The sequence below is a fragment of the Chlorocebus sabaeus genome, chromosome 28 (assembly GCF_047675955.1).
Source record: "Chlorocebus sabaeus isolate Y175 chromosome 28, mChlSab1.0.hap1, whole genome shotgun sequence".
Taxonomy (NCBI): Eukaryota; Metazoa; Chordata; class Mammalia; order Primates; family Cercopithecidae; genus Chlorocebus; species Chlorocebus sabaeus.
Genome location: NC_132931.1, coordinates 8,344,362 through 8,404,819, shown reverse-complemented (window position 1 = coordinate 8,404,819; position 60,458 = coordinate 8,344,362). Strand labels below are relative to the sequence as shown.

The 60,458-nt window shown below is 51.8% G+C and overlaps 1 protein-coding gene across 2 annotated transcripts; it reads left to right on the top strand.

Annotated features, from left to right (window-relative positions):
* The first annotated feature begins 8,240 nt into the window (after positions 1–8,240).
* LIMK1 (LIM domain kinase 1) lies at positions 8,241–43,852 on the top strand. Of its 2 annotated transcripts, XM_008018327.3 has the most exons (16): positions 8,241–8,478; positions 10,183–10,279; positions 20,263–20,401; positions 20,718–20,827; positions 22,663–22,869; positions 29,259–29,364; positions 29,461–29,627; positions 30,395–30,578; positions 31,244–31,330; positions 32,526–32,657; positions 34,995–35,054; positions 35,280–35,345; positions 37,757–37,913; positions 41,919–41,974; positions 42,216–42,373; positions 42,463–43,852. In XM_008018327.3, exons 1-16 carry the CDS (start codon positions 8,424–8,426, stop codon positions 42,623–42,625), a joined length of 1,944 nt encoding a protein of 647 aa, XP_008016518.2. In that variant the 5' UTR covers positions 8,241–8,423; the 3' UTR covers positions 42,626–43,852. The 2 variants fall into 2 exon arrangements, with proteins under 2 accessions (XP_008016518.2, XP_008016519.2); XM_008018328.3 differs by lacking the exons at positions 8,241–8,478; positions 10,183–10,279 and adding an exon at positions 17,439–17,555.
* The last annotated feature ends 16,606 nt before the right edge of the window (positions 43,853–60,458 follow it).

Genomic DNA, 60,458 nt, shown 5'->3' with positions numbered 1-60,458 from the left:
AGACACAAGAAAAGCAAACTACAGGCCAACATCCTTTATGAACATTGATGCAAAAATCCTCAATAAAATACAAGCAAACCAAATTCAATAGCAGATTAAAAGGATTATACACCACAACCAAGTGGAATTTTTCCTGAAACGTAAGGATGTTTCAACATGTGACTATCACTCAGTGAAATATATCATGTAAACAGAACGAAAGAAAATCACATGATCATCTCAAATGCTGCAGAAAAGGCAGCAAGATCCAATACCGTTTCATGATAAAAACATTCAACAAACTAATAATAGAAGCAAACCACTTAAACCTAATAAAGGCTATAGGTGAAAGCCCACAGCTAACATCATACTTAATGGTGAAAGACTGGGCTTGGAGAGGTGGCTCACACCTGTAATCCCAGCACTTTGGGAGACTGAGGCAGGCAGGTCCCTTGAGCCCAGAAGTGCGAGACCAGCCTGGGCAACATGGCAAAGCCCTGTCTCTACAAAAAATACAAAAATAAGCTGGGCATGGTGGCACATGCCTGTAGTCCCAGCTGTTCAGGAGGCTGAGGCAAGAGGATTGCTTGAGCCTGGGAGGTTAAGGCTGCAGTGAGCCGTGATCATGCCACTGCACTACAGCCTGGATAACAGAGTGACACCCTGTCTCAAAAATAAATAAATAAACAAAAAATAAAAAGGACTTAAAGCGTTTCCTCTAAGATTAGGAATAAGACAAGGATGCCTATTCCTATCACTTCTATTAAGCATAGTATTGGAAGTCCTAGTCAGAACAACCAGGAAAAAAAGAAAAAGAAATTAAAGACATCCAAATTGAAAAGAAAGAAGTAAAATTATCTCTGTTCACAAATTACATGCTCTTATATGTAAAAACCCCTAAAGATCAAACATGCACACAAAATTAGTTGTGTTTCCATATCCTCACAATGAACAATCTAAAAAGGAAATTAAGAAAACAATTCCATTTATAATAGCATCAAAAAGAATAAAATACTAGAAGTAAATCTAACCAAGGAAGTGAAAGATTTGTACACTGAAAACTGCAAAACATTGCTGAAAGAAATTAAAGAAGACACAGGGAAATATAAAGACATCCATGTTCATGGATAGTAACACTTAGTTGTTCAAATGTCTGTAGTACTCAGAGCAATCTATGGTTTCAACACAATTGCTATCAAAGTCCCAAAGGCATTTTTTGCATAAATAGAAAATTTCATCTTAAAATTCATGTGAAATCTCAAGGGACCCCAAATAGCCAAAACAATTTTGAGAAAGAAAAACAAAGCTGGAGGACTCACACTTTGTGATTCCAAAACATATTACAGAGTTACAGTAACCCAAACAGTGTGATACTGGCATTACAGACAAACAGGCCAACAGAACAGAATATTCATAATGACCCAGAAATATTAATAAACCCTGGTGTATATGATTAAATGATATTTGACAAGATGCTAAGACCATTCAATGGGGAAAGAACAGTCTCTTCAATAAGCGATGTTGGTGGCCGGACACGGTGGCGCATGCCTGTAATCCTCACACTTCTGGGAGGCCAAGGCAGGAGGATTGCTTAAGCCCAGGAGTTTGAGACTATCCTGAGCAACATAGTGAGATCCCATTTCTCTTTAAAAAAACAAAAAGAAAAACAAAAAAGCCACATTGTGTTGGGAAAACCGAATACAAAAGAATAAAGTGGCTGGGCACAGTGGCTTATGCCTGTAATCCCAAAACTTTGGGAGGCCGAGGCTGGCGAATCACAAGATCAGAAATTCGAAACCAGCCTGGCCAATATAGTAAAATCCCATCTCTACTAAAAATACAAAAATTAGCTGGGCTTGGTGGCGGGCGCCTGTAGTCCCAGCTACTTGGGAGGCTGAGGCAGGAGAATCGCTTGAACCAGGGAGGTGGAGGTTGCAGTGAACCAAGATTGTGCCACTGCACTCCAGCCTGGGTGACAGAGTGAGACCCCTGTCTCAGAATAAAATTCGGGGGCCAGGTGCGGTGGATCACACCTATAATCCCAGCACTTTAGGAGGCTGAGGCGGGTGGATCACCTGAGGTCACGAGTTTGAGACCAGCCTGGCTAACATGGTGAAATCCCGTCTCTACTAAAAATACAAAACTTAGCCGGGCCTGGTGGCATGCGCCTGTAAGCCCAGCTACTTGGGAGGCTGAGGCAGGAGAATTGCTTGAACCTGGGAGGCGGAGGTTATGGTGAGCCGAGATCACGCCACTGTACTCCAGCCTGGGCAACAGAGCAGGACCCTGTCTCAAAAAAAAAAAAAAAGTTCGATCCTTATCTTACACCATATACAAAAATTAATTCAGGTTAAAGAACTAAATGTAAGACCCAAAATACCAAATGCCTGAAAGAAGACAGAGCAGATTGATTTCAGGATTGATTTCCAACAGTCTGATTTCAGACTTCTGGCCTCCAGAACAGTGAGAAAACAAATGTCTGTTGTTTTTAGTCACCAAGGTTTTGGTAATTTGTCATAGGAGCCAGGGAAAACTGATATAGTATAGTGAATAAGTGATAACTCTAATACCAGGTAAATCGGTGCTATGAATATAAAAATTCAGGGAGGAGATAGTGACAAGGAATGTTACCATCCTAACTTAGGATGGTTAGGCGACCTGGTCTCAAGTCAAAAGCCCTGTAACAACTACATACTTTGGAAGTTAGAACAGCAGAGAGGTGCACCATGATTTTTCTTTTTTTTAAATTAGAGAAAGGGGCCAGGTGCGGTGACTCACGCCTGTAATCCCAGAACTTTGGGAGGCCGAGGTAGGTGGGCCACCTGAGATCAGGAGTTCAAGACCAGCCTGGCCAACATGGTGAAATCCCATCTCTGCAAAAATACCAAAAAAATAATTAGCCAGGGATGATGGCAGGTGCCTGTAATCCCAGCTACTCAGGAGACTGAGGCAGGAGAATTGCTTGAACCCGGGAGGCAGAAGTTGCAGTGAGCTGAGATGGCACCATTGTACTCCAGCCTGGGCGACAGAGGGAGACTCAGTCTCAAAAAAAAATTTTTTTTTGATAAAAAAATAATTAGAGAAAGGGTCTCCCTCTGTTGCCCAAGCTGGAGTATAATAGTGTAATCCTAGCTCACTGCCCTGGAAATCCTGGGCTCAAGCAATCCTCCCGCCTCAGCCTCCTGAGTAGCTAGGACTATGGTCACATGCCACCATATCTAGCTTATTTTATTTTATTTTATTTTATTTTAGAGATGAGGTCTCACTATGTTGCCCAGGCTGGTTTTGAATTTCTGGCCTTAAGCGATCCTCCTGCCTTGGCCTCTCAAATGGCTGTGATTACAGGTGTGAGCTACCATGACTGACCATCATGATTTTAACAAAAATGACCAAGGAGAATAAAAATAAGGGCAAAGTAGTAGCCAGAGGCTAGGTCCCATAAGCACAGAAGCAAGGACCTTAAGGTTAGAAAGCAAAGGAATGTCACACATGTTCAGAGGCTCTGCAGGATGACAGGGTGTAGGGACATGACTTGGGAGGCTGTTGCTCTAAATACCCAACTAGGCCAAGAAGGAGGGAGAAGTGCTGGAATTCTGGACGTATTTTACATATAGAGCCAATAGGATTTGCCAATGGATCAGAGGCAGGGAGTCAGGAAATGGGAGCAGTCATGCCATACTGTACACCTGTAGTTCCAGTAGCGAGGGAGGCTGAGATGGGAGGATCACTTGAGCCTGGGAGGTCAAGGCTACAGTGAGCTCTGATCGTGCCACTGTCCACCAGCCTGAGTGATAGAGGGAGATCTTGTCTCAAAAAAAAAAAAAAAAAAAGGCCCATGAGTTTACCCTAAATTACTGGATGACAGTGCTGTCATTTACTGAGATAAGAAATACCTGGGGAGGAACCATCCGGGCACAAATGATGAGTTCTGACCTGGACATGCTAAGTATGAGGTCCCGTTTGCCATCCAAATGGAGATCCCAAATACACATTCGGGTTCTTGTGTCTGCAGTTCGAGGAGAGGTCGGAGGAGTCACCAAGCCATGCATCTGAGTGAGGTCACCCAGAGTGGGCGAGAAGTGAGCAGGCAGAGTCTGATAGCAGGGACCCCATGACGCCAGCCCGCTTTGCATGCTAGGACAGCTTTGGCTCTGGCCCTGCCTTCAGCAACAGCCTTGGGCTCACGTTATGGCAGTGTCCCCAAGGAGCCTCCTGCTTGTCACTAGCTTGTGTCCAGTCAGGCACAAATTTGAAACTGGACAATTCCAACTTCTGGAGTGAGTGAGCCATTCCCCATGGGGTGCTCAACTCCTCATATAAAAAACTTATTGGCCGGGCACGGTGGCTCATGCCTGTAATCCCAGCACTTTAAGAGGCTGAGGTGGGACGATCACTTGAGGTCAAGAGTTCAAGACCAGCCTGGCCAACATGGTGAAACCCTGTCTCTACTAAAAATATGAAAATTAGCCAGGTGTGGTGGTGGGCACCTGTAATCCCACCTACTTGGGAGGCTGAGGCAGCAGAATCACTTGAACCCAGGAGGCGAAGGTTGCAGTGGGCCAAGATAGTGCCACCGCACTCCAGCCTGTGCAACAGAGCGAGACTCCATCTCAAAAAAACAAAAACAAAACAAAAAACTTTTATCAGCCTGGGCTCTGTGGCTCATGCCTATAATCCCAGCACTTTGGGAACACAAAGTGGAAAGGATCAATTGAGCACAGGAGTTTGAGACTAACCTGGGTAACATGGTAAGACCCCCATCTCTACAAAAGATAAAAATTAGCCAGACGTGGTACTATGTGCCTGTGGTCACACCTACCCAGAAGGCTGCGGTGGGAGGATCACTTGAGCTCAGGAGTTCGAGGCTGCAGTGAGCTACGATAGTGCCACTGCATGACACCCTGCATGACAGAGTGAGACCCTCTCTCTCTTAAATCAAAAAAAAAGTACAAAAATCCTTTCTGCAGCCAGGCGAGGTGGCTCATATCTATAATCCCAGCACTTTGGGAGGCCAAGGCGGGTGGATCACCTGAGATCAGAAGTTCAAGACCAGTCTGGCCAACCTGGCGAAACCCCATCTCTACTAAAAATACAAAAAATTAGCCAGGCATGGTGGTGCATGCCTGTAATCCCAGCTACTTGGGAGGCTGAGGCAGGAGAATTGCTTGAACCCAGGAGGTGGAGGTTGTAGTGAGCTGGGATCGTGCCACTGCACTCCAGCCTGGGCAAGAAGAGCAAAACTCCGTCTCAAAATAAATAAATAAATAAAAATAAAAAGCAAAATCCTTTTTGCTTTCAGCAAAAAAATATCTTGCATGAGCAATATGACTGAATATGTCAGATCTGATGTTTCACCTGGAACTGTGGTTGACAAGGAGCTCCTACAGGGTGTGGAAGTGACAGCTCCATCTTTTCGCTCATCTGGATGTGTTAGCATCTTCTTTTTTTGTTGTTGTTTGTTTGTTTGTTTGTTTGAGACAGGCTGTACAGTGGCACGATCAGAGCTCACTAGAGCCTCCAAATCCTGGACTCAAGTGATCCTCCCGCCTCAGCCTCCTGAGTAGCTGTGACTACAGGTGCACACCACCACACCCAGAAAAAAAATTTTTTCCGTAGAGATGTGGAGGGGTCTCACTATGTTGCCCAGGCTGGTCTGGAACTCCTGACCTCAAGTGATCCTCCCAATTCAGCCTCCCAAGGTGCTGGGATTACAGGTGTGAGCCACTGCACCCAGTTTGCATCATCTTCAATCTGTGCTTTTTTTTTTTTTTTTTTTTGAGATGGAGTCTTGCTCTGTCACCAGGCTGGAGTGCAGTGGTGCAATCTTGGCTCACTGCAACCTCCAACTCCCTGGTTCCAGCGATTCCCCTGCCTCAGCTTCCCGAGTAGCTGGGATTACAGGCACACACCACTATGCCCAGCTAATTTTTGTATTTTTAGTAGAGACGGGGTTTCACCGTGTTGGCCAGGATGGTCTCGATCTCCTGACCTTGTGATCCACCAGCCTCGGCCTCTCAAAGTGCTGGGATTACAGGCGTGAGCCGCCGCGCCAGGCCGAATCTGTGCTTTCTTTGCAGGAATTGTTTTCAGCTATGAGTCCATCCTGTGAGGGTTAATTTAGTCAAAACCGGATAACATCACTCAACCAAGCTGGCTCAGGCTTACAGCCCCTCCAGGCCACTGTGCACTTCTCCACCCTGCACTGTGGGCACAGCAGCAACACGGCCCTGCCTGCTGCATCCAGACAGGATTGGTTAACGGGAGGCAATGGAAGAATAAGAAGGACACGGGAGTCAGATCAGAATAGCCCTTCTGGGTCCTCTTCCCCATGAGTCCCCCAAAACTGGGGACCCCTCTTAACACAGCTCCTCAGGCAGGCCTCTCCTCCAGGGACCCCCTCTACGCCCCCTCACCCTGGGCTGGTAACTGCTGCCACCCCTCCAACTGTGCCAGTCCTTACTGATCTCCTTTAATCCCCCCTCCCCCGTGCATGATAAATATCCCCTTTATCAAACTCTCTCCAGTCAGCCCTAGTAAGTGGCACTTTCTGTTTCCAGCCAGGGTCCTGCCTGGTATACGCCCTATAGCCAAGTTACAAGCCTCTCATTCGCCTCTCTTTCCTTCCCTTCCTTTTCCCTCCCCATCTTTTTTGACAGGGTCTCACTCTGTCACCCAGGCTAGAGTGCAGTGGTGCAATCATAGCTCACTGCAGCCTCAACCTCCTGGGGTCAAGCATCCTCCCACCTCAGCCTCCCAAGTGGCTGGAACTACAGGCATGAGCCACCATGCTTGGCTAATTAAAAAAAAAAAAAGTTAGAAGAGACAGGGTTTCACTTTGTTGCCTAAGCTGATCTCCAATTCCTGGCCTCAAGTGATCCTCCCACCTTGGCCTCCCAAAGTGCTGGGATTGTAGGTGTGAGCCACTGTGCCCAGCCTTCTTTCTAATGAGAAATTTAAAATTCCGGCCAGGCATGGTGGCTCACATCTGTAATCCCAGCACTTTGGGAAGCCAAGGAGGGTGGATCACCTGAGGTCAGGAGTTTGAGACCAGCCTGGCCAACATGGTGAAACCCCATCTCTACCAAAAATACAAAACTTAGCCGGGCATGGTGGTGCACGCCTGTAATCTCAGCTACTCGGGAGGCTGAGGTGGGAGAATTGCTTGAACCTGGGGGGTGGAGGCTGCGGTCAGCCCAGATCACGCCACTGCACTCCAGCCTAGGCAACAGAGCGAGACTGCGTCAAAAAAAAAAAAAAAAAAATCGATTATTTTCTTCCCTCCCCACGTAATTGTTTTGCACCCAGGGGTGAGTGCCCCCCACTTTGCAGACCTGCCTAGACTTGTCCCCACAAACATGATGGCTAGAGTTGGAGTTGGGCTAGCGCTGCCTCTTGTTCACTGGGTTCACGTGGGCACGTGGCTCCACTCTGGTCACTGCTTCCTGGGCAGTGGGATGACGTGGGAGGTGGACCTAGTGGGGACAGGGTTGCTCCTGCCCATGTCCAGCATTCTAGAATTGTCCACTTCTAGGCAAGGTGTTCCACCATCAGTGCTGGACCGGACCACCCAATTCCTTTGGCTGCTTGATTCAGCCCAAACCCGTGCCCCCTCCAGGACCCTGGGCAGGGCAGCCCCAGCTCCAAGTAACCAGCACTGAGAAGAGTACATCTGTCACCGCCTGGCAGGGGCTCGCTCCTTTCTCCGGGGCTGCTCATTTGCGAGGCCTGAGACACGGACCATCACCTTCCCCGGGTCCAGCCTGGCCTCAATGCAGGCCTCAGAGAGAGGGACAAAACCCGGCCCGCCTCCCTCCCCTCCCCAAGGCGACCACCAGTGTCCTGGCGGGGCACAGGGCCTCCTCCAGCTCTGGTCCGTGTTCCTGGCTGCAGCTGGTTTGGGTCCGTGGGGGCCTCCCGCGGGGAAACGGAGGCCGCTTCTTTAGGCTCCCACATCCTCCTGGGCTGCCCCAGCAGAGCGCGCGGCCCTCCGAGGCAGCTGGTCCTCGCAGCTCCCAGTCGAGAGCGGTCGCTTGGAGAAAGATGAATGAATGAGAGCGGAAAGGGGCGGGGGGGGGCGGGGCGCGCAGGCTCGCTGCGCCCCCTGGCCGGGCCGCAGCGGGGCGTGGCCTCTAGAGGCGTGGCCTTGAGTGTGGGGCGGGGTTTATGGTAGGGGTGGGGCCGCGCAGGGCTGTTCCCGCCGCCGGCCGCCCGCGCCCCGCCCCCGTGCCGCAGCTCGTAGGCCCCGCCTCGGTCCGCCCCTCTGCTCGCTCCCCAAGCCGCCGCGGCACCGAGCAGGTTCCCCCGCCGGTGTCCGAGAGGCGCCCCCGGCCCGGCCCGGCCCGCGCCCTCCGCCCCTGCCTCCCCGGGCCGGCGGCGGTGGGCGAGCTTGCGGGCCCGGCCGCCCCCAGCCCCAGCCCCGCCGGGCCCCGCCCCCCGTCGAGTGCATGAGGTTGACGCTACTTTGTTGCACCTGGAGGGAAGAACGTATGGGAGAGGAAGGTGCGCGGGCCGCGGGGTGTGGGGCGAGGGCCTGGGGGGGTGCCCGGGGCAGCCCGGGGCATGGGAGGGGGCCGGGGCTGCCAGAAGGCCGCGCCCCTGCCTCCTCCGGGATGAGCTCGTCCTTCCGAAGCCCACAGGCCCCTCCCTGTCCCCCTCCCGCCCGGGATCCCCCTCCCCGGCCCCCGGCGAGCTGCCCTCCCGCGGGTCTGGGGACCCTTGGACCCTTTTCCTCCCCCCGCTCCCCCTTGCTCCCCCTTGCCAGGCACTGCCAGCCCCGCGCCGGCCTCCATCCGCGTGCTCTGTCCACCACCCGGGCCTCGCCCTGGGGCCACCCTTTATCCAGTCTCGGAAGAAAGAGCGGCCGGGGAATCCGCAGCCCTGGGTCCCAGTGGCCGCCCGGCGCCTGCCCGGCTCTGTGACCTTGAGCCAGGCGCCGACTCCCTGGGCCTCAGTTTCCCCTTCTGTACATTTGGAAACCGTGTAGTTGCCCCCCCAGTGTCGGTGATTGGGGGCCAGATGGGTAGAGCGGAGAAAGGCGTCTAGGAAGCCGAAGGCCGTGTACTGCGGGACCCTCATCCACTCTTCCTCCCTGTGCCCCAAACCCGGTGCCTGCCGTCAGTCTTGGCTGGGAGCATGACTCATCCTAACCTCCTCTTTAGCCCCTTCTCCCTCACTGGGGCCCAAGGCGCAGTACTGTATTGCAGTTAGGGTTCAAGGACTCCCCCAAGACTTCCCCAGCCTAGGACAGGGTCTGGGGGACCCTCCTTGGTTCTCCTTCGCTGACCTGTGACATAGATCCACCTGGCCCCAAGGCAGGGCCTGACTCGGCACCTCCCCTTGCCACCAACCCTTCCCAGGCCCATGAAAACCTGATTGGGGTAGGGGCCCACCTTCCTGTAGCCCCTACCTACCTAAGGTCCCTGCATCTTCACGGAGGGGCAGGCCGTTGTGGCCTTGGGATCTAGCTATGTGACTGGGCAAGCCATGCTATCTCTGGGGCTCAGTCTCCCCTTCTGTACAGTGGGGAGGAGCAGACCTGGAGCATTTTCCAGGGCCCACCAGCTCCAAGGGTGCCAGGCCCCAGGGATGACTAAGCATGCCTGTGGCTGGCTAGAGGAGGTGCCAGGCCTCCCTGGGACAGGTGTCTGGGAGTACCCAGCTCTGCAGCCCCTTTCCTTCACCAAGCCAGGGAATTCATTGCCAAGGGTCTATTAGGGCCGGCACCTCCAGGCTTCCTGCCCTTGACCTCCTAGGTGGCTTCAGCCCAGGATGCACTAATCCAGCCCTGCCCAGTGCCTGCCTTTGAAGGGCCCTCTTAGTACTTCTTCCTGGGCAGGCGAGGGAGGAAAGGAGGCTGTGATAGGAATGTCCCCCACTGCCTTATCCCTAAAGCCACTGCTTCCTTTCTCCCCATTTACCTTGCCAGACCCAGTGCTATAGCGGGAGGGTGGACCTGATCCTCCTCCTAGGCTGATACGTAGGGAAACAGGGCCAGAGAGATTTGGCAACCTAGTCAGTATCTCAGCAAGACTTAGGCCAGCACCCTTTCTTCTCCTGTTTGGCACAGTGACTGCCCTGCCTGGGCGCTGCACGGCTGCAGTGTGTGAGGGGGTGTAGGTACATGTGGGGTGGGCAGGGCAGCCTGGGCCTGCACCAGAGCACACCTCCTGAGAACGCTTCCCAACTTCCCTCCCACCCCTGCAGGAAGCGAGTTGCCCGTGTGTGCAAGCTGCGGCCAGAGGATCTATGATGGCCAGTACCTCCAGGCCCTGAACGCGGACTGGCACGCAGACTGCTTCAGGTAGGGTGGGGTGCCCAGGGCCTGTGTTGCCCTAAGCAAGGCCTGCCAGAGAGGACAGGCTGGTCAAGGAATGGAGGAGGCTGGGATATGCCTCCTGGTGCCATCCCCTGTTGTGACTTCGTGGCCTCAGTTTACCATTTATGACATGAGGTGTTTTGACCAGAAGATCCCTGTAGGCCTTCCTGTTGTCATTTTATTTATCTATTTTTTTTTTTCTTTTTGAAGCAGGGTCTCGCTCTGTCACCCAGGCTGGAGTGCAGTGGCACAATCTTGGCTCACTGCAACCTCTGCCTCCTGGGCTCAAGCAGTTCTCCTGTCAGCCTCTGGAATAGCTGGGATTACAGGTGTACACCACCATGCCCAGCTAATTTTTGTATTTTTAGTAGAGATGGGGTTTTGCCATGTTGGCCAGGCTGGTCTCAAACTTCTGACCTCAAGTGATCTTCCCACCTCGGCCTCCCAAAATGCTGGGATTACAGGCATAAACCACCGCTCCTGGCCTCATAAACCACTGCTCCTGGCCTTATTTTATTTTATGTATTTTTCTTTTTTCGAAACAGTCTTGCTCTGTTGCCCAGGCTGGAGTGCAGTGGTGCCATCTCGGCTCAATGCAACCTCCATCTCCCGGGCTCAAGTGATCCTCCCACTTCAGCCTCCCTAGTAGCTGGGATTATAGGTACACACCATGATGCTCAGCAAATTTTTAAAATTTTTTATAAAGACAGTGTCTCACTATTGAGACCCAGGCTGGTCTTGAACTCCTGCCCTCAAGCAATCCTCCTGCCTCGGCCTCCCAAAGTGCTGGGATTACAGGCGTGAGCTACCACCCTGGCATCTGATGTCATCTTATATCTCTGAGATCTAAATCTTCGAGAGGATGGGAGAGGCCTCCAGTTGAGCCAACGCCTGCAATTCAGCCCTCTGCTGGCGCCCAGACGGGGAAGAGTTGGAAGGAGTGTCCCCCCTGCCTTCTGGTTGCTCATGCTCTTGCAGGGAGGGAAGACAAACCAGGCCTTGAGGGAAACCGAGCCACCTTCAGTGTTTTCCAGGCTGCTTGCAAAGATGCATAACCCGGTCACACCAGCTCCAGCCTCCAGACATACACCCACATGTAGGAAGAAAGTAGGGTCAGGGTTGTGGCAGAGGACAAAGAGTACATGAGGACCGGAAGGTCACCAGTAGGACTATCCTGAGAAGCTCGGGGCAGGGGTCTACCTGCCTTGGAGTTGGCTATAGGGCCAGAGCAGGGATCTCAAAGGATGTGAGATTTCCTGGGTAGAAAAGTAGAGTGGAGAAGAGGCGTGGTGGGTCACACCTATAATCCCATCACTTTGGGAGGCTGAGGCGGGCAGATCACTTGAGTTCAGGAGTTCGAGACCAGCCTGGGCAATATGGCAACACCCTGTCTCCACCAAAAATACAAAAAATTAGCTGGGCATGGTAGCGCACGCCTGTAGTCCCAGCTACTTGAGAGGCTGCGATGGCAGGATTATTTGAGCCCGGGACGTGGAGGCTGCAGTGAGCTATGATCACGCCATTGCACTCTAGCCTAGGCAACAGAGTGAGACTCCGTCTCAATTTTAAAAAAAGAAAAACAAATGGAGTGGGAAAGAATTATAGGCACAGTCACCAAACAGCAAGGTTCAGGAGAGAAAACTCCATAAAAAGGTGGAAGGTAAAGCTGGGATGCCCACCAGGGGTCAAGACATCCAGCACCAGGACTTTATTTTAGGCTTCTGCCTTGGTTTATTTTTTGGTTTTTGGTTGTTGTACGACAGTCTTGCTGTGTCACCCAGGCTGGAGAGCAATGGCGCGATCTCGGCTCATTGCAACCTCCGCTTCCCAGGTTCAAGCGATTCTCCTGCCTCAGCCTCCCAAGTAGCTGGGATTACAGGCATGCACCACTATGCCTGGCTAATTTTTGTATTTTCAGTACAGATGGAGTTTCGCCATGTTGGCCAGGCTGGTCTCGAACTCCTGACCTCAAGTGATCTGCCCACCTCAGCCTCCCAAAATTCTGGGATTTCAGGCATGAGCCACTGCACCCGACCTTGGTTTGTTTCTTTGTTTTTTTCTCTTCCTTTGTTTTAGAGACAGGGTCTTGCGTGTTACCCAGGCTGGAGTACAGTGGCGAGATCATAGCCCACTGCAGCCTGCAGCTCCAACTCCTAGATTCAAGCGATCCTCCCGACCCAGCCTCCCAAAGTGCTGGGATTACAAGCATGAGCCCCCGTGCCCAGCCTGTTTTTCCTTTTTTAGGAGTAATGTCTAACGTTTTCTAACATTCAGTAAGGGACAATCCCTGTTCTAAGCACTTTGCATAGTTAGATATTAGTGCTGTGTTTGTTTTGCCAGAGAGAAAATTGGGACACAGAGAGGTTAATTCTCTTGATGAAAGTCACACAGCCGGTGAGTGAAATGAACACACTTAGTGGTGTGGCTGAAAGGAGACAGATAGCATACCCTGGGGTTCTGCATCAGGTGCTCAGAAGGAGGCCTTCGGTGGGTAAGAGGGCTCTCAACAGGCAGAGAAAACCATCAGCACAAAGGTGGGATGGTGCGGACTGCTGAGGGAACAGGAACAGTTCACTTGGAAGGAACAGAATAAGTCAGGGGATCCAACAAGAAACAAACTTGAGACCAATTCGTGAAGGGCCTTGAATGCCAAGATAAGGAGCTTCAGATGTCAGGATGGGCACGGTGGCTCACCCCCATAATCCCAGCATTTTGGGAGGCCGAGGCCAGCGAATCACTTGAGGCCAAGAGTTCGAGACCAGCCTGGCCAACATGGTGAAACCCCATCTCTACTAAAAATACAAAAATTAGCTGGGCATGGTGGCACATGACTGCAATCCCAGCTACTCGAGAGGCTAAGGAAGGAGAATCACTTGAACCTGGGAGGCGGAGGTTGCAGTGAGCTGAGATCACGTCATTGCACTCCAGCCTGGGCGACAGAGCGAGACTCCATCTCAAAAAAAAAAAGAAAAAAAAAAAAAGTCAGAAGGGAGCTGGCAGAAAGCCAGGGAGGGACTGGGGTGACATGCTGTTGAAGAATGCCATCCCAGTGGGCTGGTGGTGGTGTCTAGGCAGGGAAGGGACTGTCCCAGTAACTCAAGGGTCCGAGCTCATCAGACTGACCTGGGACAGTGACTGAGGATGGAGAGAATTTCAGGCAGAAAGGAGTTTTTGGTGAATATTTGTCATACTGGCTACCACGCATTGAGCATTCTTCATGGTAATTTGTTAAATCTTCATAACTCTACTGTATGTGCCCAGTTTGCATGGGAGAAACAGAGCTTCCGTGAAGTCAAGTGCCTCGCTGAAGGTTGTAACATCTAGAGCTAGGACTCAAACCTCACTCCACATCGCCGCAGAGTAGGAAAGGCAGGGGCTGATGGTGGTGCACACCTGTAATCCCAGCCCTTTGGGAGGCGGAGGCGGGTGGATCGCTTGAGCTCAGGAGTTCGAGACCAGCCTGGGCAACATAGCGAAACCTCTCTACAAAAAAATTAGCTGAGTGTGGTGGTGGTGCCTATAGTCCCAGCTACTCAGCAGGGCTGACATGGGAAGGTTGCTTGAGCCTGGGAGGTGGAGGTTGCAGTGAACTATGATCACACCACTGCACTCCAGCCTGGGTGACAGAGTGAGATCCTGTCTCAAAAAACCAAAGGAAGAAGGAAAGAAGGAAGGGAAGGAAGGAAGGAAGGAAAGAAAGAAGGGAAGGAAAGAAGGAAAGAAAGAAGAGAAGGAATGAAAGAAAGAAAGAAGGGAAGGAAGGAAAGAAAGAAGGGAAGGGAGGAAGGGAGGAAGGAAGGGAGGGAAGGAAGGGAGGAAAGGAAAGAAAAGGCCAGGGCTTCGGGGAGGGCATGAGCACTGGCGAATGGCAGGGTGGAACCTGAAGCCGTCTGGTTTTCCAACCTGGGTGCTGGGAAGGTGGTGGTTTGTTGACTGTGGTGGAGTTGGGGGTCGGGTTGGGGAGCAGACATGCTCATCTGTGTTGAGCTGGAGGGGACATGGGCTATCCAGGGTGGCTGTGCCCTGCCCAGAGCTAGCCATGGGAGCCTGAGTCCAGTTGGAGGTAGGAAAGCCAGAAAAAATGGCCCCCTCAGAGCTGGTTGTGAGATGGTGAATGGGATTTGTGATGGGGCCAAGATGAATGAAGGGAAGAACTTGGGGACCCCTGTGTCTGTGGTGAGTGGGGAGATGGAGTCTTGGGTGATGGAGAGAGGGTCAGGAGTAGAGAGCACAGAAACCACAGGAGGAAAGCTGTGATACAGGATGGATATACCTGGCTTTGGAGTGGCCTACCCCGAACCACTCACCAGGAGAGGGGTGAGGCCCCAGTTTGGGGCAGTAAGGAAGAGGTGTTTGGGCTGTCCCTGGTGTAGTGAAACACAAGAAAGAGGCCGGCTGCGGTGGCTCATGCCTGTAATCCCAGCACTTTGGAAGGCCAAGGTGGGCAGATCACCTGAAGTCAGGAGTTTGAGACCAGCCTGGCCAACATGGTGAAACCCCTTCTCTACTAAAAATACAAAAATTAGCCAGGCATGGTGGTGGGCGCCTGTAATCCCAGCTACTCAGGAGGCTAAGGCAGAAGAATCGCTTGAACCCGGGAGGCTGTGGTTGCAGTGAGTCAAGATCACACTACTGCAGTCTAGCCTGGGTGACAGAGCAAGACTCCATCTCAAAAAAAAAAAAAAGTCTCGCTATGGGAGAAGATCCATCAGAAGAAAGAGCCAAAGAGCCAGGGCTTCCACCTTGTGGTTTGTGGGTGTGATACTCCCAACAGCCTCCAAAGCTGGCGGAGCTAACAGTGTCCTCACCGCATGACAGTGAGCAAAGCAGCTCAGAGGGGGTCACTGCTCACCTGGGTGCATGGCTGACCACAGCCAGGCTGGCTTTCGGTGGGATGCCCAAGGTGCTAGACTCTGCTTCGTTTTCCTCGGGCCCTGGGCTTTGAGGCCCAGCCCGGACCTCACTGCATGCACTGAGACCTTTGTTCCAGGGCCCCTCACCCCTCTGAAGGTGTTCGGGCAGGAGCAGTGTGATAAGGCCATAAGGGGTCTGTCTGCAGCCTCCAGCCCCACTGGGGAGGTGGCCAGATGGCCGCCTTCCTGGCGCCTCTGCATGCCCTTCCCAGTGGAACTTCCTAGGGTCCCTGAGTCAGTCACTTGCAAATAATTATGGCGTGCCCACTCTGCATTAGGGCCCTCTCATGGGCCAGGGAACAACCCAGGAAGGGGGTGCTATTTATTAAAGCAATTTTAAGACCAAGCCTGGTAACTCACGGCTGTAATCCCAGCACTTTGGGAGGCTGAGGTGGGAGAATTGCTTGAGGCCAGGAGTTTGAGATCAGCCTAGGCAACGTAGTGAGACTCCATCTCTACAAAAAAATTAGCCTGGCGTGGTGGTGCATACCTGTAGTCCCAGCTACTCAGGAGGCTGAGATGGGAGGATCACTTGAACCCAGGATGTCGAAGCTGCAGTGAGCTGTGATCACGCCGCTGCACTCTGGCCTGGGCAACAGAGCGAGACACTGTCTCAAATTTTGAAAAAGCGATTTTACAAATGAGGTACAGAGTTCAGTCACTTGCCAAAAGTCTGAGAGCGAGTGAGGAGTAGCATCAGGACTCGAACTGAGGCAGCCTGGCTTCAGAGCCTACAGTGTAACCACAGATTAGACCCACACCTCCCAGACCTTCAGGGTCCCTGCCTCCTAGTGTGCCAGACACTTGGTGAACAAATGTAGTGTCAGTTGCTGGGGGACAGCACTCTCAGGAGATGATGTTTAAGGGGAGCAGTGTTTAGAGGATGTCAGGGGTGGGGGGGGGGGGCACGTGTGCAAAGACCCTGGGGTGGGAATGTGCTTGGCACAACTGAGGACCACGAGGAGGCCAGTGTGTGGGAGTCCAGTCAGTGGCCGGGAGTGCATAGAGCCTTGGCCCCATGGAAGGTGCCGTTAGCTGTGCAGCATTTTTTTTTTTTTTTTGAGAGAGAGTCTCACTCTTGTTGCCCAGGATGGAGTACAGTGGCGTGATCTCAGCTCACTGCAACCTCCACCTCCCGGGTTCAAGTGATTCTCCTGCCTCAGCCTCCCAGTAGCTGCGACTACAGGTGCCCGCCACCACACCCGGCTAATTTTTGTTTTTTTAGTAGAGACAGGGTTTCACCATGTTAGCTAGGCTGGCCTTGAACTCCTGACCTCAAGCGATCTGCCCACCTCGGCCTCCCAAAGTGCTGGGGTTACAGGCGTGAGCCACTGCGCACAGCCAGCTGTGCGTCTTTGAATGTCATAACCTGAGCATCTGAGAGCTGCTCCTGTCTCCTGGCCCCTGCTCTTGAGAAAGTCCCAGGCTGATAGGACAGACAGGGTCATGAGTGCTGTGATGGGGGCCTGTGGGCTGCTGGAGGCTCGGCCGGGACCAGATGCTGTCCCTCTTTATAGAGTGGGATAATTGCTGCAGGGTTGTCACTACGGGGCCTGCCCCTTTTTCGGTTCTGACCTCTCAACCCCTTGCAGGCCCCGCCCCCTTGCAGGCCCCGCCTCCCGGCAGGCGATGACCAAGCTCAGACTGGTCCAGGCTTCCCTTTGGCTCAGATACTGCCTCTGTGGTCCCCTCTGGGAAGCCTCCAGTGCACAACCCCCAGGGCTGCCGCAGCCCTGGTAGCATCTCCTTGGCAGCTGGGTGGGCTGGCCCTGGGCAAGGGGGGCTGAGCATGCTGCTGGCCTGCGGGGTTGGAGCTGGGGCGGGATGCAACCTCCCTTTCTTCAGGGAACCTTTTTGGCGAGGACAGACTGTCCATAGGAAGTCGACCTCTGTTCCCTTGGGGACAGCAGTGGAAGAGGCAGCTGCTTTTAAGCTTGTCCCTGTCCCCAGAGTAACCTGAGGCCTTCAGTGCCGTTGTCAGGGCCGAGGCTGAGGAGCCTATGGTGTGTGTTCAGGGACCGGCCACAGGCTCCCAGCCTGGGGTCCAAGCCTAGACTGCTCGCTCCTCACCGACACCAAAGCCCAGGCACATGGTGCTTCAGCCACTTCCTGCTGCAGGCTCAGACCAAGTCCCCTGGCACCCACGCGGTTGCATCCTCCTCCTGTGTGCTGCAGCCACACTGGCTCCACCCTCTGCAGCCTCCAATCCTGAGCCCCTGAGGGAGGATGGGGAAGCAGCTGGTCTGGCCACCCCTGCCCTCCCTTAGACCTCCAGAGCCCCCAACGTAGCCACAGAGGATGCTGTTGGCTTCAGCCCCAAGAAGACGCCGCTTCCTCCAGAGGGCTAAGTAAGTGGGAATCCCCCTCCCTACCTGTCCCTGGCCCCAGGCAGGGCCCCTGGTGTAAGGCCTGGGGCTGGAAGCCAACCCACCTAGGTCCAAGCTCTGGGGCAGAACTGAAACTCCTTGGTCACCGTAGCACGGTGGCTGCTGTCGGGGGAGCAGGCCACTGCCAAAGCTGCGGGCCCTTCCAGGACAGTCTTCCCATGAGGCCGGTCCTCCACCTGCTGTTTCTTCGCACCTGGTGGCCAGGGATGTGGTCCTGGGTAGAGCGATGATTCCACTCCTGTCATTAGGGAAGCCACCACTGTCTCCCAGCCCAGCCAGCCACCTGGGCCGCAGAGCACCCCTTTCGTGCCCTCCGGGTGCCTCCCCCTTCTCCTGCCCCAGCCTGGCTTTGTCCTACCCTGCTCTCAGGGAGGGGTACCCTGGAGTGAGGCCAGGGCACACCTCTCCCCCCAGGGAGTTCCTCTCTGGCTGGCCCCAGGGCAGCTCTGCACAGCCTCAGTACCTGGTGTGCCTCCCTTGACGTGCTTCTTAGGGACAGTCAGGCCGCCTGTGTGGGGCACCCAAGAGAGTTAGGCCCATCCGCCTGTAGCTCCTGCCAGAATGCAGGCCTGAGGCGTGAGGGCTGGGGCAGGGACAGGAACTCCTGCATGCTCTCCGTCCGCAAAGGTTCACTGAGGCCCCGAGCCCCAGCCACTGAGCCACCAAGTCAACCCAGGCCAGACCTGGGCACCCTGTCTGCAGTGGAGGCAGAGACAGGGTCTCGGGGCGGTTCTGAGGATGCTGGGTGCACAGCGAGGGCCTCGCCTGCAGAAATCGCTTATACTCTTTCCTGGGACAAGTGTTGTGGATGCCTGGCCTGGGGCCGTGGGGAACTGGCAGGTCAGTGGCAGACACTGGTGGGCAGACCTAGTGTCTGGTAGAACAGGCTTCAAGGAAGTGGTGACCGGAGAGAAGCCAAGTGTACTCAAACCCTCGGGTGAGTCATCACCGCCGGGTCTTTCACAGCTGCTGAAAGTGAGCAGCAGTGATGAAGGTTTGTGAGTTTCTGCATGAGCGAGTGAATGGACCAGTAGCAGTTTCCAGGCTGCGGAAGAGCTTTCCCTCCCCAGGATGGGGACACTTGGTTACGGCAGTTCCTAATCGCCCACCCACCCACCACCCACTGCAGAGGCATGCAGGGGCCCTGCTTCCTGCAGGCGGGAGTGAGGGGCATTCCTGTGATGTGGCACCCCTGTGACCAAGGTCATGTGTGATCTGTGTAAGGACAGGAAGCGAGTCATTGGTCTGCACCGGGTGTGGGGGCTTCCACGAGGGCAGGACCCAAAGTCGGCCTGGCCTCGTGGCTGCAGCACTTCTTTTGTATTAGGTTAGAGCCCCGGAATGGGAGGTGCCCTGGGGACCACTCCCCTCACTGCCTTCCCTCCTCCACCCCACCCCCACGGTGATCTGGTGAACTGCCCACCCCTAGGTGTGCACCTAGCGGGGGCAGTGACCCTGACATCATGTCTCCCACCGCCCCTGCCACCGCCACCACCTCCAGTGGCCCAGCCTCCGCATTCCCCACCCCCATGGAGTAATGTACCAGGCCCCCTTTCCTGGATGCGCCCCCACCCACATGCTTCCAAACCCTGGCATTTTCTGCTCCCCCTTTACTCCCAGCCCCTCCCCCAGGCTCCCAGACAAAGGGGAACTGGCTGGATCCTCTTAAAGGGACAGTGTCCCGCCAGCTTACTGATGAACTCCCCTCCTCAACCCCAGTTCCCTAGTTACAGGGAATTAGCAATGGCAGACAGCCCGTGACTGATACTCATGCAGGCCCCAGGCGGTGGAGGGTTTCCTGGGTAGGAAACAGCCCTTAAGATTCCCTCATCTCATCCAGGTCCCAGTCTTTCCTACCTGCTTCTCTCCTAGATTGTGGCCCTATAGAGCCTGGGTTCTTCTGTCTCTGTGTGACCAACCCATAGCACCCAAACAGCGGCAGAGCTGGACGGACCCCCTAGTCTCTTCTCTGTGTGGGTCTGTACCCTGACCCAGACATGCGCACCCACACCAGGACCCAGTGGGGCACATGTGTGCCTGCAGGTTCACTGGGGCACCCACATTTTGTTTATTTTATTTTTTAGAGAGAGGGTCTTGCTGTGTCACCCAGGCTGGAGTGCAGTGGTGCAATCATAGCACACTGCAGCCTTCAACTCCTGGGCTCAAGCGGTCCTCCCTCCCCAGCCTCCCTAGTAGCTAGGGAGTAGCTACTACCTAGGAGTAGTCAGACTCCTGACCTCAAGTGATCTGCCCACCTCGGCCTCCCAAAGTGCTGGGATTACAGGCGTGAGCCACCGCTTTGGGAGGCAAAGGCAGGCAGATCACGAGGTCAAGAGATCAAGACCATCCTGGCCAACGTGGTGAAACCCTGTCTCTACTAAAAAGACAAAAAATTAGCTGGGCGTGATGGTGCCTGCATGTAATCCCAGCTACTCAGGAGGCTGAGGCAGGAGGATCACTTGAACCTGGGAGGCAGAGGTTGCAGTGAGCCGAGATCGTGCCACTGCACTCCAGCCTGGCAACAGAGCAAGACTCCGTCTCAAAAAACAAACAAACAAACAAACTAAGTTTCTCTAATTTTTACAAAGGTGCCTGTAGCCAAGGCAGGGTCCTGGGTGCAACAGAGGAGGGCGGGAGTGGATGTCTCAGCCCGGCCCCTCTCCCGCAGGTGTTGTGACTGCAGTGCCTCCCTGTCGCACCAGTACTATGAGAAGGATGGGCAGCTCTTCTGCAAGAAGGACTACTGGGCCCGCTATGGCGAGTCCTGCCATGGGTGCTCGGAGCAAATCACCAAGGGACTGGTTATGGTGAGCACCCCCTGCCTTGCACACTCACCTGGGGTGGGGTGTCCAAGCAGACCCCATGCTCCAGGTCTCTCTCCCATCATTGTCTTTCCTTGCTGGTCTTTGGAGTGTCCCCCGCTTTCTGAGCCTGACTGTCTGTCTGTATCCCTCAGCGCCCCCATCTATGGAGCCAGCTCTGTCCAGGAGCTCAGCAGCTGGCCAGCCAGGTCCCCACAGTTGTTTTTTTGGTGACGCCCTTCGGAGAAGAGGCCTAGGGGAGGATCTGTGGGGGCTGTTGGGGCTGCTGAGCGGGGCTGTTCCCTCCTCACCCCCGCACCAGGTGGCTGGGGAGCTGAAGTACCACCCCGAGTGTTTCATCTGCCTCACGTGTGGGACCTTTATCGGCGACGGGGACACGTACACACTGGTGGAGCACTCCAAGCTATACTGGTGAGTGCCTTGACCCCTCCCCGAGCCTAAGGGGCCCACCTGTGTCACAGGTCTGCAAGGACACTGACTGTCCCACACCCGGGCCTCCTGCCCCTTCCATGTTGGTTTTGCGGGGCAAACGTTCATATCTCCTTTCTTGTCCAGACGTGGAAACAAGGGAAAAGTAACACACAGAAGTCAGTGTGAAAAAGCCTCAGATGGCCAGGCATGGTGGCTCACGCCTGTAATCCCAGCACTTCAGGAATCCAAGGCAGGTGGATCCCTTGAGGCCAGGAGTTCAAGACCAGCCTGGCCAACATGATGGAACCCCATCTCTATTAAAAATTCAAAAATTAACCAGGTGTGGTGGCATGGGCCTATAATCCCAGCTACTCAAGAGGCTGAGGCAGGAGACTCACTTGAACTTGGGAGGCAGAGATTGCAGTGAGCCGAGACTACGCCACTGCTCTCCAGCCTGGGCAACAGAGCAAGACTCTGTCTCAAAAAAAAAAAAAGCCTCAGACATCAACTTTCTTACTGGCCATGACTGCAGCATGGTGCTGGCACGAATCACCAGAGTTGGGGCAGATGCCACAAGTTAAGGACACCATCCCCAGCACAACTTCTCCCTCTTTAGACACCAGCCACAAGGGGTCCCCAACCCACTCACACTTCTGACCGACTGGCTGCAAATTCAGGGACTCCCAAGACCCTGCCAAGTTTGATCGTTTGCTAACAGACTCACAGAACTCAGGAAAGCCTCCATTTAGGATTCCAGTTTCATTATAAAGGACGCAGCTCAGGTCTGGCCAAATGAAGAAGCATCTCCCCTCCCTCCCCTAGCACATCAATGTGGTCACCAACCAGGAAGCTTCCCTGAGCTTCAGCAGCCAGAGTTTTTATTGGGACTTCATTACATCGTCATGACTGATTGAGTCATTGGCCGTATGATCAAACTTAGTCTCCAGCCCCCGTTCTTGGAGGTCAGGCTGGCTGAAAGCTGCAACTCTCTTCAGATCACATGATGTCTCTTTGCGGGGCTGAGTCATCTCATTAGTATCAATTCAGGAATAGTCTGAGGGGCTCGTGAATAACAAAGATACCCCATTCCAAGGACTTAGAGTCTCCCTCCCAGGAATCAGGACAAAACCCAGACAGATTCTTTCTTATACAACACTGATCAGGCTGGATTAGAGGACAACGTGGCTTGATCCCAGATGGGCTTTTAATGACTTCCTCCTGAACTGGATTTGTCCTCAGGCCTTGTCTTGGCCGCCTTACAGGATCACAGCAAGTAGACAGACCCAAATGACTCAGAGGGACGAGGGCTGGCTGGGCACGCACAGTTCCTGCTCCCAGTTCCATAGGAGAAGTGAAAGAAAAAGCTGGCCAGGTGCAGTGACTCACGCCTGTAATCCCAGCACTTTGGGAGGCCGAGGTGGGCAGATCACCTGAGGTCGGGAGTTCGAGACCAGCCTGGCCAACCTGGTGAAACTGTCTCTACTAAAAACACAAAATTAGCCAGGCATGGTGGTGCGTGCCTGTAATCCCAGCTACTCAGGAGGCTGAGGCAGGAGAATCGCTTGAACCCAGAAGGCGGAGGTTACAGTGAGCCAAGATCGCACCACTGCACTTTTGGGCAATTGCTAGCTTTCCTTTACTTTTGAGACGGAGTCTCGCTTTGTCACCCAGGCTCGGGTGCAGTGTTGTAATCAACAGAACAAGATTCCATCTCTTAAAAAAAAAAAAAAAAAGGAAGCGGGTAGGGGAAGAGCCTGGGCCTGGGGGCTGCAGGGATGCTGAAACTGATGATGCTCTTGACACTCTTTCCTTCCCGCCCCTGGCGGCTCTTGCAGCGGGCACTGCTACTACCAGACTGTGGTGACCCCCGTCATCGAGCAGATCCTGCCCGACTCCCCCGGCTCCCACCTGCCCCACACCGTCACCCTAGTGTCCATCCCAGCCTCATCTCATGGCAAGCGTGGACTTTCAGTCTCCATCGACCCCCCGCACGGCCCACCGGGCTGCGGCACCGAACACGCACACACCGTCCGCGTCCAGGGGTGAGTGGCCGGTCTGGCGAGGCTGCCGTCAGTGTGGCTGTGGCCGTTGATGTAGGTGGCAGAGTCTGGCACGGGGGGCCCTGACAATGAATGGGCAAGTGTTTGGGTGCAGTTGGGGCCCAGCTCTGACAACCTGGTTTACCAGATTTCTGGCCCAGTCATTCATTCCTCTGAATACCATTACAAATGCCAGATACAATAAAAAGACATTTCAGCCGGGCATGGTGGCTTATACCTGTAATCTCAGCACTTTGGGAGGCTGAGGTGGGTGGATCACCTGAGGTCAGGAGTTCGAGACTAGCCTAGGCAACGTGGTGAAACCCCGTCTCTACTAAAAATACAAACATAGCCGGGCGTGTTGGTGGGTGCCTGTAGTCCCAGCTACTTGAGAGGCTGAGGCAGGAGAATCACTCGAACCCGGGAGGTGGAGGTTGCAGTGAGCCCAGACTGCCATTTTACTCCAGGCTAGGCAGCAAGAGTGAAACTCTGTATCAAAAAATAAAAAATAAAAAAACCACACCCAAAAAATAAAAAGACATTTTCTTTAGTCCACGTCTGATCCAACAAGAAAGAGGAGGAACCAAATCAGGAATGAGTGAAGAGGCCAGGTGCAGGAACTCACGCCTGTCATCCCAGCACTTTGGGAGGCCAAAGTGGGAGGATCGCTTGAGGCCAGAAGTTTGAGACCAGCTTGGGCAACATAGCGAGACCTCCGTCTCTAGAAAAAAAAAAAAATTAAAAATTGACCGGGCATGTTGAAATCACTAACACATAGAGGCTGGGTATGGTTGCTCACACCTATAATCAAAGCACTCTGGGAGGCTGAGATGGGAGGATCACTTGAGGCCAAGAGTTGGAAACCAGCCATTGCAACACTGTAGTCACAGCTGCTTGGGAAGCTGAGGCGGGAGGATCTCTTGAGCCCAGGAAGTCGGGGCTACAGTGAGCGATAATTGCGCCACTGCACTCCAGCCTGGGCAATGGAGCAAAAACCCTGTCTCAAAAAAATGGGGCAGGGCCGATAAAGATGAGATTACTGTGTGACTTTGAGCAGCTCCTTTCTCTCTGGGCTTTGGGGGTCTGTTTGAACAATGAGGGAGGTGGATACCTTGGAGTCTTCTAAGATTTCTGTGGAGCCTTTATTGACACCTTGAGAAGTAACATGCAGTGCTTCCACTTTTGGGCCACTGCTCGCTTTCTTTTTTTTTTTTTGAGACAGAGTCTCACTCTGTCGCCCAGGCTGGGGTGCAGTGGTGTAATATCATCTCGCTGCAACCTCCACCTCCCAGGTTCAAGCAATTCTTGCATCTCAGCCTCCCGAGTAGCTGGGACTACAGGCGAACCATGCCTGGCTAATTTTTGTGTTTTTAGTAAAGACAGGGTTTCACCATATTGGCCAGACTGGTTTCAAACTCCTAAGCTCAAGTGATCCTCCCTCCTCAGCCTCCCAAAGTGCTGGGATGACAGGTGTGAGTCACCATGCCCGACCCACGTGCTAGCTTTCATTTGGTGCAGTGAATGTTTCATGTACACCTGTCAGGTGCCCGGGACTGCGTAGGCACTGGTGAGATGCGAAGGTGGCCCTGGGGACAGAAAATGATACTGGGCTTGACTGTGTGTCTCCATCCCTGCCTTTATATCAGCCAAGCCAGCAGCTGCTTTACATACATGAGTGAGCAGACAGCTGCTGAAAGAGACGAGGAAACTCCCAGACCAACGGCTCTTTCCAGAGGGCCAAGGGAGGTCCCCACAGAATCAGAGGCTGCAGCTGGTCCCTGAAATCCAGGCAGAATTTTAGAAATGAAGACAGTCAGCTGGGTGCAGCGGCTAATGCCTGTTATCTCAGCCACTTCAGAGGGCTGAGGTGAGAGGACTGCTTGAGCCCAGGAAGTGGAGGCTGCAGCGAGCTATGGTGATGCCACTGCATTTCAGCTTGGGCTGGACAGAGTGAGACCCTGTCTCTAAAATAAAAATAAAGAAGAGAGTTAATGACATCTCCTCCCTGTCTGTCTCCCTGGGTAAGCATTCTGCCCAGCCAACATCTGGAACATCCCAGTAATTTCTGCAAAGAGCCACACCCTTCCCGGAAAGAGTCCAACTTGCCAAAGATTTACTTGTTTGTTTTAAACTGGTTTTAGTTGACTGCTTTTCATTTTGTGTACAGCAGCATTTTAAGGAAGGTTAATTTATCTAGGCCACCTGCTGCTTTAGCAAACCAAGGGAGAGGATGTGAGATTATAAGTAATTTATGTATGTATGTTATATACACACACACACACACATAATTTTTTTTGAAACAGGGTCTTGCTCTGTCATACAGGCTGGAGTGCAGTGGCAAAATGATAGCTTACTGCAGCCTCAAACTCCTGTGCTCAAGCAATCCACTCATCTCGGCCTCCTGAGTAGCTGAGACTATAGGCACACACCACCACACCCAGCTAATTTTTTAAATTTTTGTAGCGACTGAGTCTTGCTGTGTCGCCCAGGCTGGTCTCGAACTCCTGGGCTCAAGCGATCCTCCCACATTGGCCTCCCACATTGGCCAAAATGCTGGGATTACAGGCGTGAGCCATCATGCCTGGCTTAATTTTAAGGCTATATGCATGCAAAGCCTGTATCAGTGAAAATATTTTCTTTGTTTTTTTTTCAACTTTTCATCTTCACATTTTGTAGATTTATAGAAAATCTACTAAAATAATAAGTCCGTTGAATACATACACACCCTTCACCAAGGTTCACCAATTCGTAACTGCCATATTTGGGAGTTATATGTGTTTCTCTATATATACGTGTATGGATACAGATACATGTTTAGTGACTTGTTTATATTTGTTTGTATATGTATATGTTGTTATTTATTGATCATTTGGGAGTAAGTTGCAGGGATGATTGATTCCCCTACAAATATGCTAGAGATTTTCAAAAGAAGGGCCTTCTTTTTTATTTTTTATTTTTGGAGACAGGGTATCACTGTCAACCAGGCTGAAGTGCAGTGATGCAATCACAGCTCACTGCAGCCTCAACCTCCCGGGCTCAAGTGATCCTCCCACCTCTGCCTCCCCAGTAGCTGGGACTGCAGGCACAGGCCACCACGCCTGACTAGGCATTCTCTTATATAATTATCAATTGTGTCTTATAGTACAGCGATCACATTTTGGAAATTTAACATTGATACCATTATCTAATACACAGACCATATTCAAATGTTGCCAATTGTCTCTATGCTGAACTACTGAACCGTCCTTTATAGCATTCTCCCCCAATCCACAATCCAGTCCGTGATCAACATTGCATTTAATCGTCATGTCTCATCAGTATTTTTTTTTTTTTTTTTTTTTTTTTGAGATGGAGTTTCGCTCTTGTTGCCCAGGCTGGAGCGCAATGGCGCAATCTCGGCTCATTGCAACCTCCGCCTTCCAGGCTTAAGTGATTCTCCTGCCTCAGCCTCCTAAGTAGCTGAGATTACAGGCATGCACCATTATGCACTCCTAATTTTTGTATTTTTAATAGAGACGGGGTTTCACCATGTTGCCCAGGCTGGTCTTGAACTCCTGACCTCAAATGATCCACCCACCTCAGCCTCCCAAAGTGCTGGGTTTACAGGCATGAGCCACTGCGCCTGGCCATTTCCTCAGCCTTTCATTGCCCTTCATGACCTTGACATTTTTGAAGTATGCAGGCCAGTCATTAAAGTAAAATGTTTTTCCTTTTTTTTTTTTTTTTTTTAGAAAGAGAGACAGGGTCTCACTGTGTTGCCCAGGTTGGTCTCAGACTCCTGGGCTCAAGTGATCCTCCCGCCTCGGCCTCCTAAAGTGCTGGGATTACAGGTGTGAGCCACCGCACCCGCCCTCGTATCTGGGTTTGACTGATGTTTCCTATTAGGGAGATAGGCTCTGCGGGTTTGGCCTGACACTGAATAAGTGATCCTCTGTCCTTCCGAGTGGATCTTGCCAGGAGACATATGATGTCAGCGTGCCCTTTGCTGAGGATGTTCGCTTTGATTACTTGTTTTTTCCCTACTGTAAGGATTTTTTTCCCTTTGTCGTCAATAAACCATTTGTGAGATTTGAGTCTGTAAATACCCTGTTCCCAAAAACCCTTCCCCAAATGATTTTAGCATCTATTGATGATTCTTGCCTGTAGCAATTATTACTAGGGTGGCTACCAAATGCTGAATTTCTAACTCTGTTCTTCCTTCTGCGTTTATGACTGTAAGAAAGAGCTTCTCCCCAATATGAGAATAGTCTTTCTGTTTGCTTGCTTGTTTGTTTGTGATAGGGTCTCGCTCTGTTGCCCAGGCTGGAGTGCAGTGACACGATCATAGCTCACTGCAGCCTTGACTTCATGGGCTCAAGCGATCCTCCCACCTCAGCTTCTCAAGTAGCTAGGACTATAGGCAGCACCACCGTGCCTGGCTAATTTTTTATTTTTTGTAACGATGAGGACTCACTATTTTGCTCAGGCTTGTCTCAAACTCCTGGCCTCAACCTCCCAAATAGCTGGGATTACAGGAGTGTGCCACCATGCCCAGCTAATTTTCTTTAAAAAATTTCATAGAGATGGGGTCTTGCTATGCTGCCCAGGCTGGTCTCAAACCCCTAGTGTCAAGCAATCCTCCCACCTTGGCCTCCGTGCTGGGATTCCAGGCTTGAGCCACCATGCCTGGCCCTGTTTTTCTTAAAGTTCTCAGCCTCCTCTCTGCCTTACCCCCACCCCCTTTTCATCTCCAGGACCTAGGGCGGAGACAGAGCGACCATTCCCTGAAAAGCTTGTATGAGGCAGAATGAAAACCAGGTCCCAGGCCGGGCGCGGTGGCTCACACCTATAATCCCAACACTTTGGGAAGCCGAGGCAGGCAGATCACCTGAGGTCAGGAGTTTGAGACCAGCCTGACCAACATGGAGAAACCCCATCTCTACTAAAAATACAAAATTAGCCAGTTGTGGTGGCACATGCCTTTAATCCCAGTTACTCGGGTGGCTGAGACAGGAGAATCGCTTGAACCTGGGAGGCGGAGGTTGCAGTGAGCCGAGATCGTGCCATTGCACTCCAGCCTGAGCAACAAGAGCAAAACTCTGTCTCAAAAAAAAAAAAAAAAAAGGAAAGGGAAGGGAAGGGAAGAGAAGGGAAGGGAAAAAAGAAAGGGAAAGGGAAGGGAAACCAGGTCCCTAACACCAAAGAGTTAAAAGAAACAAGTACATTTGGCAAATTGATCTTTTTGTGAGTTAGCTTATGGGCAACTGATTGAGGGTCTCTTTCCCGTCTTCACCCTGAAGTTGTGGCTCAGAGCAAGCTGCCAGATCCCTTCTGCCAATGCAGGAGCAATAGAGCTTGGCCTCCTCTTGCAGGGCGAGTTTGGGAGTCAGATAGGAAGCCACTAAACCGAGACCTTTTTGGGACCCAAGGCACTCACCTGCCCCAAGCATACCAGACAGGCCAGGCGCAGTGACTCATGTCTGTAATCCTAGCACTTTGTTTTAGCTTTTGTTTTGAGACGGAGTTTCGTTCTGTCACCCAGGCTGGAGTGCAGTGGCAGAATCTCGACTTACTGCAACCTCCGCCTCCCAGGTTCAAGCGATTCTCCTGCCTCAGCCTCCCAAGTAGCTGGGACTACAGGCACCCACTGCCACGCTCGGCTAATTTTTGTGTTTTCAGTAGAGATGGGGTTTCACCAAGTTGGCCAGGCTGGTCTCAAACTCCTGACTTCAAGTGATCTGCCCGTCTCGGCCTCCCAAAGTGTTGGGATTACAGGCGTGAGCCACCGTGCCCAGCCAGTCCTAGCAGTTTGGGAGGCCAAGGCGGGTAGATTGCCTGAGCTCAGGAGTTCAAGACAAGCCTGGGAAAGATGGTGAAACCCCGTCTCTACCAAAAATACAAAAAATTAGCCGGGTATGGTGGTGTACACCTGTAATCCCAGCTACTCAGGAGGCTGAGGTGCGAGAATCGCTTGAACTCGGGAAGTGGAGGCTGCAGTGAGCCATGAATGTGCCACTGCACTCCAGCCTGGTCAACAGAGTGAGATTCTGTCTCAAAAAAAAAAAAAACCCAGAAATCGAGACCAAGCATACCTGGGAGTTGGAAGGATAGATCTCTTCCCCCAGGGTGGAGACAATGGTCCATTGAATGGGAGCAGCTGAGCATCTCGTGTGGGTGGCCAGTGCCTACAAGCGCGCCACCTTTCTCCAGCTCACACCTGTGGCAGACATCAGTAATTGATTACAGAATTCCTCCTCTGAAACCAGAACTCGGTGTTCTGGCCATCTACTACTTCCCAGTCACATGAGGTAGAATCCTCCGCCTACTCACCCCGGATCTGGTCCCCTTCACCTTGGTTTCCTGTTGGGGTGAGGAACAGGCAGGCAGTGGCCTGACCCCTGCCCCACCCACAGAGTGGATCCAGGCTGCATGAGCCCAGATGTGAAGAATTCCATCCACGTTGGAGACCGGATCTTGGAAATCAATGGCACGCCCATTCGAAATGTGCCCCTGGATGAGGTACAGTCCTGAGTCTGGGGGTCAGGATGGGAGGTAGTGCCTTCGTGCCTAGCCCCCTCCCCACCCCACCCCTGTTCACATGCCTGCTGTCCCCAGATTGACCTGCTGATTCAGGAAACCAGCCGCCTGCTCCAGCTCACCCTCGAGCACGACCCTCACGATACACTGGGCCATGGGCTGGGGCCTGAGACCAGCCCCCTGAGCTCTCCGGTTCACACTCCCAGCGGGGAGGCGGGCGGCTCTGCCCGGCAGAAACCTGTCTTGTAAGTCAGCCTGCTCCTCGGTTCAGCTGGGTGCTTTCACCCCTGCTGGGACTCAGGGGCTGTGGGACCTAGGTCAGGGAACCAGCCCTGCACAAATGCAGCCCAGGCTTGAGCCAGGGAGGTGGAGGCTGCAGTGAGCTGTCATCACACCACTGCTGTCCAGCCTGGGTGACAAAACAAGACCCAGTCTCAAAAAAAAAAGAGAGGAAACACATTTTCTAAAAAGCCAGGGGTGGGGCCAGGCGCGGTGGTTCATGCCTGTAATCCCAGCACTTTGGGAGGCCGAGGCAGGCGGATCACCTGAGGTCAGGAGTTCAAGACCAGCCTGGCCAACATGGTGAAACCCCATCTTTACTGAAAATACAAAAATTAGCCAGGCTTGGTGGCGGGTGCCTATAGTCCCAGCTACTCGGGACGCTGAGGCAGATGAATCACCTGAACCCGGGAGGCGGAGGTTGCAGTGAGCCAAGGTCATGCCACTACACTCCAGCCTGGGTGACAGAGTGAGACTGTCTCAAAAACAAAAAAGGATGACAGAGTGGGATCCGAGGGGTTGGGGCGAGCTAGGGGCTGCCACTAGAGCCAGAATAGGCTGAGACACTGGGATGGGCAGCCTTTGGACTGTCCCAGGCAGGCCCTCCCAAAGCAGGGGGTGATTGCATAGACTGGCATGGACAGGGGCATGCAGGCTGGAGGAGGAAGGGGCAGGGCCTTGGCCAGGTGCCACCTGTCCCCTGGTGGCACTGGGCACCATATGTGCCCCCCAGGAGGAGCTGCAGCATCGACAGGTCTCCGGGTGCCAGCTCACTGGGCTCCCCGGCCTCCCAGCGCAAGGACCTGGGTCGCTCTGAGTCCCTCCGCGTAGTCTGCAGGCCACACCGCATCTTCCGGCCATCGGACCTCATCCACGGGGAGGTGCTGGGCAAGGGCTGCTTTGGCCAGGCCATCAAGGTACAGAGCATGCTAGGGTCTCGGGGGACAGTCTGGGTGGGACCCCTCCATTCTCCTTCATCCCCAGTCTATGGATACGCAGTGGAAGGGGTATCTGGCTTCTAGACTCCCTGGCCAGTGCCCTCTCCTCCACCTTGGCCTCCTGGAGCTAATTAGGAGCAGGGGACCTCCTACAGGTAGACTAAGACCTTATGTGCAGGTGGTCATTGAAAGGTGGCTCCTAGCCGGGCGCAGTGGTTTATCCCTGTAATCCCAGCACTGTGAGAGGCTAAGGCTGTGGGATCACTTGAACTAGGAATTCAATACCAGCCTTGACCTCATCTCTACAAAAAATTTAAAAATTAATTGGGTATAGTGGTGCATGCCTGTGGTCCAAGCTACTTGGGAGACTTAGGTAGGAGGATTGTGAGCCAGGAGTTCGAGGCTACAGTGAGCTATGATCATGCCACTGCATTCCAGCCTGGGCAATAGAGCAAGACCCCATCTCAAAAAAGAAAATGAATACATCCCATCCACTTGGGTGTTTGGGAACATCCCATGTGCAGCCTAGAGTGTGAAGCCATCTGCACGTCTCCCTGGCAGTCCTGGGGTGGAGATGGGGCTTCCTAGAAGGCGGGCTTACAGCAGAGACTCTGTCTCTTCACACCTCTGTGTCCCACACGCAGGTGACACACCGTGAGACGGGTGAGGTGATGGTGATGAAGGAGCTGATCCGGTTCGACGAGGAGACCCAGAGGACATTCCTCAAGGAGGTCAGTGATCGGAAGGCCCTCTTCCCTCCGGAGGGCTTTCCAGGTGCTCACCCCTGCCCCTCAACACAGGTCAGGAAAGGGCTCAGGGACCTATCGAAAGAGAGCAGGCCAGGCACAGGGGCTCACACCTGTAATCCCAACACTTCGGGAGGTTAAGGAGAGAGGATACTTTGAGACCAACCTGGGCAACATAGCAAGACCCCATCTCTACAAAAAAATTTTAAATTTACCGAGCTTGGCGATTTGCACCTGTCATCCCAGCTACTCGGGGGGCTGAGGTGGATCGCTGCAATGAGCCATGATCGCACCACTGCACTCCAGCCTGGGGAACGAGGCAAGGCCCTGTCTCCAAAAAAAAAAGTAATTGCATTGGTCGCACACCGTGACTCACACCTGTAATCCCAGTACTTTGGGAGGCTGAGCTGGGCGGATCACTTGAGGTTGGGAGATCAAGACCACCCTGGCCAACATGGTGAAACCCCTGTCTTTACTAAAAATACAAAAATTAGCCAGGCATGGTGGTGGGTGCCTGTCATCCCAGCTGCTCAGGAGGCTGAGGCAGGAGAATTTCTTGAATTCAGGAGGCGGAGATTGCAGTGAGCCAAGATCGTGCCACTGCAGTCCAGCCTGGGTGACAGAGTGAGACTCCTTCTCAAAAAAAAAAAAAGAAGAAAGAACTGGCCGGGCGCGGTGGCTCAAGCCTGTAATCTCAGCACTTTGGGAGGCCGAGACGGGCAGATCACAAGGTCAGGAGATCGAGACCATCCTGGTTAACACGGTGAAACCCCATCTCTACTAAAAAAAATACAAAAAAACTAGCCGGGCGAGGTGGTGGGCGCCTGTAGTCCCAGCTACTCAGGAGGCTGAGGCAGGAGAATGGCGTACACCCGGGAGGTGGAGCTTGCAGTGAGCTGAGATCCGGCCACTGCACTCCAGCCTGGGCGACAGAGCAAGACTCCGTCTCAAAAAAAAAAAAAAAGGAAAGCACTGCAGGCAGGGGACTGGGAAAAAGAGCATCGCTGGGGGTGGGGGCAATTCAAGCAGAGGGTACAGCAGCTGGTGAGTGTGGCAGAGACAGGAGAGGGGAGCAGGGGAGACCGTCTATAGCACCTGGTGGGATGGAGAAAGGAGAAGCAAACCCAGGCGCAGCTCGGACCACACAGAGCCCAGGCCCAGCCTGTTTGTGCCCCCCCAGGTGAAGGTCATGCGATGCCTGGAACACCCCAACGTGCTCAAGTTCATCGGGGTGCTCTACAAGGACAAGAGGCTCAACTTCATCACTGAGTACATCAAGGGCGGCACCCTCCGGGGCATCATCAAGAGCATGGTGAGTCCTGGGCAGAGCCAGCCACCCCCGCTGTGTGGCCCCAGGCAAGGCAGCTCCCTCTGTGGGCCTCAGTCTCTTCTCTTCAATGGGGGGCAGCCACGGGGGTCTCAAAGGCCCTCTGAACCCTGATTCCTAATCAAATAGGGGAATGACCGACTCCATCGAAAGCTGGGAAAGGCCAGGTACAATGGTGCACACCTGTTATTCCAGCACTTTGGGAGGCCAAGGCAAGAGGATCACTTGAGGCCAGGAATTCAAGGCTGCAGTGAGCTGTGATCTCACCACTGCACTCCAGCCTGGACCACAGAGCAAGACCCTATCTCAAAAACGAAAATAAAATTCAGAGCTTTCCTTAAGGATTTGAATAAAATTACAAATCCATCTTTAGAAATAAAGTGCTCAGGCCTGGCGCGGTGGCTCATGCCTGTAGTCCCAGCACTTTGGGAGGTCAAGGCCAGCAGATCACCTGAGGTCAGGAGTTCAAGACCAGCCTGGCCAACATGGTGAAACCTCGTCTCTACTAAAAATACAAAAATTAGCCTGGTGTGGTGGCGGGCACCTGTAACCCCAGCTACTTGGGAGGCTAAGGCAGGAGGATCGCTTGAACCTGGGAGGCAGAGGTTGCAGTGAGCCGAGATTGCACCATTGCACTCCAGCCTGGGCAACAAGAGTGGGACTCCATCTCAAAAAAAAAAAAAAAAGAAAGAAAGTGCTTGGAGGAGGCCTCGCAGAGCCCTGTGCTGGACTGTGCCCTGGGGATCCAGTCCTGACCTCCAGCCCCATTTCTGTACCACCCTGAGACCATGGGATCTTCCTCAGGTTGGATTACTTTGTATCCAAATTGTGGACCCTATGGGCTCCTGCAAGGTATAACTTCACACAGCAGGTTCCATTGCCAAGTGCAATTTAGAAACTCTGGGCTAGACCAAGTGCAGTGACTGACACCTGAATTCCCAAACTTTGGAAGGCTGAGGTAGGAGGATCTTTAGAGTCCAGGAGGTCAAGACCAGCCTGGACAGCATAATGAGATCCCATCTCTACAAAAAATCAAAAAATTAACCAAATGTGGTGGCGCATGCCTGCGATTCCAGCAACACGGGAGGCTGAGGCAGAAGGATCACCTGAGCCCAGGAGGTCGAGGCTGCACTCCAGCCTGGGTGATAGAGTGAAACCCTGTCTCAATAAAAAATAAAGATCTCCAAGGGGATGGGGTTTGGGAATGAGGCGTCTCCCCCAAATGATTTGAGCCCAAAGCCCCGTTCTCCTGGCGTAGCTCAGTGCTGCCCCGTTCTCCTGGCGTGGCTCAGTGCTGCCACTCTGCAGGTGACCTTGCCAGGCCCTTCTACCTCTTACCTGTCTGTGAAAGTAGGTTCCAATTTTTTAAAAACCTAGAAAGATGAGTTTTTTGTTTTCTTGTTTTTGTGTGTGTGTGTGTGTGTTTTTCTGAGATGGAGTTTTTTTCTTGTTGTCCAACCTGGAGCGCAATGGCACGATCTCAGCTCACTGCAACCTCCAACTCCCTGGTTCAGGTGATTCTTCTGCCTCAGCCTCCCGAGTAGCTGGGATTACAGGCGCCCACCACCACATCCGGCTAATTTTTGCATTGTTAGTAGAGACGGGGTTTCACCATGTTGGTCAGGCTGGTCTCAAACTCCTGACTTCACGTGATCCACCCGCTCTGGCCTCCCAAAGTGTTGGGATTACAGGCATGAGCCACCGCACCTGACAGAAAGATGAGATTCTATAGAAAATAAATCTAGCTTGTTTTCTCAGAGGAGGCAGATTGGGAGCTATCCCTGCTTAGAGTTTGAAATTAGTTCTGTTAGGAAATAATGTTTGTAGGGGCTGGGTGCGGTGGCTCATGCCTGTAATCCCAGCACTTTGGGAGGCTGAGGCAGGTGGATCACTTGCGGTCAAGCGTTTGAGACCAGCCTGGCCAACATGGTGAAACCCTGTCTCTACTAAAAATATAAAAAATTAGCTGGGCATGGGGGCGCATGCCCTTAGTCCTAGCTACTCAGGAGGCCGAGACACAAGAATCACTTGAGCCCAGGAGGCGAAGGTTGCAGGGAGCTGAGATGGTACCACTGCACTCCACCCTGGGTGACAGAGTGAGACTCCATCTAAAGAAAAAAAAAAAAAAAGAAGAAAATAACATTTATGAGCTGTGTTGACTCATACTCTTTAGAAGCAGACTGTTGTGGGTGCCTGAAGAAATCAGGGTGTTGAGGAGCTCATAGGACCCTCTAGGACACTTGCCCCTTCCTGCCTCTCTCTCATGCAACCATCTCTGCCACCGGCGGGGGCCCCACCCTGGCCTTTCTTTCTCTATCCCAGGACAGCCAGTACCCATGGAGCCAGAGAGTGAGCTTTGCCAAGGACATCGCGTCGGGGATGGTGAGTGAGCCGGGTGCTCCAACTCCATTCATAATCCCACCAGGAATTTGCAAACAGAACCCACAAAGAAACTTTGAAACAGGGCAGAGGGGGTCGATGGGAGAGTGGGAAGAATCATCCTGACTGGCCTGATGGGGGTGGGAGCAGAGGGAGTTCCTGGGGGGCCAGAATGGGCTGGGTTCCCTCCGCACAGCTGCCCCCTGACTCCCGTGTCCCCGCCCCCAGGCCTACCTCCACTCCATGAACATTATCCACCGAGACCTCAACTCCCACAACTGCCTGGTCCGTGAGGTGAGCACCAGGGCCCCACGTGGCTGGGTGTCGGGGAGACAGCAGGAGCCCAACCACTCCCAGCCTCGGGGCCTTTCCAGAACTGGAGGCCCCCGGGTTGCCTCCATGACTTCAATTGGAGGTGGGGGTGGGGAGCAGCAGCCTGTGGGGAAGAGCCCAGCGTCAGGAGGCAGGCAGACCTGGGGTTGAGTCCTGTCTCTGCCACTGACTCATGGTGGACCGTCAGCATCCCAGGTTTGTAGGAGGGTCTTATAAATCAATGAAGGAGAAAGTGACATGTAAGCTGCAAAGGACCAGGACCCTGGTCTTCATAGAGCGCAGCCCCCAGCGCAGTGGCCACGGGCTACACCGGACAGCACCAGCATCTGGGGGCCACAGAGCGGGGGCATAGGCATGTGGGCTGGAGTGGTCAGGGCAGGCTTTCTGAACGAGGAGGCTTTAGGTGGATATTTAAGCAGAGGACGGGCAGGCAAAGAGCCCAGCATCTAAGGATTGGCAAGGGAGGGGAGCCTGGTTCTCCACTGAAAGCAGAGGAGGGAGTAACCATGCCCGTCTGGAGAGGTGGTGTATTTGCGTCCTGGGGCTGCCATCACAAAGTACTGTGAACCAGATGGCTCAAAACAACAGAAATGGGCACAGTGGCTCACACCTATAATCCCAGCATTTTGGGAGGCCAAGGCAGGTGATTGCTTGAGCTCAGGAGTTCGTGACCAGCCAGGGCAACATGGCGAAAGCCCATCTCTGCCAAAAATACCAAATAAAATAGCCGGGCATGGTGGCATAAGCCTGTGGTCCCAGCTACCTACGAGGCTGAGATGGGAGGATCGCTTGAGCCTGGGAGGTGGAGGTTGTAGTGAGCCGAGATTGTGCTACTTTACTCCAGCCTGGGAGACAGAGCCAGACCCTGTCTCAAAAAACAAAACAAAACAAAACAAGGCCGGGCACTGTGGCTCACGCCGAGGCAGGTGGATCACTTGAAGCCAGGAGTTCCAGACCAGCCTAGCCAACATGGCAAAACCCTGTCTCTACTAAAAAATTGAAAGATTAGTGGACATGGTGGTACATGCCTGTAATCCCAGCTACTCAGGAGGCTGAGGCAAGAGAATCACTTGAACCCAGGAGGCGGAGGTTGCAGTGAGCCAAGGTCACACCACTGCATTCCAGCAACAGAGTGGGACTCCATCTCAAAAAATAAAAATAAAAAAATAAAAAATAACATAGACCTGTGTCGGCTCACACCTGTAATCCCAGCACTTTGGGAGTCCAAGGTGGGCAGATTACTTGAGCCCAGGAGTTTGAGACCAGCCCGGGCAACATGGCAAAACACTGTCTCTACAAAAAAATAGAAAAAAATAGCTGGCATGGTGCCAAGTACATATAGTACCAGCTACTCAGGAGGCATAGGTGGAAGGATTGCTTGAGCCTGGGAAGTTGAGGCTGCAATGAGCTGTGATCATGCCACTGCACTCCAGCCTGGGCCACTGGAGGGAGACTCTGCCTAAAAACAAAGAAACCCGAAAAGCAAAGAACATAGACCTTACGTGGTTATTGGGAATATTAAAGATAAAATTGGGCCAGGTATGGTGGCTCACTCCTGTAATCCCAGCACTTTGGGAGGCTGAGGCAGGTGGATCACTTGAGGCCAGGAGTTCAAGACCAGTCTGGGCAGCATAGCAAGTCAGTCAATCAACATAAATAAAGAATAAACCTGGTGGCATGCCATGCACAGGACCTGGGTCTCTAATCAAAATTCCTGTCTTGCTGGGGCAGTGACTTACACCTGTAATCCCAGCACTTTGGGAGGCCACAGTGGGTGGGTCACCTGAGGTCAGGAGTTCGAGACCATCCTGGCCAACATGGTGAAACCCCTGTCTTTAATTAAAATACAAAAATTAGCCAGGCATGGTGGTGGGTACCTGTAATCCCAGCTACTCAGGAGGCTGAGGCAGGAAAATGGCTTGAACCTCGGAGGCAGAGGTTGCAGTGAGCCAAGATCGCAATACTGTACTCCAGCCTGGGCAACAGAGCGAGACTCCATCTAAAAAAAAAAGAATGCCTATCTTTCCAAAACAAAGCAGCGTCGGTACCCTCGTAGGTGGGAGGGAGCGCTTGCGGGAGGGAGCGGTGGGGGAACCGGGATGGTTTGGGGAGCACGTGGAGAAGGGGCAGAGGGTGCGGCATGTGGTGGGAGGGAGGAAGCCACACTGCCATCCTCAGGTGCTTCCAGCAGCTCCATTTGCAAAGAGCTGATGGCTTTGGGGAAGGAAGGGGTCCCCACCCTGTGCCAATACAGGGTATCAGAGGTGTGTTCTGTGGTCTGTCTACGGGTTGGCTTGGGGTCCTGGCGAGGGGCAGGCCAGGCGGGCAGTACCAGGACCGGGTCCCATTGTGACCTGGCTTCACCTTCCCAGAACAAGAACGTGGTGGTGGCCGACTTCGGGCTGGCGCGGCTCATGGTGGATGAAAAGACTCAGCCCGAGGACCTGCGGAGCCTCAAGAAGCCAGACCGCAAGAAGCGCTACACCGTGGTGGGCAACCCCTACTGGATGGCGCCTGAGATGATCAATGGTGAGTGGTTCAGCCCTGCCCATCATGGCCCTCACAGGGAGCCACGGGGGGCCCAGCAGAGCTGCAACCTCCGGAGACCCTGGCCCCTCCCAGCCTCCTTGGCTCTTCAGTTACCCTGTGGGTCCTACATTGGCTCCCTCTTTCTCCGATAAGACACTTAGTGGCAACTGGGGCAAGGTGGCTCACGCCTGTATTCCCAGCACTTTGGGAGGCTGAGGCAGGAGTTTGCCTGAGGTCAGGAGTTCGAGACCAGCCTGGCCAACATGATGAAACCCCCCATCTTTACTAAAAATAAAAAAATTAGCTGGGCATGGTGGCGGGTGCCTGTAATCCCAGCTACTAGGGAAGCTGAGGCAGGAGAATCGCTTGAACCTGGGAGGCAGAGGTTGCAGTGAGCCGAGATCATGCCATTGCACTCTAACCTGGGTGAGAAGAGCGAAACTCCATTTCAACAACAACAAAAAAATAAGTAAAAGACATTTAGTGACTTAAATAAATGATCATACAGTTCTGGAGTCTGAAGTCCAGCGTCAGCCTCACCAGGCTGAAATCAAGGCGCCAGCACCTGTTTCCTTACCTTTCCTGGCTCTTGCAGGCTTCCTCATTCCTCATGTTGCTGCCCCCTCCTCTACTTTCACGGCTGGACGCAAAGCATCTTCTCTTCTCTGATCTCTGCATCCATCCCCACATGTCCTTCCCTGGCTCTAATCTTAGTCCTTCCTTTTTTTTTTTTTTTTAAAAAGAGACAGGGTCTTGCTCTGTTGCCCAGGCTGGAGTACAGTGGTGCCACCATAGCTCACTGCAGCCCCGACCTTCTGGGCTCAAACTGTCATCCCACCCCAGCCTCCTGAATAGCTGGGACCACAGGCATGAAACACCACACCCAGCTAATTCTTTTTAATTTTTAATACAGACAGGAGTCTCACTGTGTTGCCCAGGCTAGTCTCAAACTCCTGGCTTCAGGTGATCCTCCTGCCTTAGCCTTCCAAAGTGCTGGGATTCCAGGCATGAGCCACCATGCCTGGCCTGCCATCCTTCTGATAGGGTCCCTTCTGATAGGGACATTGGGCCCACCTGGAAAATCCAAGATAAGCCCTCCATCTCAAGACCCTCAACTTAATCCCATCTGCAGAGTCCGATGGAAGGTAGGACGTTTACAAGTCCCAGGGATCAGGACGCAGTCATCTTTGGGGACCGTAATTCTGCCTCCCACAGGGTCTACCTCCCTCAGTCCATTTCTTTACTGTCAGTGGTCCTACATACGCCCAGAGTATAGGTTATAAAGTCCTTCTACAAGCAGGTGGCACACGAACACAGGTTCAGGGCAGGCAGACCCCAGCCATCACCTCATCATAGTTAACCTAGTTAAATTAGCCTGGCATGTGGCGTGGTGCCTAACGCCTGTGGTCCCAGCTACTCAGGAAGCCAAGGTGGAAGATTTACTTGAGCCAAGGAGGTCAAGGCTGCAGTGAGCTATGATCATACCACTGCATTCTAGCCTAGGCAACAGAGCGAGACCCTGTCTCAAGAAAACAAAAAATAGGCCAGGCGCAGTGGCTCATACCTGTAATCCCAGCACTTTGGGAGGCTGAAGCAGGCAGATTGCTTGAGGCCAGGAGTTCGAGACCAGCCTGGCCAACATGGTAAAACCCCATCTCTACTAAAAATACAAAAATTAGCCGGGTGTGGTGGCGCATGCCTGTAATCCCAGCTACTTAGGAAGCTGAGGCAGGAGAATCACTTGAACCCAGGAGCAGAGGTTACATTGGGCCAAGATTGCACCACTGCACTCTAACCTGGGTGACAGAGCAAGACTGTCCCAAAAAAAAAAACAAAAAAAAAAAACCCCACCTGTAATCCCAGTACTTCAGGAGGCCAAGGTGGGCGGATCACAAGGTCAAGAGATCGATACCATCCTGGCCAACATGGTGAAACCTCATCTCTACTAAAAATACCAAAAAAATTATCTGGGCGTAGTGGCATACATCTATAGTCCCAGCTACCCGGGAGGCTGAGGCAGGAGAATTGCTTGAACCCAGCAGGCGGAGGTTGCAGTGAGCCAAGATCGCACCACTGTACTCCAGCCTGATGGCAGAGTGAGACTCTGTCTCAAAAACACACATGCGCGCGCACACACACACACACACACACACACATAGTTAACATAGCCCCCAAAGAAGACTATAAAACAGTCTTAGTTCCCAGGCACAGTGGCTCACGCTTGTAATGCCAGCACTCTGGGAGGCCGCAGCAGGCAGATCACGAGGTCAGGAGTTTGAGACCAGCCTGGCCAACACGGTGAAACCCCATCTCTACTAAAAGTACAAAAATTAGCTGGGCATAGTGGCGGGCACCTGTAATCCCAGCTACTCAGGAGGCTGAGGCAGGAGAATTGCTTGAACCTGGGAGGCAGAGGTTGCAGTGAGCCGAGATCGTGCCATTGCACTCCAGCCTGGGCAACAAAGTAAGACTCTGTCTCAAAAAAACAAAACAGTCTTAGTGTTTCCTATCTGTAGGGATTGGTGTGAGGATTAAAGGTTGTCAACTCATGTCCACCTAGTTGGCATTCAGTAAATGAGAGTTGGTATTCAGTACTAATTGTTTTGGGTATTTCGTTTTTTGTTTTTGAGATGGAGTCTTGCTATGTTGCCCAGGCTGGAGTACAGCGATGTGATCTCAGCTCACTGCAACCTCCGCCTCCCGGGTTCAAGTGATTCTCCTGCCTCAGTTTCCTAAGTACCTGGCATTACAGGCACCTGCCACCATGCCTGGCTAATTTTTGTGTTTTTAGTAGAGATGGCGTTTCACCATGTTGGCCAGGCTGGTCTCGAACTCCTGACCTCAGGTGATCTGCCCACCGCAGCCTCCCAAAGTGCTGGGATTACAGGTGTGAGCCACCACACCCAGCCATGTACCAATTGTTTTTAACATCATTAAGCAACTGGTATCATTCCCATTTTACAGATAAAGAAACAGGCTCAGAGAGTCCATGTCAGTTCCCTGAGGCTGCTGTAATAAATTGTTAGAAACTTGATTATTTAAAACAGTAGAAAATGGTCAGGCATGGTGGCTCACACCTGTGATCCCAGCACTTTGGGAGGCCGAGGCAGATGGATCACTTGAGGTCAGGAGTTCGAGACCAGCCTGGCCAACATGGTGAAACACCATCTCTACTAAAAATACAGAAATTAGCCGGGCATGGTGGCACACACCTGTAATCCCAGCTACTTGGGAAATTGAGGCAGGAGAATCGCTTGAACCCAGGAGGCAGAGGTTGCAGTGAGCCACAATCGTGCCACTGCACTCTAGCTTGGGCGACAAAGCAAGACTATATCTCAAAATAAAATAAACAGCAGAAATGTATTCCCTCATAGTTTTGGAAGCCAGAAGGTTGAAATCCAACAGGGCTACACTCCCTCCAGGGGGATCTAGGGGAGAATGCATTCCTTGCCTCTTCCACCTTCTGGTTGCATTCCTGGGCTTGTGGCCGCATCATTCCAGTCTCTACCCCTGTCTTCACAGGGCCGCCTCCTCCTCTTCTGCTGTCTTCTCTGTGTCTCTCTCAAGAGGGCATTTGCAGTGGCATTTGGGGTCCATCCACATCATCCGGCATCATCTCATCTCCAGATCCTTAACTTAATCCCATCTGCAAAAGACCCTTTTTCTGATCCAGTAACATTCACCGATTCCAGAGACCTGACATGGTTGCCTTTTAGGACCAGCACAGAGTTCATGACCTTCCCAAAGTCACGCAGCTGATCGGTGCCTAGAACTCCTTGTCCAGGCCTCTGCCCCTTACTCCTCAGAGCTCCCAAAGGCTTGCTCAGACCTGGTGGGGTTGGGGGAAAGAGCCTAAGCCTGGGTTCCCAAGGAGGTTGCCGGCATCTGCCTCCTGGACCTGGACCTCCTGACCGGGGCATCCTCCCAGCTGGTCCGGTCCCCTGCCTTTTGGCATCCCTGGCACCCCCGTGTGTTCCTCTGTTGACAGTCGGTCTCTTTGTCCAGGCCGCAGCTATGATGAGAAGGTGGATGTGTTCTCCTTTGGGATCGTCCTGTGCGAGGTAGGTCCGGGGGTGTTGAGGCCTGGGCTCCTCCCCACTCACCCAGGCTGCAGGCTCAGCATCTGCAGGGGCTTCAGGCCAGGAAGGCTGCCCACAGCAAGGCATGGGCTGGCCCCCGTGAGGTACCGCAGTCAGGCTGCAGCCAGGCCTGGTGCCACCTACCCTCAAGCCACCTGGATGGCACCCAGATGCCCAGGCTGAGGGCCCCCCTGGAGTAACTGCTGGGCCTTGTGCTGGACAGATCATCGGGCGGGTAAACGCAGACCCCGACTACCTGCCCCGCACCATGGACTTTGGCCTCAACGTACGAGGCTTCCTGGACCGCTACTGCCCTGCAAACTGCCCCCCGAGCTTCTTCCCCATCACCGTGCGCTGTTGCGATCTGGACCCCGAGAAGAGGTGAGTGGGGTGGGGCCCTGGCCTGGGGGACGGCGAGGCCGATTCCTGGGAGAGCCAGACCCACCTTTCCCCACCCGCCTGTCACCCAGGCCGTCCTTCGTGAAACTGGAACACTGGCTGGAGACCCTCCGCATGCACCTGGCCGGCCACCTGCCACTGGGCCCGCAGCTGGAGCAGCTGGACAGGGGTTTCTGGGAGACCTACCGGCGCGGCGAGAGCGGACTGCCTGCCCACCCTGAGGTCCCCGACTGAGCCAGGGCCACTCAGCCGCCCCTGTCCCCACCTCCAGGGAATCCACCCCCACCAGATTCCTCCACGGGAGGTGGCCCTCAACTGGGACAGTGGGGGCCCAGGCTTCTCCTCAGAGCCAGGTCCTGACTTGCCTTCTCCCACCCCGTGGACCGCTTCCCCTGCCTTCTCTCTGCCGTGGCCTGGAGCCGGCCGAGCTGCACACACACACCATGCCCTCGCCCTGCTGTAACCTCTGTCTTGGCAGGGCTGTCCCCTCTCGCTTCTCCTTGCATGAGCTGGAGGGCGTGTGTGAGCTGTGCCCCTTTCCACACGCTGCTGCCCCAGCCACCCTGTGCACGCTCCACCTGTCTGGTCCGTAGCTCCCTGGAGGCTGGGCCAGGAGGCAGCCTCTGAACCATGCCCCATGTAACGCTTGGGTGCGTGGGCAGGCGCACATCAGGGCAGAGGCCAAGTTCCCAGGTGTCTGTGTTCCCAGGAACCAAATGGGGAGTCTGGGGCCCGTTTTCCCCCCAGGGGGTGTCTAGGTAGCAACAGGTATCGAGGACTCTCCAAACCCCCAAAACAGAGAGAGGGCTGATCCCATGGGGTGGAGGTCCCCGATGGCTGAGCAAACAGCCCCTTCTCTCGCTTTGGGTCTTTTTTTTGTTTCTTTCTCAAAGCCACTTTAGTGAGAAGCAGGTACCAAGCCTCAGGGTGAAGGGGGTCCCTTGAGGGAGTGTGGAGCTGCGGTGCCTGGGCCAGAGCTGATGGGGAGGAGCTGGCTCGGGCAGCGAGAGGATAGGCACAGTGGACGGGGCAGGTGTCCACCAGCAGCTCAACCCCTGCAGCCATCTCAGAGCCCCTTCCCGGGCCTCTCCCCCAAGGCTCCCTGCCCCTCCTCATGCCCCTCTGTCCTCTGCGTTTTTTCTGTGTAATCTATTTTTTAAGAAGAGTTTGTATTATTTTTTCATACGGCTGCAGCAGCAGCTGCCAGGGGCTTGGGGTTTTATTTTTGTGGCGGGCGGGGGTGGGAGGGCCATTTTGTCACTTTGCCTCAGTTGAGCATCTAGAAGTATTAAAACTGTGAAGCTTTCTCAGTGCACTTTGAACCTGGAAAACAATCCCGACAGGCCCGTGGGACCATGACTTAGGGAGGTGGGACCCACCCACCCCCATCCAGGAACCGTGACGTCCAAGGAACCAAACCCAGACGCAGAACAATAAAATAAATTCCATACTCCCCACCCAGGTCCTGCGTGGCAATGTGTGTCTGGGGCCCTGGGGAAATAGTCAAGATGAGAGGAGTTAGTCTTCCCTGATGAGAAGACAAGGATGTGTTTGGTGGCTCATGCCTGTAATCCCAGCACTCCGGGAGGCTGAGACAGGACGATCCCTTACGCCCAGAAGTTCAAGACCAGTCTGGACAACATAGTGAGATCCTGTCTCTACAAAAAAATTTTTTTAATTAGTTGGGCAGGGGCCAGGTGTGGTGGCTCACGCCTGTAATCCCAGCACTTTGGGAGGCCAAGGCAGGTGGATCAGCTGAAGTCAGGAGTTTGAGACCAGCCTGGCCAACATGGTGAAAACTCGTCTCTACTAAAAATACAAAAATTAGGCCGGGCTCGGTGGCTTGCGCCTGTAATCCTAGCACTTTGGGAGGCTGAGGCGGGTGGATCACAAGGTCAGGAGTTCGAGACCAGCCTGGCTACCATGGTGAAACCCTGTCTCTACTAAACAAAGTACAAAAAAATTAGCCGGGCATGATGGCAGATGCCTGTAGTCCCAGCTACTCAGGAGGCTGAGGCAGGAGAATGGCGTGAACCTGGGAGGCAGAGCTCGCAGTGAGCAGAGATCGCGCCACTGTACTCCAGCCTGGGCGGCAGAGTGAGACTCCATCTCAAAAAAACAAAAAAAAGTGTGTGTGTGTGTGTGTGTGTATATATATATACACACACACACACATACACACACATATATATATGTACAAAAATTAGCTGGGCGTGGTAGCATATGGCTGTAGTCCTAGCTACTTGGGAGACTGAGACAGGAGAATAGCTTGAACCCAAAAGGCAGAGGTTGCAGTGAGCAGAGATGGTGCCATTGCACTCCAGCCTGGTCAACAGAGTGAGACTTTGTCTTCAAAAAAATAATAATAATAATAATAATAATTGGGCAAGCCAGACACAGTGGCTCACGCCTGTAATCCCAGCACTCTGGGAGGCCGAGGCAGGAGGATCACCTGAGGTCAGGAGTTTGAGACCAGCCTGGCCAACATAATGAAACCCCATCTCTGCTAACAATACAAAATTAGCCAGGTGTGGCACATGCCTGAAATCCCAGCTACTTGGGAAGCTGAAGCAGGAGAATTGCTTGAACCCAGGAGGCAGGGGTTGCAGTGAGCCAAGATCGCATCATTGCACCGCAGCCTGGGCAACAAAAGTGAAACTCCATCTCAAAAAATAATAATAATAATTAGTTGGGCATGGTAGCATGCACCTATAGTCCCAGCTACTCAGGAGGCTGAGGTGGGAGGATCCTTTGAGTCCAAGAGATCAAGGCTGCAGTGAGCCATGTTTACACCACTGCACTCCAGCCCGGGCAACAAAACAAGATCCTGTCTCAAAAAAAAAAAAAAAAGCAGGGATGGAGGGGGGAACAGAGCACAGCTCAGTTTTAGGTGGAGCTGAGGTGGTGGCCCAGTCAGGCCAAGTGAAGGTTCTTCAAAAGCTGGGTTTTGGACGGCCGCGCATATTCAGGAGGTACTGCTTTCATACTTAATGTTTTCCTGTAAAACTAAAGAGCCCTGGCCAGGCACGGTGGTTCACGCCTGTAATCCCACACTTTGGGAGGCCGAGGTGGGCAGATCATCTGAGGTTGGGGGTTCAAGACCAGCTTGACCAACATGGAGAAAATCCATCTCTACTAAAAATTTTTTAAAAAATTAGCCAGGTGCTGTGGTGCATGCCTGTAATCCCAGCTACTCGGGAGGCTGAGGTAGGAGAATCGCTTGAACCTGGAAAGAGGAAGTTGCAGTGAGCCAAGATCGCACCATTGCACTTCAGCCTGGGCAACAAGAGCGAAACTCCATCTTAAACAAAACAAAACTAAAGGGTCCTATCGAGAAGATGGGCTGCACATGATGGCTCACACCTATAATCCCAGCGCTTTAGGAGGCCGAGGTAGAAGGATCACTTGAGGCCAGGAGTTCAAGATCAGCCTGGGCAACATAGCAAGACCCTGTTTTTACCCAAAAAATAAAAAAATTATCCAGATGCTGTGGTGTGTGCCTGTAGTATCAGCTACTGAGAAGCTGAGGGAGGAGGATCGCTTGAGCCTGGGAGGTCAAGGCTGCAGTGAGCTGGGATCATACCACTGCACTCCAGCCTGAATGACACAGCAAGACCTTGTCTCAAAAATAAAAAAAATTTAAAAACACACTAGGTATTGCAAATATAGGGCATTTAATTAATTAATTTATTTATTTTGTTTCTGTTGTTTTGAGACAGGTCTCACTCTGTCACCCAGGCTGGACTGCAGTGGCACAATCATGGCTCACTGCCGCCTCAACATCCCAGGGTCGAGCAATCCTCCTCCCTCAGCTTCTCAGGTACCTGAGACTATAGATGCACGCCACCACACCAAGTTAATTAAAAAAAAAAAAAAAAAAATGTTTGAGAGGCCAGGCGTGGTGACTCACACCTGTAATCCCAGCACTTTGGGAGGCCGAGGCGGGTGGATCACCTGAGGTCAGGAGTTCAAGACCAGCCTGGCCAACATGGTGAAACCCCATCTCTACTAAAAATACAAAAATGAGCCGCCTGTGGTAGCAGGCGCCTGTAATCCCAGGTACTCGGGAGGCTGAGGCAGGAGAATCCCTTGAACCTGGGAGGCAGAGGTTGTAGTCAGCCGAGATCACGCCATTGCACTCCAGCCTGGGTAACAAAAGTGAAACTCCATCTCAAAAGAAAAGTTTAAAGGCAAGGTCTCACTTTCTTGCCTAGACTGGCCTCAAACTCCTGGGCTCAAAGCAGTCTCCTGGGCCTCCCAAACTGCTGAGATTACAGGCATGAGCCTCCATGCTCAGCCGCATTTAATTTCGAGGGATTTTTTACATGGCTGTTGAAAGACAGAGGAAAGGCCAAAAGTGGATACTTAGGTAACCCAGAGATGATTGCAGGAGAGAGCTACCACCCTCGGCGGGGGGATTGAAGGGGAGAGGTGACCACAGTTACCTAATGTTGCACAGGAAATCACCTCTCAACTTGGTTGCTTAACGTAACAGTGGTCACTCATTGCTCACGATTTCTGTTTGTCAAAAATTTGGTAGTCATTTGGGTGGGGGATTTGGATGTGGGGGTCTCTCCTGGGGCTGCAGTCCTTTGAGGTTGTAACTGGGGCTGAAAGTCCCTTCCAAGAACCCTCCTATGTGGCTCACACTCACATGGCGGGCAGTTTGGTGCTAGCAGTTGATTCTGCAGAGCAAAACAGCTTGAGCCAATGTGCTACAAGCCAATACTATGACACCAGGCTTTTGGTTTTTCGTTTTTATTATTTATTTATTTATCGAGACAGAATTTCATTCTGTCACCCAGACTGGAGTGCAGTGGCGCAATCTCAGCTCACTGCAACCTCTGCCTCCCAGATTCAAGCGATTCTCGTGCCTCAGCCTCCCTAGTAGCTGGGACTACAGGCGTGCACCACCACACCAGGCTAATTTTTGTATCTTTAGTAGAGACAGGGTTTCACCCTGTTGGCCAGGCTGGTCTCAAACTCCTGACCTCAAATGATCCACCTGCCTCTGCCTCTCAAAGTGCTGGGATTACAGGCGTGGGCAACCACGTCTGGCCAGTTTTTTGTTTTTAAACTTGAGGTCTCGCTATGTTGGCCCGGCTGGTCTTGAACTCCAAGGCTCAAATGATCCTCCTGCCTCGACCTCCCCAAGTGCTAGGCTTACACTCATGAGCCACCACACCCAGCTGACACCAGGCTTTTGAGAAAAGAATAGCTTTATTGCAAGTCAACCAATAAGGAAACAGAAGTCTAAGGCTAGCTCAAATCTGTCTCCCTGTGCCGGCTTTAGGGCAGTCATTTTATTAGGAAAGGTTTAGGGAGTGGATTCTGAGATTAGGTGATTGGTGGAAGGAAAGAGGAGGCCTGGAAAGTGCTCAGGCATGCGCAAGTCCCTACTCATGCTACCTCATGGGGGGCATGTGCAAATTCTGGGGGTGGTTAGTATGTAACATGCAGTGGAAATTCACGCTGTGACATCAGCAAGCTTGTTCTGTGCAAACTGCAGTTGGCCATATTGGTTCCAATCTATTTCAGCCAGCGTGTTAATCCCACCAGCAGATGAATTTCAGCATTTCTGCAAGTCGTTTCTTTTTTTATCTGCCATCCTGCAAACTGGAAAATTTCTGCTAGTCATTGGTTTCTTTAACTCTTTGGGGCACAGTTTCACTGGTAGGAGGTCTCAGTTTATCTCATGGGCCTCTTCGTAGGGCTACTTCAGAGTCCCCACAGCAGCCTCCAGAAGGAATATCCCAAGAGAGAAAAGAAAAGAGCCACTGGGGGCTGGGTGCAGCGGCTCACACCTGTAATCCCAGCACTTTGGAAGGCTGAGGCAGGAGGATCCCTTGAGCCCAGGAGTTCAAGCCAGCCTGGCCAATTTAGGGAGACCCCATCTCTACTTTTGAAAAAAAGAGTCGGGCACGGTGGCTCACACCTGTAATCCCAGCACTTTGGGAGGCCAAGGCGGGTGGATCACGAGGTCAGGAGATTGAGACCATCCTGGCTAACACGGTGAAACCCCATCTCTACTAAAAATACAAAAAATTAGCTGGTTTGGTGGCAGGCGCCTGTAGTCCCAGCTACTTGGGAGGCTGAGGCAGGAGAATGGCGTGAACCCAGGAAGCGGAGCTTGCAGTGAGCTGAGATCGCGCCACTGCACTCCAACCTGGGCGATACAGAGAGACTCCATCTCAAATAAATAAATAAATAAATAAATAAATAAATAAATAAATAGAAATTAGGCTGGGCGTGGTGGCTTATGCCTTTAATCCCAGCACTTTGGGAGGCCGAGGCAGGTGGATCACGAGGTCAGGAGTTTGAGACCAGCCTGGCCAAGATGGTGAAACCCTGTCTCTACTAAAAATACAAAAATTAGATGGGCATGGTGGCGGGTGCCTGTAATCCCAGCTACTTGGGAGGCTGAGGCAGGAGAATTGCTTGAACTTGGGAGGCGGAGGTTGCAGTGAGCTGAGATCGTGCTAGCCTGGGTGACAGAGCAAGACACTGTCTCAAAAAAAAAAAAAAAAGAAATTAGCTGGGTGTGGTGGCACATACCTGTGGTCCCAGCTGTTTGGGAGGCTGAGGCAGGAGGACTGGTTGAACCCATGATGTCGAGGCTACAATGAGCCAGATTGTACCACTACACTCCAGCCTGGGCAACAGAGCAAGATGCTATCTCAAAAAAAGAAGAGTCCGGGCGTGGTGGATCACGCCTGTAATCCCAACATTTTGGGAGGCCAAGACAGGATCCCTTGAGGCCAGAAGTTTGAGACCAGCCTGGCCAACTTGGCGAAGCCCTGTCTCTACCAAAAAAATACAAAAATTAGCTGGGTGTCTTGGCCCATACCTGTAATCCCAGCTACTTGGGAGGCTGAGGCAGGAGAATCACTTTAACCTGGGAGGCAGAGGTTATAGTGAGCCAAGATCATGCTATTGCACTCCAGCCTGGGCGACAGAGCAAGACTCCATCTCAAAAAAAAAGAAAAAAAAATACACCTAGCCAACTGCCCACAAGCGCAGCTCTGGGTGCATTGCTTATGAGTTAAGTCCTGCTTTGCAAGGAGCAGCTCTGGTTCAATAAAAGATTGCTGTTTAACACCACCAGCTTACCCTTGAATTCTTTGAGTGAAACCACAAACCCTCTCAGGCTAATCACAATTTGGGGACTTACCTGTAGGCCTGTATCAATACTAATTGTCTTCATTATGGTAGCTTTGTCGTAACTTTTGAAATTGAGAAATGTGAATCTTCCAGCTTTGTTTTTCTTTTTCTAGATTGTTTTGGCTATTTGAAGTCCCTTGAATTTCACATGAATTTTTTTTTTTTTTTTCAGACAAGGTCCCGCTCTGTCACCCAGGCTGAAGTGCAGTGCCGAGATCTCAGCTCACTGCAACCTCTGCCTCCTGGGTTCAAGCAATTCTCCCAACTTAGCCTCCCAAGTAGCTGGGACTAGAGGCATGCACTACCACGCCCAGCTAATTTTTGTATTTTTAGTACAGAGGGGGTTTCACCATGTTGTCCAGGCTGGTCTCCAACTCCTCACCTCAAGTGATCCACCCATCTCAGGCTCCCAAAATGCTGGGATTACAGATGTGAACCACCATGCCTGGCCTCCGCATGAATTTTTAGGATGAGCTTGTCAATTTCTGAAAACAAGCTAACTGGGGATTTGTTAGTTTGTTTAGACATGAGATGTCACTCTATCACCCAGACTGGAGTGCAGTGGCACAGCCCCAGCTCACTGCAGCCTGGAACTCCTCGGTTCAAGTGATCCACCCATCTCAGGCTCCCAAAATGCTGGGATTACAGATGTGAACCACCATGCCCGGCCTCCGCATGAATTTTTAGGATGAGCTTGTCGATTTCTGAAAACAAGCTAACTGGGGATTTGTTAGTTTGTTTAGACATGAGATGTCACTCTATCACCCAGACTGGAGTGCAGTGGCACAGCCCCAGCTCACTGCAGCCTGGAACTCCTCGGTTCAAGTGATCCTCTCATCTCAGTCTCCTGAGTAGCAGGGAATACAGACACATGCCACCATGCCCTGCTGATTTTTTAATTTTTGTAGAGACATGGTCTCGAAATCCTGACCTCCCAGGCTAATTTTTTTTTTTTTTTTTTTTTTTTGAGACAGACTCTTGCTCTGTCGCCCAGGCTGGAGTGTAATGGTGCAACCTCACCTCACTGCAACCTCTGCCTCCCAGGTTCAAGCGATTCTCCTGCCTCAACCTCCTGAGTAGCTGGTAGGCATGGGCGCCTGCCACCACACCCAGCTAATTTTTCATATTTTTAGTAGAGATGGGGTTTCACCATGTTGGCCAGGCTGGTCTCCAACTCCTGGCCTCAAGTGATCCTCCTGCCTCAGCCTCCCACAGCACTGGAATTACAGGCATGAGCCGCTGCTCCCGGTCCAGCTGAGGATTTTGATAGGGATTGGTTTATATCTATATGCGAACTGGGGAGTATTGGAATATTGACATTGCAATAATATTAAGTCTTCCAGGCCAGGTGCGGTGGCTCACATCTGTAATCCCAGCACTTTGCGAGATCAAGGCAGGTGGATCACTTGAGGTCAGGAGTTCAAGACCAGCCTGGCCAACATGGCAAAACCCCGTCTCTGCTAAAAATACAAAAATTAGCTGGGCTTGGTGGTGTGCGCCTGTAATCCCAGCTACTTGGGAGGCTGAGGCAAGAGGACCACTTGAACCTGGTAGGCAGAGGCGGCAGTCAGCCTAGATTGCAGCACTGCACTCCAGCCTGGGTGAAAGGGCAAGCCTCTGTCTCAAAAAAAAAAAAAAAAAAAAAGGAAGAGGAGGAGAAGAAGGAGGAAAAGAAGAAGGAGGCAGGGAGGGAGGGAAGGAAAGGAGGGAGGGAGAAAGGAAGGAAAGAAGGAAGGAAGGAAGGAAGGAAGGAAGGAAGGAAGGAAGGAAGGAAGGAAGGAATACCTGAAACTGGGTAAATTTTTTTTTTTTTTGAGAAAGGATCTTGCTCTGTTGCCCAGGCTGGAGTGCAGTGGCACAATCTAGGCTCACTGCAACCACCACCTCCTGGGTTCAAGCAATTCTCATGCCTCAGCCTCTGGAGTAGCTGGGATTCAGATGTGCATACCACGCCCAGCTAATTTTTGTATTTTTAGTAGAGACAGGGTTTCACCATATTGGCCAGTCTTGTCTCGAACCCCCGACCTCAGGTGATCCACCCACCTCAACCTCCCAAGTGCTGCAATTACAGGCGTGTGAGACACTGCGCCTGGCCTCAAAAATACCATTTAATGGCTGACAATTACTTGCCCTGAAATGTGAAACAAAATTCATTTACTACATTGTTTTTAAGATAGCACCTGGCCTTCAGTCATCGGAAATAATGATTTCCTATAAATAAAAAACCACTGCAGTGATTTTAGTGATTAGCGTAAGTAGAGTTTTTCCCCTGGCTGTGACATCATATTATTAAAAGCATTAAGCACCTGGAATTCATGCTGTAGTTGATTTATAAGTTACGTAACATATAAATCTCCTTTTATAAGAATTTTTGTGGTCACAATTACTTCAAAACCCAATTACATTCAAATAATCTAATAGCTCATGCTTTGGCAATTACAGAAGTGTGATTTTGACACATAGAAATTTTATGAGGTTAGCAAATAAAAAATGCTATAAAAAGAGGTGAACAATGGTTCCTCTGTTTAAATGTAGAGTGCAGCAATATTTAGGTAATATTTTTCTGTTAACATAATCAGCCTAGAACATAGCATTGTAAATCACAGTGTTTTAGAAATACGGATCTAAAGAAGGTAATACCTTTTCCAAATTACAAAATTTTGGCAAATCAATACAGTACTTTGTAATACAATCAAACTATGTTTTTGTTGGAGTTATATATGACTTTAATAATAATTTCCACTGCAAAAGCACCACTTAAATACTAAAGCAAATTAGGAAGAGAGTTTATAACAGAGCTGGTTGTTTTACACAAATTAATATGGCTTTTAAAACATTATATAATTTCTTGGCCGGGCATACTGGCTCCTGCCTGTAATCCCAGCACTTTGTGGGGCTGAGACTGGCAAATTGCTGAGCTCAGGGGTTTGAGACCAGCATGGACAACATGGCAAGATCCTGTCTCTAAAAATAAAAATGTTTTAAAAGCTGTAGAGTTAACACAGTAGAGAAATCATGTGCATATAAAATGTGCTACATTTCCTTCTGGGATTGGTCCCAAACTGCTCACAAAAAGCTTTAAAACTCTACTTCAAGAAGGTCCAACATGCCAATACCAAATTAAAGCCATTTTTCAAGTATTTTCAAGTCTTCCATAAACAGGGCAACCTTTAACGATCAATAGGTCATTCAGCTGGGACTTATGCTGGTGGATCTCTTTTATTTTATTTTATTTTAGACGGAGTCTTGCTCTGTTGCCCAGGCTGGAGTGCAGTGGTGCCGTCTCAGCTGCGGTCCCAGGTTCACGCCATTTTCCTGCCTCAGCCTCCCAAGTAGCTGGGACTACAGGAGCCCACCATCGCGCCTGGCTAATTTTTTGTATTTTTAGTAGAGACGGGGTTTCACCGTGTTAGCCGGGATGGTCTCGATCTCCTGACCTTTGATCCACCCACCTTGGCCTCCCAAAGTGCTGGGATTACAGGCGTGAGCCACCGCGCCTGGCCTGGATCTCTTTTATTTAAAGCTCCAAACTCAGCTGGGTTTGGTGGCTCATGCCTGTAATCCCAGCACTTTGAGAGGCAGAGGCAGGTGGATCACCTGAGATCAGAAGTTCGAGACCAGCCTGGCCAACATAATGTAAACCCCCCTATCTACTAAAAATACAAAAATTAGCCAGGTGTGGTGGCACAGGAAAAAAAAAAAAAAAAAAGTCAATTATTCTATTTGGGGTTTAAATTATACTATTTTTTATTTTTTTGAGACAGGGTTTCACTCTGTCACCCAGTCTGGAGTGCAGTGGTGCAATCTCAGCTGACTGCAACCTCCACCTCCTGAGTTCAAGTGATTCTCCTGCCTCAGCTTCCCAAGTAGCTAGAATTGCAAGCGCCAGCCACCACATCTGGCTAATCTGTGTATTTTTTGTGGAGATGCGGTTTTACCATGTTGGTCAGGCTGGTCTCAAACTCCTGGCCTCAAGTTATCTGCCTGTCTCGGCCTCCCAAAGTGCTAGGATTACAGGCAAGAGCCACCACAGCACCTGGCCCAGCCTTTTCCTCTATAAATTTAAAAAAAAAAAAAAAAAAAAAAAAAGCCAAATGTGGAGGTTCATGACTGTAATCCCAGCACTTTGGGACAGATCACTGTAATTCCAGCTACTCAGGAGGCTGAGGCAGGAGGATCACTTGGAACCAGGAGTCAGAGGTTGCAGTGAGCTGAGATCGCACCACTACACTCCAGCCTGGACAACAGAACAAGACTTCATCTCGAGAAAAAAGAAAGAAAAAAAGACACTTTGGGAGGCCGAGGCGGGCGGATCACAAGGTCAGGAGATCGAGACCATCTTGGCTGACACGGCGAAACCCCTTCTCTGCTAAAAATACAAAAAATTAGCCGGGCGCGGTGGCGGGCGCCTGTAGTCCCAGCTACTCGGGAGGCTGAGACAGGAGAATGGCGTGAACCCAGGAGGCGGAGCTTGCAGTGAGCCGAGATCACGCCACTGCACTCCAGCCTGGGCGATAAGCAAGACTCCATCTCAAAAAAAAAAGAAAAAGGTGGCTCACGTCTGTAATCCCAGTACTTTGGGAGGCTGAGGCAAGAGGATTGCTTGAGCCCAGGAGTTCAAGGCTGCAGCGAGCTATGACCACACCACTACACTGTAGCCTGGGTGACAGAGCCAGACCCTGTCTCATGAAAACAAAGAAATAAAAGAAAGAAAGAAAGTGCCAAATTGTTTCTCAATGCAGTTCTAGTGATTTATGGTGTCATTTGCAGTATATCAGATTCTTCGTTGTCCAGATCTTTTTAATTTTTTTACAGACTAACAGTTACAATACAGTATCTTACTGTGGTACTATCTTACTGTGTTTCCCTGATTTCCTCTATAGGTGAGCATCTTTACTTGTTTATTGCCGTGAGCTGAGATTGCGCCACTGCTCTCCAACCTGGGCAACAGAGTGAGACTCCATCTCAAAAATTAAAAAAAAAAAAAGGATACAGTAAAGCAGCCAGCCCCAAAACCCACCAATGGTGATGGAAGTGAACTCTGGTCGTCCTCACTGCTCATTATACACTAATTAAAATATATTAGCATGCTAAAAGACACTCCCACCAGGGCCATGACAGTTTACCTGTGCCATGGCAACATCCAGAAGTTACCCTATATGGTCTAAAAGAAGGAAGAACCCTCGGTTCTGGGAAATCCCTGCCCTTTCCTGGAAAACTCATGAATAACCCATACTTTGTTTAGGATAGAATGAAGAAATAACTGTAAGTCTACTCAGGCAAGCAGCGCATGCCACTGATCTGCCTTTGAAGGAGCCGTTCTTTATTCCTTTCCTTTCCTTTTTTTTTTTTTTTTTTTTTTGAGACAGAGTCTCACTCTGTCACCCAGGCTGGAGTGCAACGGCACTATCTCGGCTCATTGCAACCTCCGCCTCCCAGTTTCAAGCGATTCTCCTGCCTCAGCCTCCCAAGTAGCTGGAATTACAGGTATGCACCACCACACCCAGCTAATTTTTGTATTTTTAATAGAGATGGGGTTTCACCACGTTGGCCAGGATGGTCTCGAACTCCTGACCTCGTGATCCACTCGCCTCAGCCTCCCAAAGTGCTGGGATTGATTACAGGCGTGAGCCACTGCGCCTGGCCCGACTGGTTTATTATATTTAAATTTTTTTCCTTAATTTTTAAAATAGAGATAGAGTCTTTCTATCTTGCCTAGGCTGGTCTTGAATTCCTGGGCTCAAGTGATTCTCTCACCTCAGCCTCAGCCTCTGTAGTAGCTGGAACTACAGGTACACACCACCACATGCAGCTGAGTTTTTAATTTCCTTTTCTTTTTTTGAGACGAAGTTTCATTCTTGTCGGCCTGGTGTGGTAGCTCAAGCCTGTAATCCCAGCACTTTGGGAGGCCGAGGCACGCGGATCACCTGAGGTCAGGAGTTCAAGACCAGCCTGGCCAACATGGGGAAACCCCGTCTCCACTACAAGTACAAAAATTAACCAGGCATGGTGGCAGATGCCTGTAATCCCAGCTACTCAGGAGGCTGAGGCAGGAGAATTGCTTGAACTTGGGAGGTGGAGGTTGCGACAGAGCAAGACTCCATGTCAAAAAAAAAAAGGAAGAAGAAGTTTCACTCTTGTCACCCAGGCTGGAGTGCAATGGCATGATCTCGGCTCACTGCAACTTCTGCCTCACGGGTTCAAGCGATTCTCCTGCCTCAGCCTCCCAAGTAGCTAGGACTACAGACGCCCACCACCATGCCTGGTTAATTTTGTATTTTAGTAGAGATGGGGTTTCACCATGTTGGTCAGGTTGGTCTCGAACTCTTGACCTCAGGTGATCCACCCACCTTGGCCTCCCAAAGTGCTGGGATTACAGATGTGAGCCACCGTTCCTGGCCTTTATTTTCTATAGCGAGGGGTCTCATAATATTGCCCAAGCTGGTCTCAAACTCCTGGCCTCAAGAAATCCTCCCACCTCAGCCTCCTGAGTAGCTAGGACTACAGGAGTGCACCACCATGCCCAGCTAATTTTTTTTTTTTTTTTTTTTTTTTTTTTTTGAGAGATGGGGTTCTCATTATGTTGCCCAGGCTGGTCTTGAACTCCTGGGCTCAAGTGATCCATCCTCCTGCCTCAGCCACCCAACGTGCTGGGATTACAGGTGTGAGCAAACATGCCCAGCCTAATATTATTAATACATCATGGCTGTTCATATTTATAGGATGCATGTGAAATTTTGTTACGCATAGAAGTGTGATTGTAGGACCCAAGGGAAAAGCTTCTGTTTCACCATCTGAAGGTTTGCTGATAAATCAGCTCACAAAAGGCAGATTAATTGGAAAAAAAGGCATACAAATTCCATTACGCGTATATGGGGAGAACCACAGCATGATTACCCACCACCCCAAAGGCGTTCAGAAGCTTATATACTATCTTTTTTTTTTTTTTTTTTTTTAAGTAGGGACTAGGTTTTTGCCATGTTGCCAGGCTGGTCTCGAACTCCTGCACTCAAGTGATCCTCCCCCTTGGTCTCCCAAAGAGCTAGGATTACCGCCATGAGCCACTGTGCCTGGCACTATATATGTCTGTGTATACATATATATATATACACACACACACCATCTTGCAGTTACAGGAAGAATAGGGGTTCGGATCCTGGTAAAACAGGTTATGGGAGGGGGAAGAAAGAGGAATTCTATTGAGGGGACATAAAGGATTACTGGGGACTAGGCAGAGTGGCTCACACCTGTAAACCCAGCACTTTGGGAGGCCAAGGTGGGCAGATCACTTGAGTTCAGGAGTTCGAGACCAGCCTGGCCAACATGGCGAAACCCCGTCTCTACTCGAAACACAAAAATTAGCCAGGTATGGTGGCACGTAGATTAAATCCCGGCTACTCAGGAGGCTGAGGCAGGAGAATCACTTGAACCCAGAAGGAGGAGGTTGCAGTGAGCTGAGATGGTGCCACTGCACTCCAGTCCGGGTGACAGAGTGAGACTCCATCTCAATAAAGATAAAAATAAAGGCCGGGCGCAGTGGCTCACGCCTGTAATCCCAGCACTTTGGGAGGCCGAGGCGGGCGGATCACAAGGTCAGGAGATCGAGACCATGGTGAAACCCCGTCTCTACTAAAAATAGAAAAAATTAGCCGGGCGCAGTGGCGGGCGCCTGTAGTCCCAGCTACTCGGGAGGCTGAGGCAGGAGAATGGCGGGAACCCGGGAGGCGGAGCTTGCAGTGAGCCGAGATTGCGCCACTGCCCTCCAGCCTGGGCGACAGAGCGAGACTCCGTCTCAAAAAAATAAATAAATAAATAAATAAAGTATTACTGGGGAGAATGAATGGATTTAGGAGCAGAGACTAACTTGTATATAATTCTCTTTGGAATTTCAATGAGCCTGCGGGAGACATTATCTTGCGGAAGAGTCTATTCAGGTGTGTTTCCATTCTTGATTTTATAGAAAAGGGAAGGAAAAAAAAAAAAACAATTGTTTTCCCTGGTGGAGTGGGTCTGGATCTTAGGTAGAGAAAGTAACTTCAGCTTCATCCTGTGCCGTGGGAGAAAAGGTGGTCTTTCAGACACAGTTTATCGTTACTGCTACTTTTCCTGTGTTTGGGCTATACCTTCCTGCTTCTCTGAACGGTGGGTGGACCAGAGTTTGTGAGTCAATTTGCATTAGCTGTGTGATCTGGAGCAAGCTACTGTTGTCAGAGGAGTTTGAACAGAGTGACTCCATCTTGAATAGGGGGTGGGTAAAATGAGGCTGAGACCTGCTGATCGTGACAAGAGGCAGCCAAGTGCCTAGACCAATAGGGGCGGCCCCGGGTGAAACCTCACCTCCAACCCGGAAGACAGTTTAAAGCCTGAAACTGAAGCTACGAGTTAAAACCTCAGATCGGATTGAGAGCTTAACTTCCTGTTCTTTGCGCTTTGCTCTGATCCCCACCCTTCACCTATTTTACATATACCCACCCTTTCCTAATTGGTTTTCTATTTTTTCTTTTTTTTTTTTTTTTTTTTTCAGAGAGTCTCTCTCTTGGTCGCCCAAGCTGGAGTGCAGTGGTGTGATATCAACTCACTGCAACCTCTGCCTCCCAGGTTCACACCGTTCTCCTGGCTCAGCCTCCCAAGTAGCTGGGACTACAGGCGCCCACCACCACACCCCGCTAATTTTTTGTATTTTTTAGTAGAGATAGGGTTTCACCATGTTAGCCAGGATGGCCTCAATCTCCTGACCTCGTGATCCACCACCCTGGCTCCCAAAGTCCTGGGATTACAGGCGTGAGCCACCGCGCCTGGTGGTTTTCTACTCTTTCATGCCCACCTTTGAGTAGTGTCTTTGCTTTAACTCACCTCATTAGCATAAACTCCAGTGTGATTGAAAGGACTCATTATAAATAACAAAAGACCTGGACTTAAGGGATCCCTCAAGCAAGCCTCAGCCTCCTAAATAGCTGGGACTACTACTTTTTGCATACTCACTAGCCAATCAGCACACACTCCCCACCCTGTGCCTATAAAGGCCCCAGACTCAGTCAGTAGGGGAGGAGATGACCTGACTTCAGGGAAGGCAACCTGCACTTCCCATCCCCTCTCCAGCTCCCCTCTCCACTGAGGGTCGCTGTCATTGCTCAATAAAATTCTCCACCTTCACCATCCTTCAATTGTCCATGTAACTTCGTTCTTCCTGGATGCTGGACAAGAGCTTGGGACCCCGCGAATGAGGGTACCCAGGAAGGCGGTCATGCTGGGCCTTTGCCCTTGCCGGTGAAGGGCAGCTGTCCCCATGTGATGATGCAAGGGGCCAGCTGAGCTGCTGACATGTCACCATCCGTGGACGGCAGAACTAAAGGTGCGCTGTAATAACACACGCTCTGGGGCTTCAGGGACACGGGTACCCTCACCTAGGCGCGGCTGCATTCCCCTCAAGGTGACGTGCTGGGTCTGGCTATGGGCCCTGCACAGAGCTTGCTCCTGTGTTGGTGCCTGGAGAAGCCAGCCGGCTGGATCCCACACGTGCTCACTCGTATGCTCCCTCCTGCAAGGGGTTGAGCACAGCGGGCTGAATAGATGGAGCATCCCTTCCATGAGTTTGGTGAAGGGGGCCTGGAAAAACCCTGCATCGCCAGTGAGCTACAGTCCCAGGACGTGAGGCATTCGAAGTCACAGGATGACACAGGAGGGTGGCACAAGACACAGGTGACAAAAAACCTTGCTGATAAAACAGGTTGCAGCAAAGAAGCTGGCCAAAACCCACCAAAACCAAGGTGGCGATGAAAGTGACCTCTGGCAGGCCAGGCGCAGTGGCTCAATGCCTGTAATCCCAGCACTTTGGGAGGCTGAGATGGGCGGATCACCTGAGGTCAGGAGTTCGAGACCAGCCTGGTCAACATGGTGAAACCCTGTCTCTACTAAAAATACAAAAAATTAGCCAGGCGTGGTGGCACATGCCTGTAATCCCAGCTACTTGAGAGACTGAGGCAGGAGAATCACTTGAACCCAGGAGGCCGAGGTTGCGGTAAGCCAAGATCGTGCCATTGCATACTAGCCTGGGCAACAAGAGTGAAACTCTATCTCAAAAAAAAAAAAAGAAAGTGACCTCTGGTTGTCCTCACTGCTCATTATATACTAATTATAATACATTAGCATGCTCAAGACACTCCCACCAGTGCCATGACAGTTTAGAAATGCTGTGGCAACATCAGGAAGTTACCCTATATGGTCTAAAAAGTGGAGAAACTGGCCAGGCACAGTGCTCATGCCTGTAATCCCAGCACTTTGGGAGGCCAAGGTGGGTGGATAGTGAGGTCAAGAGTTTAAGACCAGCCTGGCCAAGATGGTGAAACCCCATCTCTACGAAAAATACAAAAATTAGCTGGGCATGGTCGTGGGCGCCATTAAATGATTAAATCCCGGCTACTCAGGAGGCTGAGGCAGGAGAATCGCTTGAACCCGGGAGGCAGAGGTAGCAGTGAGCTGAGATTGCGACATTGCACACCAGCCTGGGAGACAGAGCAAGACTCTGTCTCAAAAAAAAGTGGGGAGGAACCCTCAGTTCCAGGAATGGCCCATGCCTTTCCCAGAAAACTCATGAATAATCCACCCTTGTCAGGCATGTAATCAAGAGATAACTATAAAAAATAGCCAGCCAGCAGCCCTAGGGGCTTATCTGCCTATGGAGTAGACATTCTTTATTCGTTTACTTGCTTTTGTTTGTTTGTTTTTTTGTTTTTTGAAATGCAGTCTCACTTTTTTTTTTTTTTGAGACAAAGTCTGGTTCTGTCGCCCAGGCTGGAGTGCGGTGGCTCGATCTCGGCTCACTGCAAGCTCCGCCTCCCGGGTTCACACCATTCTCCTGCCTCAGCCTCTCGAATAGCTGAGACCCTGTAGTCCGCCACCACGCTCG

What these genes read in the sequence shown, in the direction of transcription:
- LIMK1 (XM_008018327.3), top strand. Translation starts at nt 8,424, where the DNA reads ATGAGGTTGACGCTACTTTGTTGCACCTGGAGGGAAGAACGTATGGGA. An exon ending in AGAGGACATTCCTCAAGGAG is followed by an intron (nt 31,331 to 32,525) that starts GTCAGTGATCGG and finishes GTGCCCCCCCAG; the next exon opens with GTGAAGGTCATGCGATGCCT. An exon ending in TTGGGATCGTCCTGTGCGAG is followed by an intron (nt 41,975 to 42,215) that starts GTAGGTCCGGGG and finishes TGTGCTGGACAG; the next exon opens with ATCATCGGGCGGGTAAACGC.